We start from the raw sequence: 70,904 nt of genomic DNA, 5'->3' as shown, positions 1-70,904 counted from the left end.
GTGTCAGAGAGCAGCATATGTCTATCTTTTATTTCCTTAGCAAGCTGAAATCTTCTTTGAGTGTCTAAGATACAGCATGGGAGGAAAGATACTCTCTCTCAATAGAACGGTTCTGTTTGACAAATATTATAGACTGTCATACAAACAATAGACACAATATTCTAGGGGCTCTGCTCCCATGAGAGGGTTAATTTCTGTTGCGCTTTTGAACAACAACCTGTGCTGCACTGGAATGTTTACTGGAATGTTAAGTTTCATTAGCAAGGAAAGGACAAAACTTTATTTTCCGAGAGTCGGTGCAGCACGAGGGGTTCCGAAGGCTTTTAACTACTTGGATTGAGCTATAAATAAATACAAGTAATGGGCTGCACTAACAAACGTATCCACTCGGAATGGTTGTCTATGGGCTTGTGGGACAGCCTATATCCTGCTGATGGGAACCTCGGTGGAAAGTATTTAGTGCCCATTTGAAATAATGGCTAGGTCCTTAATGGAGCCAGCAATATAAATAAATTTCACTACGATGTATAATTTTCTTTTACTTATTTATTCATTCACTTTATTGCCTAGCAATCTAGGGCCCATTACGAATTTTGTGGCCGTGTCCAGTGTTTGGAATGGCCTGGAAGTTGGATGCAGGCTCGGCCTAGGCGGTGTTTGGGCAGCAGTCAGAGTTTTGATTGCTAGTCACAGAGAGTCGGATGTGATTGAGCGCTGCCAAGGACTGACACACACGCCTGCTGCAGCAATGGACCCCAAGCGCTAATTACTCCGGCAGTGCCTGGTTCTGTGGAAAATCCAGGGAAATCGATCCCGGGAGTCACATTTTCACATTCTGAGCATGCTCAGGAATGCCGGCCTTAATGCAGCTCGGGGAAAGGGAGAACGTGAGGAGAGCACCCCAGCAACCACAGGGAGAGGACAGGCAGGGGAAGGACTCAAAGGCCCTAAAATGAAGAGCTGAGAGGATGCAGGGGAAATTGCCTGGGTCCCAAATAACCGTATTTCCTAACTATACACAGCCACGCAACGCCTAGCGACAGACACGCTGCAGCTCTGACTGGTTTCTGGTGGCTTCTAAAACCCAGCGAGAGCCACTAGAGGGGTCTCAAATTATTTAAAGGGATACTACTGTATTGCCCTACAGTACTGTAGCAATGTGAGGGGTGCATGGGGCCCTGGGGTCCCTTTCTCCCTTCCTTGAGCAGCATGACAGGGGAATGAACACGGCGGGTAGGAGCAGCTTCTGCAGCTGGCACCCAGCTGGTTCCCCACTGTTTCTCCTGCCCTCGGGGTTGCTGCTCCCCTTCTGTCACGGGGGAAGCTATCGCAGGGGAGCAGGAATCGCTGCATCTGCCTCTCCTGGCGAACTGCAGCCAGATACATGCAGCTTTGGCTCCCAACAGAACTGCAGCATCCGTTCCAGTTCCGCCTGAAACCCTGAGCTAGCAGGGGCCTCTCTACAGACTCTGAGAAGGAAGTAAAATTACTCCACAATCATGAGACTCTTGAAAATCTGATGAGAGTTGGCCAGTGGGAGTTCCTTTTCAGACACAAAAAGCTCATAGCAACAAGAATTGCCTTCCTCGCAAAATGCAGACATTAAACCTGGAAGGTCCAAAAGCCAGTGTATAGGCTGTGCACTGGGGGATTTCTGGGGGCTGCTCTTTCTTTATCTGTGAAAGGCGTAATACATAAAAGCCGCATTTGCTACGTTTACCATATCATTAACTTCTCCTCAGCACTGAGACAGAGTTCCTCTACATGTGGATTGTTGCATAAAAAGACACAGGAGGACACGAGAATTCTCGATAGAAGGAACAAAGCCCGTCTAGAGCCGAATCTCAGCCCCGAGACCCAGACAGTCCGTAGAGTTTAAGGTTTGTAGATTCTTTCATCCTCTGAGTCAAAACAAGTTACACTTTACAAAGGACTTAGTGGCTGGTTCATTCTATATCGATTGACTATAAAGCTACAGTTTGGTTAAAAATTCTCTTGGTAGCGTCATGCTGCCTGCTTGTTCCAGTGCCGCCCAATCCCTGGAGTTGATCCCCAGCCTTGCAATACTGGGGTGTTTTTCGTAAAGCTCCGGTTGCTGGACTTGGGTTATTACTTGAGAACCCCAGCATTCATTTGGGGATGGGCAGGACGTACATTTCTAGTCCTCGTGCCTGGGGAGGAAAGCTTGAAAACGTGACATCTGAATGCGCCAGACCAACGGAGGACAAGAGAACCCAACATTCATTGTTTAAACCTCCTGATTTTAAAGCCCATCTCATGATTTTGGGGGCCTGACGCATGGGGTGGGTGGGTTGAGCTCCGGTGAGTGGCCAGGAAAGTGGGTGAGAGACTGGGGGAAGCTATTGATGGGCTATGGGGTTAGTAGGGAGTGTGGGGGGGTATGGGTCTGAGGAGCAGGGTGAGTTCTGGGCGGGAACGGAGGATGTTGGGGGTGGTGGGCTTGGGGGCCAGGATGTTGGGGGTGCTGAGGAGATGTTGGGGGGAGGTGGGTAAGTTGTGGGGGGGTTGAGGGGCTGTGGCTGGGGGGGCTGAGGTGTTGGGGGCTGCACTGAGTGGGGTTTACGTCAGGGCTGCTGGGATGTGTGCAGGGGATGTCAAGAGAAGTGGGAGCTGGTGGAGGGCTTTGGGCTATGTGGGTGGGTGGGAGGGGCATTTGGGTGACTGTGAGGGGTGGGGAATGTATGGGACAGGGGGTCTTTAAGGGAGGTGGGGAGGTCCCCAATTTCCATATGCACAGGGCCCCAGAATTCTGTGCTCTAGGCCTGCCTCGGTCAGTACCGAGTCCATGGTCCAGCAGGGTGAGAGGGGGTCACTATCCAGGTATCGTTCCTGTGAGGGCTATTACTGAAGCTCTGACTGGCCAAGATGTTTAAAGATCCCATGACTTTTTTCATCGAAGTCGGGATGTTAACCCCAGGCTAACTGCAACTGCTGTTTCAACCAGTGGTTGTGTTCTTCACTTCGTCTCCAAACTGTGCGTACATGGCAGGGCTATGTGCTGTTAAACACCTGCTGGGTTCTACCCCAGAGGAAGCTGCATTTTAATCCTGGCTGACGTTTAATCCACCCAATCCCTTCCCTATCTCTCAGATCAACAGCAGGGAAAGGTTGTAAAGCACTTAGAGAAGTGCTGATGACAGGCCCTGTAGAAGGGCTAAGAGTTATTTGAAGGAGGGTGTGATGGTTTGGATCACAGAAACCCCGTTGGGGCTGCCAACTGATGTGCCAAGACTACTTCTGCCCCTGCTTTCCTGCCCTGGCAGCTTAGGACTCCAGCACCCTGTCTGCTTTGAGCCAGACCCGCTAACCTGCTGCAAACCCGGACCCAGGATCTGAACCATGTCCCCTAACAGTTGTAGGCTTACCTGAAAGCAGCTAACAGAAGTGTTCCTGTCTTTAACACTCAGATGCCCATCTCCCAACAGGGTCCAAACCACAAATAAATCCGTTTTACCCTGTATAAAGCTTATACAGGGTAAACTCATAAATTGTTCGCCCTCTATAACACTGATAGAGAGATATGCACAGCTGATTTCACCACCACCACCCCCGCCCCAGGTATTAATACATACTCTGGGTTAATTAATAAGTAAAAGTGATTTTATTAAATACGGAAAGTAGGATTTAAGTGGTTTCAAGTAGTAACAGACAGAACAAAGTGAATTACCAAGTAAAATAAAATAGAACACGCAAGTCTATGTCTAAGAAACTGAATACAAATAAAACCTCACCAGTTCCAGTAAGCTTTCTTTTACAGACTAGTCTCCTGCTAGTCTGGGTCCAGCAATCACTCACACCCCCTGTAGTTACTGTCCTTTGTTCCAGTTTCTTTCAGGTCCTGGGGGGTGGAGAGGCTCTCTCTTTAGCCAGCTGAAGACCAAATGGAGGGGTCTTCCAGGGGTTTAAATAGACTTTCTCTTGTGGGGGGAGACCCCCCTCCTCACTCCTATGCAAAGTCCAGCTCCAAGATGGAGTTTTGGAGTCACCTGGGCAAGTCACATGTCCATGCATGACTCAGTTTTTATCAGCCAAGCCACATTCCTGGGAAGGCTCAGATGTGGATTGGCATCTTCAAGTTCATTGTTGGCTTAAGTGGTTTTTGATTGGGCACTTAATTTGCACTTTTCTCAAGAAGCTGACCAAATGCTCTGCTCGGCTAATTAAAATCAAGCCAGTACACAGCCAATATTCATAACTTCAAATACAAAAATGACACATGCATACAGATAGGATGAATACATTCAGTAGATCATAACCTTTGCATAAATATGTTACATGGCCTATGTAGCCTAAAACATATTCCAGTTATGTCACATATACATTCATAAGCATATTCCATAAAGCCTTATGGGGGGCACCGTCACAGAGCGTACCTGAGTCTGTGATCTTTGCCACTAGCGATGTTCATTAGGACTCCAGCACCCTGTCTGGATCTTCAGAGACCACTGCATGGGGCCAGGCAACACACAGGACCCAGGATTTTCCTGCTTGTGACTGTCGGTTGAATTGTGCAGCTGCAAACTACTGGGGATGCATGTTCCCAGCTCACGGTAACTCCCAGTGTGTCACATGCTTCCTTTTATAAGCAGAGTAAAGGCACGTCTAGCAATTTATGGCATTATTACACCAACCTGCTGCTCATTTCTCCCCATCCCGTGGGCTCTGCATCTGCTCGTGTGTTAATTCTCACCCCTTTACTCACCGTGCAAAGTCTTTAACCAGAGAGGTTGCCTGAACTTTGGATCATGGCCTGTGCCTGGAGAGTTACCTTCCTCTGCAGCCTCAGTATGCGTCCAGTTCCCAGGTGACTTTATTCCTGCTGTGGTTTATTCCCCATAAAGGCAATGCAGTGATATCGGCTGTTGTGGAGAGCTGTTTCCCTCCAGAGTGAAGGAGGAGCTGGGGGCTGTGATTCCCTCAAGGGGGGGCAGGGTGATACCATCGTAATCCACCAGACTTGCCCAGTAATCAGCAATGGGGCTGTTGCAGTCATTTCCACTCGTCCACTGCAACTTCCCCGTTCCCCAGCAGGTCCCAGGGCCCTTCTCAAGAGATCCTGCCACCCATCTGCTGCTGCATTCCTTAGGCAGCTCTGCTTTTCACAGGCTCCGCGCAGTTTTCTATGCCTGCCACTCCAGAAGTGGCGACTGGTTGAAGTCTGTGATTCCAAGGAGCGATCTCTCCGTTGTGTGGAAGGTGCAGGGCCTCACCATCGTCTTCCTGGGAGCGGGGACGGACCCAGAGAGGTTCTGGCAGCCCAGCCTTCTGAGCAGGGCAGGAAACAGCCTCTCCTAAGGGCACCGATGCGCCAAGATCCCTGCGGAAAGCTGTGGCAACCCCTTTGCAAATTTCAGCAGTGCCCAATCCATAATCAACCTTTAACGTGATTTAGCCTAAAGCCCTACGCCACGCTAAAGGAGACCCCTGCCTCTGCCTGTCTCTCCCGTTCAAACCCACAGGCCTCCGCGATCCAGCTCCTGCGCCATTTTGTTTTACCATATCTGGTATTAATCGAGATTCCTCTCCTTCCCAAATCTGTAGGGCCGTGCCAAATTCATGGTCCATTTTGGTCAATTTCACAGTCATAGGATTTCAAAAATCATAAATGTCATGATTTCAGCCATTGAAATCTGAAATTTCGTGGAGTTGTAATTTTAGGGGTCCTGACCCATAAAGGAGTTGGGGGGGGCGCCAGGTTATTGTAGTGGGGGTGGGGGGAGTTGTGGTACTGCCACCCTTACTTCTGTGCTGCTGCTGGCAGCGGGGCTGTTTTCAGAGCTGGGCAGCTGGAAAGCAGCGGCTGCTGGCCGGGAGCCCAGCTCTGAAGGCAGAGCCGCCGCCAGCAGCAGCGCAGAAGTAAGGATGGCCTGGTATGGCATGGTATGGTATGGTATGGTATTGCCACCCTTACTTCTGTGCTGCTGCTGGCGGGGCGCTGCCTTCAGAGCTGGGTGCCCGGCTAACAGCCGCTGCTCTCCAGCCGCCCAGATCTGAAGGCAGTGCAGAAGTAAGGGGAGGCAATACTGTGACCCCCCCCCCCCCAAAAAATAACCCTGTGCCCCCCCTGCAATTCCCTTTTGGCTCAGGACCCCCAATTTGAGAAAAGCTGGTCTCCCCGGTGAAATCTGTATAATACGGGGTAAAAGCACACAAAAGACCAGCTTTCATGGTCTGTGATGCGTTTTTCATGGCGGTGAATTTGGTAGGGCCCGGCTCCCCTGTCCGTACAGCTGGTTTGGGTCATGTTGCTAGCAGCAGAGCAGGGCGTCGGTGAGTGAGGGACACACCAGCCCAATGGTGATTTGGAGAGCGGTGAATCCATTCTCAGCCCAGCGCTCGGTGGGTTGCTTGGAATATACGGGTTTATTCCTGCTCGCACGGGGCAGCCTAATTGCCCGTTTCCCAGAAGAGAGCTGTGTTCATCGCAGAGAGAAAACAGCCACAGCAGTTGCCTGTCTGGCTTGCGTCGTTATTTATTTAAAATGTTGCTGACTGAGACGCGTGTTTCATTTTCCCTGGGCTCCCAGGGGAGCGCAGTCAGACAGGCTCCTCTCCAACACGCATTGTACAAGCAGCTTTGGCATAACTGAGACAGCACCTGTGCTGGGAACACACGGGGCCTGACCCTGCGTGGTGCTGAGAACATGTGACCCCAGTGGGGTTAGGGCGCTCAGCACCTTTGAGCTGCTCTCCACCCAGGCCTGTGTGTGACCTGCTGTGGTTCTCTTTCATGGCAGCTGATGCTGCTGTGACGCTGTCCTACACAACCACCCTTTGAAGGTGCTGCTGGTGGGATTGTCTGGAGATGGCGGGAATGAACGTGCCATCCTGCAGCATCTAACCACTAGCCCAGGGCAGACCTCTGAAGAAATGGCCGTCTCCAAAGACATGAGGAATGGAGCTAATGCTACATGTTTAACTCCTGGGAGAGGGCGCTGAGTCCATGAGTGTCTCTTTGCACTGGTGCTACGCACAGCAGAAGACACGACTCAGTTGTCTAACCCAGCTCCCAGTCTACACGCCAGCTCTCAGCGCTGGTGGCACCTGGATGGGAGAAACAGGAGAGGGAAGTTTTGTGGCAGTGAAAATATTTTCATATGAATTTCACAATGGAAGCATTTGTGTGAGAAAGAGATAGCCAGAGAGGGGTGTGCGAGGGGACTGTGTACAAAACATCATCACGGGACCCCTTGCTCATCTCACAGCATATCAAGGGGAGCATTGAGATTAATATAATTTTTAATCAAGTTTCATGCTCTAGACAACAAATGCAGAGAGTTATGGTTCCACACGCAAAGAACAAACCATGAATTATCAGCCTAAAAATGACCAAGAAGAGAGAACACAAGCGCAACCTGTCAGACAGAGCACAGGGGGCACATGGTGGCAATGCTGAGAACAAAATGGCTCCCTCCCGTCTTTGCAGGCAGGCAGTATGGTTAGAAGTTTAAAGGTGCAGTACACAGAAAACACCACCCTGATGACTGGGCATAATATTTTGCACTTCCATAGCTGGCTCTTTTCACCAGTTCTCATCGCACATTCACTGGCTGATTCTAATCACGTCCCCCAAGGGAGGCAGGGATTACACCCATTCTGCAGATTAGTAATTGAGGGGCAAAGAGGTTAAGCTGGCTGGGTGCCAGTGAGCTGCACAGGATCAGACGAGGAAGCCGCCTTGCCATGGGCTATTGGACAGGTGTGGCACTTCTTTGCCTCAGCTCCTCGGGCCTGGAAGCTGGAGTAGATCCCACGGCCTTAGCACCTCTCTCTGCACCCAATACAGGGAGAGGATTGGAGCAACAGGCCACCCCTCTACAGCCTCACTATAACAGGTTCTTAGGGTCCCCCAGGCAGCTGGTCTCTGTGCTGGGCAGGGAGAAATAAGGAGAAAATGGGAGAGGTTGATGGAAAACCCATCACCCCGCTCTGTGGCACGGGGACATCACAACCAGCTGGCTCGGGGATGCAAGGGCAGTTCCTCACACGGCCCAGGCCCCTGCCCAGGCCCCGGCTGTGCTGCAGAGACGCTGCGGGTTGGACACTTGCTCTGGCGGTGGCCACACGCCCTCAGGCTCTAGGTGGCAGGACCCTGCTTCCCAGCATCAGCCCCCTCCTCCCCAATTGGCCTGCAAGGCCCCTTGGCTGGGGGCAGATCCCTGAGCTGGGCCCGCTGCCCAGGGTCCCCCCTCGCTCTCCCCAGCTGGTCACCGCACCCGGCTCCGGACGGCTCCAGCCCCAGTCCCAGCTCCACTCTGCCTCAGCACGGCTGCGGCTCTGCCTCCAGCTCAGTCCCTGGGCTGTTCCTCTGGCTCCGGCCAGCACGGCTCTGCTCCCATCTCGGCTCCGGCTCCAGCTCCGGCTCCGGCTCGCCCCCTAGCTCAGCCCTGCTCTGGCTCAGGCGGACCCTGCTCACGCGGAGGATGGGACCCACTAGGTTTCAGCGAGCGGCCAGCAGTCCCCTTACACAAATACTGGAAGAAGAAGGAAAAACCAGCAAATTTTATCAAATAGTCAGTGACTGTTCCTTCCACCGTACACCGCACAAAGAGTGGGGGGGAGTGTACACATTTACCCAGCCCTAACTCTGCCAGGGCGGAAGGCCCTCGCCAATGAAAGGTTAAACCAAACTCTCCACTGACTTCATGTCAGTTGTTTTATTTCAGCAGAACAAGGCAAGCCCGGTATTTGGTGTCCCCAATACACAATAATTGCTACAACATTTGCTGCCTAATCCTCAGCGCTCATAATACCAGAGGTGTCATAAGTGAAAAACCCTCGCACATCAAATGAATTTTAGGATGTTAAAAGAAATGTGAAGCGTGTGGAGATCAAAGACTTCTGAATAGGCAGGAATACAAAACACCCTAGTCTGCCAGCTTTTAAATCATTAAGAGATATTTAAATGAACCCAAAGTTATTCATACTGAACACTATGGGGTCTTATTGCAAACATAGGTTGTTTCACCAGCTGCCGACCACCCAAGGGTGGCTGAAAGCATTTAATTTAACCTCCTGCCTCACAGCTCATCGAAGATTGTGTAATAGATAATGAAATCTCATCCTCTTTTTCTTTTTCCTCTAATTATGCTTAAATTGAGCATGCTACATTGCTTTACCTGAATCAACGCTCAAGTTCTAACCTTGTTGGTGTTAGATCCACTGATGACACATGCCAGGGCAATTTGCCCAGGGCTGTTAGTTCTGCCGTCTCTTAAGGGATCTGTAGACACTTATAATGCCTCCTGAAGCCAGTTCTATTATTGTCTCTTCCAATCGTTTCAGAATTTGGGATGCACATGGGTTAGGGTAATGGGGAAACATGCTCTAGATTATGCTCTCATTCACATCAAGGACCAACGAGTGAGGTTAATAGGGCACTGGAGTCCGCTGACATCAGGAGGGTTACCTGTATCTAATTCAGGAGAGTAGCATAGAACTTTAGAGGTATAGGACTGGAAGGGACCTCAATAGTTCATCTACTCCAGTCCCTGGCACTCAAGGCAGGACTACGTAATAACTAGACCATCCCTGTCAGGAGCTTGTCTAACCTGTTCTTAAAAACCTCCAATGACGGAGATTCCACAGCATCCCTGGGCAATGTATTATATGGATCTTTTCCCATATTTCCCCAGTCCTTTCTCCAGTGGGGATTTGCCCCAATCCACGCCGTCAAAGGCCTGGCCTCTACAGCAAAGTCCTGGCGTAGACAGGCCAAGATGCTACTTACATTGAATGAGCTTACCCTGCTTGAAACCAGGATATGCTGTACCAGTTCGGAGAATGCAGAGAGGATACGTCTATCCAGCAAAAGAACCCGATGGCTGGCCTGCCCTGCAGGGTGCTAGCACCCAGTACCAGCCTGAGCCCAGAAGTCTAGGCAGCAATGAAACACCCTGCGCTGGCACGGGTCAGCTGTGTAGACAGACCCAGAGTAACTGCTCCGGGCCATCGGTTGCTGGAATTGGGACGACAGCAGTGTGATGGAAGACGGGAGTAGCTTTTTATTAATACATAGAGTAAGGAGTTACAGAATTAATGGGAAAAGTTGAACAACAATTTGGACACTTCCCCCAGATCTTTTCTCCATTCCCCACCGCCCCGCATTCAGTTCCCTGTCTTGGACTACCTCTTCCTCAAGCTGGACACTGCTGATCATGGAGACAACACGCAGCCTGTGTGTGGTACATAGAGCAAAATAAACAATCCACCGAATGGTTTAAGGCCCTAACCTGCCTCACCTGAGCTCGGGGGCCAGCACCTACACGCGTGACCTGCTATTCAGCCCTAGCATTATGCAAAGTCTTTAAGGAGAATGAACTCCCAGGATCTGAGTGGTTCATAATGCTGTCATTGTCCATCAAGATCTCAGCAAGTTTCCAAGCCTCTCTCAATGTAGGGCCAGTCGGCCTTTTGCCAAGGCTCTGAGCTAAAGGGTGATTGGCCCAGCTGTGATCTTTCATACAGGGACGTATCCTGCCTTATGCTTTGCCCCAAAGCAGCTATGTAAGGGCCAAATGCAGTGGACGTGTCATGTGGCCACTGTGCAGGGCGAGGGCCTCTCTGCTAGGTGCAGGGCCAAGCCGTACAGGAGGTGTCCCTGCCGGGTCATGCAGGGCGGGTTGTGGGGATGTATCTGTGCCCAGCTCCGACCCAAAATGCCCTGGCCACACCCTGCAGCGAGGCAGAGAGGACACTTCCGGGGGCAGGTTGGGACCGCAGAGCAGTATCGGAGGGGGAAGGGAGGAAGTTTCCATTGTTCGGCCTCCTGCCATTCATCCGGTTCTTCTGTTGGCCCCACTGACCCCACCGCACGTGTCTCTTGACCTTGGAATCTCGAATTGGTTTCATTCTGGAGAAGCGAGTGACAATCGGGAATGCCTCATGCTCCCTGATTGCACCGAATAGCAGGCAATTTCCTGGCATTCAAAAGATCCATCCTCACCGTCCCACTCTGTCTGAAACGCTAAGGAAATCTGGCCAGCACAATGTTCTGCTCATTTGAATATATCTTTTCAACACAAAAAGAAAAAGAAAATCCCAACTCAATTCGCCCGGTTTAAAAGCCTCCAAGGACAACAGCCTGTTATTAACATTTACCGGGCAGTGGTTGCAGAATAAAGAAAAGCTTCTGTGTGATTTGTGCTAATGTAACAGTGATGGCACTTAAATTCAGTCGTGTGAGGAAAACGGTAGGCACCAGAATGGTCCTCGAGAGGAAACAGACAAGGACATTATGCCGGCCCTTTTGTGGCGCCAATGAGTAAGTTCGAGATAAACTTTCCGTTCCTGCAGGGTGTCTTCAAGGGCTCTGCCTCGCCCGCAGAAGAAGGGACCTCGCTGGTTATTCTCAATGGGAGCTGCTAAGCCCAGCTGATGGCACAATAGAGGTCTTTAGAGTTGGTTACATTTTTGATGTGGCCATTTCCATGGTGAGTTATTAACAAGCTGTTTGTGCAGAAATTGTTACGCTTGGCAACCAAACGAGGGTTTGAAACGGTCACATTTGCAGCACGATGCCAGTATTTTTTGTCTCGCTGCCAAATTATTCTCTGTCCTACACTGTCATTCCACAGCTTTATTTCTGCACGTCAGCCTCATTGGTAAAGAAGGCGAGAAATCCTCTGGCAACGGGAAAATCTCCCAATTAAAAAATGTACAACATGCAAAAATGTCAGAAAAGTCTCGAGAGCGGTGGTAAAAGCGGTCACCTCTTGTCCTCAATTTATGCTATTTCCTTCACCCCGGGCATTATATTTGTGCTGACAAGGATCAGTTTAACCCCTGTCTGCAATCTAATAAAAGCTTGCATGGGGGAAGCATGCATAATCTTTCTGCAGTGTCTGAGGGAACGCGCACGGGAAAAAACTGCTGCCGCTGCTACGTGGCCAGAACTCTGGGCTGAAATAAACAGGACCCTGCCTGACACCTGATGCAGACAGTGAGACGTGCTCTCAACAGGAGACTGCTCCGAAACCCCTGCTCACCCTGCGCTGGGACAAGCCCCCACGTGGGGGAGTGGCAGCACCACGAACTGCAACTCATGCAGCTGCCACCTGATTCCTCTCCTGAGGAGTGTAGCTAGCCTCTCCCCTGCCCTCTAAAAAAGGGAGTTCAGCCCCCAGACCTGCCCAGCTTGGGGGAATCTGGCAAAGGGCATCTACACCGAGTCCGCCTGCCCGCCCCTCACTGGAAGGAGCTGTGCTGCCCTGTCCCCCGGTGCTGCTACCCTGATGGGCTTCCCCGGCTTGGGAGAACGCCCACGGGTTGCTGTGGGCTACGGAAGGGCAGTATGCGGCCTGCCACACAGGCGCTCAGGTACCGCAGCAAGGTGCGTAGGAGCCAGGCCTGCTCTGGAACAGCGTCGCGGGGCAGCCCCCCCCCCCCCCCGCCCCACCGTCCCAGCACCACGGCCACATAGGGTGACCAGATGTCCCGATTTTATAGGGACAGTCCCGATTTTTGGGTCTTTTTCTTATATAGGCTCCTATTACCCCCCACCCCGTCCCGATTTTTCACGTTTGCTGTCTGGTCACCCTACGGCCACAGGCTCTGCTCCGCCCCCCACTGAGCTGCTAGATTTCCCTCCAAAAGGCTGCGACGTTTTCCCTGGCGCTCCGGAAGCCACGGCGTAGGGAGAGGACAAAGGGGGGTGCGGCTCACCCTTGCGCTCATCAGCTCCTGCCCAGACCCCTGGGCAAGACACCTCACCGCCCTGGGCTTGCTTCCCCGTCTGTAAAATGGGCTTCCTACTCCTCCCGCCCAGTGGCTGACGGGTCTGGTTAGCCTGCCAGCTCGCCTGGGCAGGGGCGGTCTCTTGCCGTGTCTTTGTCCAGCGCTAAGAGCAAAGGGGCCCTGGTCTCTTGGGGTGCAGCTCCCCAGCCCACGGCAGCACCCGTCCAGCCCGGAGACGCCGATAAAAATAGCAGAGCGGGCTGGAGCTCGGGCTCTGAAGCCTCGAGAGGGGGGTGGGCTTGGCGCCCGAGCCGCAGCTCACTAGTGCTATCCACGCCATTGGTTTTGGTGCAGTGGCACGGGCCTACCCTTGGTGCTGCTCCTCTGATACCCTTAATAATCCGCAGTGCGGCTTCCTGCTGCACCGCGCTTTCTTCCCAGCCTGACCTACAAGCATTCGGCTGGCAGGCCTCGCCCCGCCAGATTTCCCATCGTTACTACCCCCAGCAAAGGCAAATGCGCGGCAGGCGCTGCCCTTCCAAATGCTGCCCTCGGGAAATGGCTGGCCAGTTCCCATTCCTTTCCCCCTCATCATTAATTGACCAACGCCAGGGTTGCAGTGTTAGCATTGTGCTCTGTTACGCTCTGCAATAAAAACACTGCCTGTGCATAAGAAACAAATTTAATGATATGATACTAATAGGGTTAGAAATTTCCTGTGCCAGCATTAATAATTTATAGCTACATTCATTTTTTAATGCTGTTTGTGCTTCTGTACCAGGAAAATGCTGCGGCGCTAGTCGATCAATCCCCTGTTTATGTTCTCGTCCAGGGGAAGAACAGTCGCCAGCGCAACGGAGATAAAGGGCCCCGGAATGAAGCCACTCGAGGTGCAAATTCGCCATTTGGAAATAATGTGAATTGCCTTGTCCGTAGTTTAAAGGAGAGACTGTGTTTAAAATGTGAACATTCCCATTATTGGCCTCACGCTAGCTACTTTAAATGCTGGATATTCATTTGGTCTGAATTCACTTAGGAGCTGCTGGGATAGTTTGGGGTTTGTCTATTATTGGCTGCATTCGTCTGAATGCTGCTGCTTGGTGCGCGGCTGATGGACCGGCTTGTCAATGCCCTGCTTTCCCCACAGGAATGGGGCTTTTAAGGGCAAATCCTGCAGCCCGGACTCAGCTTGGGAGGGCTTCGAGGCAGGTACTATCTTGTTAGTGCCTGTCTGGCGCCTGGGGCAGTGGGACCCTGGCCCCTGATGGGGGCCCCAGGCCCAGGGAGAGATGAATTATCATCGTCACAAATAACCTCTCACTGAGGCTAAGGAGGCTTTGCCTGGCTGCTCCCTTCTGCCGCTGCAAGAAGAGGGTAAAGGCAAAGCTGCAGCTTTGTAGCACGTTACCTCCCATTTCCATCCGTCCGCTCCCCAGGGACCAGGCTGCATCTGGTGGCCTCCGGGCTCTCCGCACTCCTCTCTTCCTAGTCTGAAGGGCGCAGAGGCTAGGAAACAGCAATCCGCGGATTTGCAAAGGAAGTGTCACGGGATACTCAGGGAGCAAAGCGTTGCAGGAAAGGGTCGCAAACTGCTGCATGGCTCCCAGCGAGAGACGGGCCCGTTCTAGTCTATTCTGTTGGATTCTCTGTCATCTGAAGCCTTTAAATCAAGGCTGGAAGTCTTTGTAATGGTAAATCTAGCTCAGGCCACGATTATAGACGTGATGCAGAAATCGCTTCATGCCCTGTGCTTTCCAGGAGGTCAGACTGAAGGATGGCAATAGACCCGCCTGGCCTTAAAATCCATGACTCCATTGTGTGCTTTGTTCTTCAGGTCTTTCTACAGCCTTCCTCACCCCTGGCCGAGCGCCTGCCAGAAGAGCAGGAAGTGAAATGACCGGCAGCTGTGCCACATGTGCTTCTAAGCCAGAAAATCGGGATCCAGGTTTCAACACTCCAAGCTGGAATCTGCAGTGCCGGGGTGGCCCATTATTTGATTTGATTTGATTTGATTGGGGCCATTTGCCCAGCCCTAATCCAGATCTGGGTCTGAACTGTGAACACCCCCGAGGACGATTGCATCCAGGGTGTTGAGTCAAGCCCCGCTCTGCCATCGCCATCAATGCTCTGGGGCCAGGAATGATCACCGACAATGGGAAATAGATAGCAAGCATCACAGCTGTCCAGAGAGCAAATGGAAACAAAGCTGCAGCGGCTGCTTGTTGTGCAGAGGGCTCAGTGGCCACTGTGTATTTTTTCCAGTATCTTTCAACTGGATCTGGGGGGAGATTCTGCCCCAGGCAAAACTTCACCAGACCCCGTCTTAGACTAACTGCTGAAAACTGGGTAAATAGGGTGTGGCACTGCCGGTTACCTCCAGACTTTCTCCTTCTATGCCCACCTCCCCCTCGGTGCCACTTCGGATGTGTTTAACTTGTCACCAGCACCCAAGATGCCACTCACATCACACCTGTGGCAAGGAAAGTGAGACATCCATCCTGCTCTTGGAAAATGCCAGGCAAGCCCCTCTTGTAATGAACTAACAATAGCTCTAGAGGCTTAAACACAAATTGACAAATTCAATGTCAAATTAGGTGACCGAGAGGAAAACCGACAAGAATTCAGAAGATGCAGGGCCCAGAACCTCAGCTGAACTCAGAGGTTTGCAGCACAACTCAGAAAGGGGCAGCTGCAGAGATAACCAACCTCCAATAACCCCAGAGCCAAGGCATCTGTCTAGGGCTGGTTCAGCCAGTTCTTGGATTCAGGCTGGTTAAAAACAGATAGACTTCACACAGTTGAGTAAATCTTACAGGTCTGTGGATCTTTTGTACTCAGGTGAAATTGCTCCTGTCCAGCGAGGCAAACCCGAATGTTACAAATGCCATATGAAAAACCTTGTGTAAGTGCAATGTATAATGAAGGTTTGGATGCATATGGGATGGCACCTAATTTCCCCTCAAACCATGATCAAACCTCCAGAATTGCATAGGATGATTCTCAACTGTTGTTCTGTTGTGTCGGTCTGGAAACAGACCCATTGTCTGTGGCATAGTGGGAACAGTGCAATCTCAGTCTTATAATGTGCATGTTTTCCGTCAGAACAAAGAAATGACGCCAAATTATTGACGTCCAATGTCTGTGCTCAACCCAGTATTTCCTAGACAGTGAGAAACCATCTCAACGAAAGAATTATAGCATCTTTTCTTGGGAAAACTCTTATACTAGAAGCTAACGCAACATTTCTTGCTCTCTTTATTTTGTTTTGCGAAGGCTAACTCATAAACTACTACTGGACTACACTCCCCAGGCTCTCTCAAGGATGTCAAGGAACCAGCAATGTATTTTCTATGCTTTTCAACTGTTTGTATCAGAGATGGGGAAAAGGCACTTAAAAACAAACTTACAGGAGGTCTCCAAAATGGGGTCAATACTCGTCTTCTACCCACAGGCGGGTGTGAGGCTAAACACAGTAAAGCTTGTGAAGCACTTTGAGATCTGTTCTATAGGTCACCTAAGGGCTAGGTATTATTATTTTCCATAAGAAGCCATTTGGTATCCTGGTGTTAGTGTGTGTTCTGTGTAATGGGACGTGGCGGTTATGATGACAGTTTAATTGCACGCTACAAATGAAAGCTAGTGTCCCTGATTCTCCACCGCTTTGCACCTGACATAGTCACTTACGCTTGTGCATGGTCACACGATAGTATTTTCCACCCACTTTGCACAGGTATAAATGGCACGATGGGGAAGCAGCTCAGTAGCTCAGCAGCACTTGTACGTTGTAAACAGAGACGGGGGTGTGCTGTGCGGGTGCCTGGAAGAACCATTCAGTTACCCAGGCCACAACTGTCAATCTTAACTTCATGAAGTTGGGCATCTAAGGCCATAGGTTGGCACCTAAGTATTAATGACCTTTAAGTATGAGCCCCTGCATTTCTAGGTGCTTCAGTCTGACATTACTGGTAAGTGCCTATATGGGCAAAGCCTGGGCCTCAATGACTGATTGTCTCCATAATTAAACTGGGTAGGATAAAGCTGTGGCCTACTGTTTGGAGAACACCTGGTCTCTGTCCATGGCCTGAGGCTAGTCCTCAGCAAACTGAGCAGAACTTGGCTGGGGTACATAGTAGGGATGTTTGGGGGGGGGATACATTGAAAATAACCTTTTGAGAGTAAGCAACATAAATACAAGGTGACGAATGAGGGTTTGATAAAGTGAAATGGAAGCTAATTTCCTAGGACGTGCATAATTGCAGCAATTCAAAATGTTAAAAATGCAAAATTAGTAATAATCAGTGGCTGTTTATGATCTGTGTCTATACTCTGTGAATCTAACTAATATGGAGTAATTACATTCCTCTAATTCTAGGTATTTATCATCTTTTGGTTGGAGAGGACTCCTAAGAAACAATGAAAACAGATTGCTCTGTATTTGGCTAGCACGGCATACTGTGCGGTTGGTGCGGTATGGGCTAATTTCTCTTTTAATGGTAAAACTGTTATAATTTGGCTTTACTTATATTTCTGTTTTAAGGGTAAAACCGTTATTATTTGGCTTTGCTCACATAGCTGTTACATACGTGCGTTCAGAGCTCCTCTAGCGTGCAGCAGCTGATCGGTTGCACAATAGCACCACCAATGGACAATATCATGGTGTTACAGAGAAGACACTCAGATGTTATCTCTTGGCTGCACAAGTTAAGACTGCTGAGTGTGGTGCAGAATAATACTTACACTTTATTTGTCTACTATCATATATTTTTATGGAGCATTTGCCTTTACTTATTTTCCCCCTTTAGTCCATAAGGGGACTGGGATCGCTGTGCTGCTACCGCTCGCAAATGTTTGCCAGCAGAATGAAGTTACTGCAAAGAGCCATTCCAGCTGTACTGCGGTAATGCTCGATGAATGTGTGATCAGTTTGCTAATGTGGGTCGTTCCTTAGTTGAATTAATCATTCCATTTTCCCCGTTCCGTATGCGTGTACTCCAAAAGTGAATCAGAGAGCTAAACACCTGAGCGGGCTGAGGTTTGTTTTTAATGGATGATGTTCGTTCTCAGCCCTGGAAGTGGTAATCAGAGGTGTTAATTATCAGAGGCCTGTAGCAAGCCTGGATGGTGATGAACCTATCTCTTGAATGTGTGACTCACAGGGTGATGTGGAACCAATGACGTGGTTGTCTGGCTTATGAGCTGCTGTTAATTGGCATGGGTTACCTAGGGAGGTGGTGGAATCTCCTTCCTTAGAGGTTTTTAAGGTCAGGCTTGACGAATCCCTGGCTGGGATGATTTAGTTGGGGATTGGTCCTGCTTTGAGCAGGGGGTTGGACTAGATACCTCCTGAGGTCCCTCCCAACCCTGATCTTCTATGGTTACTCTGAAGGGTCCCGCTGGTGGAGAAGTGTTTCTGTACCTTTGTCCTGCACTCGGCAGCCTGAACCCATGTGGTTGTTTTTCAGTCCCTGTGACATGGTGTTTGTAATAAGTAGGGCTGCTCAAACTATTCTTTACGGGTGGTATTTGTTAGGCCTTTAGCACATCTCGGTTAGCAGACTGTTAGCAAAGCAATGCTGCCTGTGTATGCTCATTGAATCCTCTGCACAAAACAGTTCACAAGCTCTGTTCTTTGATTGTTCGCTGCTTGTCTCACAAGGTTTGTCTCATGGCCTGGTCTCCTATATTAACGTAGATGAATATATGGACCCAGAGGTCTTAACATGACCGTGTAACTGTCCAACATTAAGCAGTTTTAAACAAGGTTCAGGGTTTGGAATCCAGAGACCTCAGCCTGCTTCGTACCATGGCAAACACGCCTTAAAAATCCTTTTAACCATTTATTAAAGATACAGAAAAAGAAGGAAAAAACATTAAGGCATATGAAATGTAAAGTATTATGTAGAGCTTTCGTTTGAACCATAACCCTTGTTCCTTTCCCTTTAACCGGGGAGTTTTTCAAAAGAACCTCCCCTCCCCGCCCCCCAGCGCCAGGTCTGAGAGTCTCAGAGATGGTATTATAGAGGGTAATAACTGTCCTCATGGGGAATAGAGAAGAAGTTAGTTAAGATGGGCTGGAGCGCTCCTTGTTGCTGTTGTTAAAGTCTGATCCCATTTCCTAGAAGACAAACACACACACACAAACACACACACACAAAGGGAAAGAAAAGAACAGCAAAGAGGGAAAATGCAGCTTCTGTCTCTCACTTGCAGCCTGCTGCTGGAAAAAGACAAGCACAGCACACGGTCTGATCAGCAACTCTGAGACCTGGCAAACTTGGACCAGCGTTGGGCTGTTTGAGGTATTACGTTTAGCTGCCTCTTTCTGGACACAGACTTATAGCCGTGTTGTAAAATGTGCCCGCTTGGCTGGCTTGCCAGACTCTTAGTGGGCAGAAGGGAAAAGGAGACAGGAAAGAGCAAAGTAAGGTGGGCAAGGAAAAGGACACGTGGGGATGGGGAGACAAGGTCTCACATCCCAGGTAGTGTTCGGGATTTAGCTGGAGCCGGTGGACGTGGCGGTGTCAGCTGGGTCCGGACATCTCTCAGGATCAGGATGAAGAAGGCATTTCAGGAGATGGTGGGGGTGGCAGCCGGGATGGTGAAGTTTGCTCCTTTCTCTTCTCTTGTCCTTCATTCAGCCAGCATTTGCTTCCAGCAAGAGCAGCACAGAGCTGAGCCGAGCTGCGCTGCTCTGGTGAGAGGCCATGGCCAGCCCAGCGATGCAGGCTCTTTGGAGAGGTGACGTGCAGCGGAGGGTGCACTCAGTAATGACGAGCTGAAGAGCCTTTATGGGGCCTAACCCCCCTGGGGTCAGGGGTAGCTAAACCCTGAGCTGAGGTGCAGCCATACCTGAGGGTGGGACCAGACCAGGCAGCTGTCACGGGAAGAGCCAGGACCGGCGAGGGAAGCTGCCCCTGATTGTCCCTTGTGGGCACCAGCCGGGAGGTCAAGGAGGTGGACAGCTAGTACTGAGCACACATTGTGGCTGCGGGGATGGGGAGATGAACAGACTCCTTGCAAGTCAGGGGGCTTTTCTTCATTTTACCTGCGTATCTAATAATCTTGGGTTTCCCATAGTCTCTTGTTTGTGGTCCCTTTCCCTACAGTAAAGTTCTCTGCTCCAGCCCAGCCGAGAGCGCTTGCTAGAGGAGAAGAACTGCCTGACAAGAGTGACCGGAGCGGGCTTTGTTTTATTTTGTTTCCCAGAGCAGGAATCCCAGTGAGACTCTGGGTGGGACCTTGGGCCAGCATTGCTATCAGCAGGCCAGCCCTAGCTGCTGCCAGTCACACCTGGCAAAAGAGTAACACATGGAAGCTTGACTATTATCTGTAATGGCTACAGGATAACGCTGCTATTAAGACGGCACGTTGTTGTTTGCATGGCACATTATTCATTCCCCTGCCTGGCAGCTTTTCAATATCACCTGTATTTATTTATTTTTAATTCCTCCTTGTCCTTAAGAAGCGTGAAGGATTCTCCCAATGGGAAGATTGCAGCGAGAGCCTGATGCCATTCCATTCCACGGCTCTGGTTTATTATTTGCTACGTTGCAATCAAGTTAACGATCTGCTCCCGCAGTTTGATGTATTGACATGTTGAGTAATGTTGTGCTTCATTTTAATTGTACCTTGCTGTGGGTCACTGCAGTACAAGATGGTGCCTGAGCTCCCCAGGCGCAATCCTGGATATGAACTTCCTCCACCAGTTTTGAGGCATCAGATGCTGAGGATTTAGGGTCCAGCCCTTCCCAGTGGGACTTGAGAAGAAATTGGACAGAGTTAATGCAATGTAATCACTTGACGATTCCCTGTTCTGTTCAGTCCCTCTGGGGCACCTGTCTTTGGCCACTGTCGGCAGACAGGACACTGGGCTAGATGGACCTTTGGTCTGACCCAGTCTGTCCGCTCTCATGTTCTTAAAATAGGGGAGAGTTGTGCCCTCTTTTGCTTCCTTATGATGGCTACAGTCGGTCTGCTATGAAGGTCTTTGCATTTTAAGTTTTTCCTCTTGTTCTTGCCCCTGGAAGTGTCTGGTGCATTCAGGCTAATCCTCTCCCTTTTTTTTGTTGGAGGGCCTTTTGGATGACCCAGAAATGTGTTTTGGGAGCTGTCGGAGTCCTCGGTGGAAGGCAAGGGGGCGGGGGAGGGAGGGGCAGTCCCTTAGAAAACAAACTCCTCTCCCAAGTGTGTCCAATAAACAGGCGGCAACCAAAACTAGAGCCGTGCAGTCTAAACACACTGAGGACTTGATCCAAACCCCACTGAAACCAGCCCCTTGACTAAACTGCTTTCACTTCCTTGGTGCTTGTGATGTCTCAAGTGTTCTCCAGTAGAACATAGAGTCTCCTGGGTAGTTGAAAACTGAATCTCTGCCGTAAGAAGCAGAGGGGGAAAACAAACGCTGTTTTTGGAAACCCCTTTCAGATCTTCATTCTCCACCATAAAGAAGCAAAACTGGGTCCGGGCCCCATTTCCGTTAACTTTGCAGGTGACCTTTCAGCCGGTGATATTTTGCCCTGTGATGTCGTTGATCGTGGATGTACATTTCCTGCCCATTCAATCGGATGCTTTCGGTGTTTAAGCAATTTCTGCTGTCACTTCAATCGTCCCCCCACACCCCGTCCTCTCACACCAACACGATGCGGCCTCTAGCTGCGGAAGTGCCCTCAACCTTTTGCATAGAGACTCCTTGGCCTCACTTTCTTCGCTCATCTTGTTCAGCCTCATTTGGGCCCTTTTCCCTGTTACAGGCAGACAGAGGAGGGGAGCTGTTGCAAGGACGTCCTGAGCGTGCTCAGTGAACCCTCTCACGCTCTCGCTCTCAAGCATGACTTCCTCAGGTACGAAGAGCGGCTTGGGGCCCCAGAGACTCAGGGCTGGAAACCACCCAGCAGCCTCAGGCCTCCTTCAGCCAAAGCCAGGCTTTTATCATTACAGCTTCCCAAATTAGGCCGCGTCTCAGATGCTGCTGAGAGCCAGGGAGGCCCGTAGGGCTGCAGCATGCTGGGGTCTCTGAGGCTGTTTGTTATTGAGCAGAGCCAGTTATTACCAGCAGCTAAACAAACTAATAGGAAGGATATTTCCCTGGAGAGGGAAGAGGCTGCTGATTGAGAATGTGCTATTTAAGCCCAGATTCTCGCTGCAGCTAAAATTTCCGTCTGAGGCCGACGAGCATCAAAATGCAAAGCTCAGGCCTAGATTTCTGTTCGTTAAAGCGATCAGTGTGAAAAGAGCCGGGACGTGATTTTACAGCCCTGCAGTTACGGAGAGGGGAGGGTTCATCCCCCCAGCCCCGAAGGTCCAGAAGTCTGTGCCTGAGCCCATCAGATCATAGAATCAGAGACGATCAGGGCTGGAAGGGACCTCAGGAGGTAACTCCTGCTCAAAACAGGACCAATCCCCACCTAAATCATCCCAGCCAGGACTTTGTCAAGCCAGGCCTTAAAAACCTCCAAGGAAGGAGATTCCATCACCTCCCTAGGGAACGCATTCCAGTGCTTCACCACCCTCCTAGTGAAATAGTGTTTCATAATATCCAACCTAGACCTCTCCCACTGCAACTTGAGACCATTGCTCCTTGTTCTGTCATCTGCCACCACTGAGAACAGCCGAGCTCCATCCTCTTTGGAACCCCCCTTCAGGTAGTTGAAAGCAGCTATCAAATCCCCCCTCACTCTTCTCTTCTGCAGACTAAACAATCCCAGTTCCCTCAGCCTCTCCTCCTAAGTCATGTGCTCCAGCCCCCTAAGCATTTTTGTTGCCCTCCGCTGGACTCTTTCCAATTTTTCCACATCCTTCCTGTAGTGTGGGGCCCAAAACTGGATACAGAACTCCAGATGAGGCCTCACCAATGTCGAATAGAGGGGAACGATCACGTCCCTTGATCTGCTGGCAATGCCCCTACTTATACAGCCCAAAATGCCGTTAGCCTTCTTGGCCACAAGGGCACACTGTCGACTCATATCCAGCTTCTCGTCCACTGTAACCCCTAGGTCCTTTTCTGCAGAACTGCTTCCTAGCCATTCGGTCCCTAGTCTGTAGCAGTGCATGGGATTCTTCCGTCCTAAGTGCAGGACTCTGCATTTGTCCTTGTTGAACCTCATCAGGTTTCTTTTGTCCCAATCCTCTAATTTGTCTAGGTCCCTCTGTATCCTGTTCCTACCCTCCAGGGTATCTACCACTCCTCCCAGTTTAGTGTCATCTGCAAACTTGCTGAGAGTGCAGTCCACACCATCCTCCAGATCATTAATGAAGATATTGAACAAAAACGGCCCCAGGACCGACCCCTGGGGCACTCCACTTGAAACCGGCTGCCAACTAGACATGGAGCCGTTGATCACTACCCATTGAGCCCGACGATCTAGCCAGCTTTCTATCCACCTTATAGTCCAAACATCCAGCCCATACTTCTTTAACTTGCTGGCAGGAATACTGTGGGAGACTGTATCAAAAGCTTTGCTAAAGTCAAGGAATAACATATCCAGTGCTTTCCCCTCATCCACAGCCCCAGTTATCGCCTCATAGAAGGCAATTAGGTTAGTCAGGTATGACTTGCCCTTGGTGAATCCATGCTGACTGTTCCTGATAACTTTCCTCTCCTCTAAGTGCTTCAGAAATGATTCCTTGAGGACCTGCTCCATGATTTTTCCAGGGACTGAGGTGAGGCTGACTGGCCTGTAGTTCCCCGGATCCTCCTTCTTCCCTTTTTTAAAGATGTGCACTACATTAGGCTTTTTCCAGTCTTCCGGGACCTCCCCCGATCGCCATGAGTTTTCAAAGATAATGGCCAATGGCTCTGCAATCACATCCGCCAACTCCTTTAGGTCCCTCGGATGCAGCGCATCCGGCCCCATGGACTTGTGCTCGTCCAGTTTTTCTAAATAGTCCCGAACCACTTCTTTCTCCACAGTGGGCTGGTCACCTTCTCCCCATACTGTGCTGCCCAGTGCAGCAGTCTGGGAGCTGACCCTGTTCGTGAAGACAGAGGCAAAAAAATCATTGAGTACATTAGCTTTTTCCACATCCTCTGTTAATAGGTTGCCTCCCTCATTCAATAAGGGGCCCACACTTTCTTCTTGTTGCTAACATACCTGAAGAAACCCTTCTTGTTACTCTTAATATCTCTTGCTAGCTGCAACTCCAAGTGTGATTTGGCCTTCCTGATTTCACTCCTTTATGCCTGAGCAATATTTTTATACTCCTCCCTGGTCATTTGTCCAATCTTCCACTTCTTGTAAGCTTCTTTTTTGCATTTAAGGTCGGCAAGGATTTCACTGTTAAGCCAAGCTGGTCGCCTGCCATATTTACTGTTCTTTCTACACATTGGGATGTTTTTTTCCTGCAACCTCAATAAGGATTCTTTAAAATCCAGCCAGCTCTCCTGGACTCCTTTCCCCCTCATGTTATTCTCCCAGGGGATCCTGCCCATCAGTTCCCTGAGGGAGTCAAAGTCTGCTTTTCTGAAATCCACGGTCCATATTCTGCTGCTCTCCTTTCTTCCTTGTGTCAGGATCCTGAACTTGACCATCTCATGGTCACTGCCTCCCAGGTTCCCATCCAGTTTTGCTTCCCCTACTAATTCTTCACGGTTTGTGAGCAGCAGGTCTAGAAGAGCTCTGCCCCTAGTTGGTTCCTCCAGCACTTGCACCAGGAAATTGTCCCCTACACTTTCCAAAAACTTCCTGGATTGTCTGTGCACCGCTGTATTGCTCTCCCAGCAGATATCAGGGTGATTAAAGTCTCCCATGAGAACCAGGGCCTGCAATCTAGTAACTTCTGCGATCTAGTAACGCATGATTACATCTGTCAATCCTGCCCAGCCACAGCACCGCACCCTGGGCCCCGAACCTGCAATCGGATCCACCCTGCGCTCCTGCCCATCAGTGGCCAATGGACTCACCCAGCAACAGATGTGCAGTGGCCTTCCCCCAGCCTCTCGCCTGCCTGCCTGAGCCCAGCAGCCCCCAGCAATCAGTGAGTATTAAGGACATTCCAGCCCCTCAGCAGTCCTGAGGAAACTCCGGGCTGTGGATCGAGCCCCCGCCATAGCACAGCAAAGGGAGACCAGCAAGGAGAACTGCTGGAAGGAAAGGGGGACAAGGACACAGGAAGCAGGGAGAAGAAACCCCTCCAGAAGAGGGGCGAGGAACGGAGAGCTGGAGTGGGCTCTGGGAAGGGGGGGGAGAGGGCACCAGATCCGGGGGTGGGGGAAAGACTGAGGGCAGCAGTGCAGAACGTTTCCTGGCTGGTGCTAGACTAAATCAAGACAGAGAAGGACGAGGGGCTGAGGGGAAAGGAGCGGGAGACAATGAGCCCAGAAAACCCTGAAGGAGCAGGAGCGAGCATAGAGAGAGGCGTGCGGCAGCGCCCAGAGGCGGGAGGGCGATGACGGGTGACAGACACGCAGCCAGCAGTTGAAGGGGCAGGTGGCGCGGCCGGCTCCAGACCTTTCATTTGCAGACTGGTCCCCTGATGTGTAGCGGCCTCTACTCGAAGGCGCTCAGGGTCACAGAAGCCCAGCCAACCCCTCACAGAAAACAGCTTATGAAAGAGGATGGAGACAAACGCTGGCATGAGCTGGGCTGTTTAACCATGCTAAGGGGGGCTGAAGGTGCCTGCTAAAGTCACAGGTTGCCTGGCCATGGCCTGCAGAGTCCAGAATGGGAAGCCATGTGTAGTGGGGCAGTCACCCCGCTCCAGCCCTGAAAGGGTTAAAAGCCAGCCCTTGGAGAGGGCTGGGGCAGAGAGCCAATGAGAATAGGCTGATTGGGAAGCAGCCACAGTTGGTGCCAGGCCCAATTAGGAAACAGCTGGCCCTATAAAAGGGCTGCTAGCCAGGAGCTGGGTCAGTCTCTCTCTAGCTCTTGGGAGAGAAGGTCCTGGCTGCCTGGGAGCTCAGGGTACAGGGAACAGAGCAGGGCTGGGAATAGGCGAGAGGAGCTGGGAAGCTCCAGCCTGGTAAATCCCCAGGCTGTGGGCCTTGTTGAAGGCCAAAACAGGTACTGGGGTTGTACAGGCTGCAGCCTGGGGTGGGGCAGAGGCCTGGTCCAACTGCCTTGCCAATGATGAGTGGCCATGACAGACTGCAGTCTGCCCCAGTGAGCGGGGGCTAGATGACGACTGGCAGTAGCCACTGAGGCAAGGGGCGTGAGAGGGTTGGGAGTTCCCCTGGGAGGGGAGACCCAGACCGTGGGTTACTGCTGGGGGCAGCACCCCAGTGTGCAGGGGCACCAGGGTCCAGGAGGGATATGGGGGCCCTAAGGCAGGCAAGACACCGGCCTGCAGAGGGCGCTCTGGGCTGCACAAGAGTAATTCCCAGGATGACCAGCAGGAGGCGTCGCGCCGGTGAATCTCACTTCACTACACCATGTTTATAGTCCAGTCACTTGCTTGGTTCATGCTAACGGGCGAGGCCAGGCCCCTCCTTGCACGCCAGGTGTCTGGGGCACTGGCTCTCTGCTGCTTCCGCAGCGAACATAGCATGAAGGAACCACACCGGCACCGGGTTCAAATAACTGCGTTCACGAAGGGCTTGTCTACACTTGCAGTGCTGCAGCTGCACCTCTGTAGCACTCAGTGCCGACACTACCGACGTTGACGAGAGAGCTTCTCCCATGGGCGCAGTGACTCCGCCTCGCCGGGGGGTAGCCATGTGGACGGGAGAAGCTGTCCTGTGGACATAGCGCTGTCACAGGGTGTTAGGTCGGTATAACTGCGTCACGCCGGGATGTGGATTTTCCACACCCCCGAACAACGTAGTTACACCAACAAGTTGGTAGTGTAGACCACGCCTGACTGTTCACAACATGCCAGGCCTAGCTACGTACACGCACTGCTGTGCTGCCGGGAGTCTAGGCTCAGACCACAGACCGCACGGCTAGAGGGCTCACAAGCTATTTAAAGGGATAATACCCAATTCCTCTATACTATGGGGGTTGTTACATGGGAGCAGTGGGAACCACGGACAGGAAAAAGTGAGCTTTGTCCCTTCATGGCTGCCACCCCATCCTCTCCTGGGACTCTAGGATGCACCATGACACCACTGGGCCCTGACTGGCCTCAGCATGAAAGGCATCCTGACCCGACCGGGCCTGAGAGTGGGAATCAATTAAACTGCCCCCGGCTTCAGCAAATCCTGACCACCACCAGGGATGTGAGGCTTGGGTCCCTGCTCCCTTGTCTGTCACCTTCCTTCCCCACCTTCTTTCTTCTCAGTCCAGCCGCTCTCGTTGCCTCTGTTGAACAAGGGGTAGACAGCCAAGATGGCGTCGCCTTCTGCAACACTGCTGTGAGCCTCTGACTGGGAAGGCTGCTAAGGGCAATGCCGTGAGCCCGGTCGCGGTGTACCAGGCTTCGGCACGAGGCTGCAAGTGGAAGGCAGCCTCAGAGACAGAAGGGGCCTTTGCTGTCCCTGCTGTTCTCTCCTCTCCCCTTGTGAGTGCGTTGGCCTTGTGTTCGCTTGAGTTTCATCAGCCCCAGGCCTTGCGCACCTTCCTCGTGCAGGCCGAGGGGACCGGCAGAGCCACGCCGCACAACCATGGGTGGGCTCAGAGCACTCCCGCTCCCAACTGAGTCCGATTAAAGTTGGATTTTCCCGCCCTCCTCATGCGTTCAGCTAACGCCATCACTGATCCCTGGATGCTGTGGTATCCGACGGGATTATTGCCGCACGTGGGGGGCTAGGTTGTGCCTGAGCTTTGCGATAAGGGGCAGGGTAGGGTATAGGCACAGGTTGCACTCCATGCCCACTCCTGCCCGTCAGTCTCCATGTTGAGGCCTGTTGTATACAGAATGCTTTGACTGTGGTTGGTTTTGACAGTGTTACAGAGCACAGGGATGCCGGAGGGGTTTTCCTGTTATAGTCCTGTTATTTCAGAGCTGTCCTGCTGGCAACTTCGGGAGGGGTTCTGCCAGAGTCCTGAGGGGTCTTGTGGGACATTCTGAGCTGCAGATGCCTTGTACAGAGCGAGAGCCATGTCTGGGAGTGAGGTCACCAAACATTCAATATTCTTGTGCTGCTCTCCCCGCTAGACCAGAAATCAGGTGTGATGAGGTCACAGGAGCAGATGAAATGGTCGCTTTCGCTCTCATCCGGTGCGGGGAAAGTCTGTTCATCTGAGCAGCAGACTGTTTCTTAAGTGTCACTTTAGGCTGTTTCTGCCGGATGCAGGGAGCAGGCCTGATTTTTAAAACATCAATCAAATAAACCCTTTGCTGTCTAGAACTCTCAAGCAAGCAAGAAATCATTTGCCTGCTGCCGTGTTTTTCTGGTGATATCCATGTGCAGTCTGTAATAGTTGTGTGTGTCTGCTGAAACCTAAAACCAGGCCTCTGACCGCTTGTGATCATCCAAGCTCCTCTGCCTCCTTTTGGTAAGACAAGGGTGTTAACCTCAATATCCTGGCTAAATTCTGCCTACTTAAAATCCCCATGCAGTTGCAACTCGATGCTGTGTTCTTTTTAACTACCTATCCCGATACGGTGACCAGATGTCCCAATTTTATAGGAACAGCCCCGATTGGGGGGGTGGGGGTGTATGGGCTCCTATCACCCCCGGTCCCGATTTTTCACACTTGCTATCTGGTCATCCTATATCCCGAGCTCTTGCATGGTGATTGAAGAGCTGCTGTATTTCACTTTAGGGGCAGCTGCGTTTCAGGCCTGGCTGCTGTGGTCCCTGTATATCAGGTGAGGTTTGAGATCCTGGAAGATGAAAGGTGCTATATTATTGTCCGTTGGCATTAGGACCTAGTCCAAAGCCCGCTGAAGTCAGTGCAAGTTCTTCTGCGGGCTGCAGTGGGCTCGGGATCAGGCCCTACTAAGCAACTCAACCAAACCAAAGAGAGAACAAATCGCAGAGCTAACATAAATGTCAGGAATACGTCCACAGGCGCCCTCTTGCTGTGGTCTCCTTGCACAGAAGGGAAGTCAGTTTATGGGGAATAAGAGGTCAGGAAAACAAAACTGCCCAGCAGATAAGAAACTGCTTGTGTTAACCAGGCCGGCTCAGCAGTGCAGGCAGGCACGTGCTCACCTGAGCAGCTCCCATGCTACCTGCAGTTATCTCCCTAGGGAACAGGAACAACCCGCTTTCTGCCCCGTCGCTGTGAGCTGGGATGCAGAGTGGGACATCTGTCAGCCTGCCTGGGGCCTGCCCCCTCTCCCTCTGAGTCTCTCCGGCTGGGCAGGGGGTGAGGAGCTCACTTTCTCACGGCCACGCGTTTCCTGCAGGTGAAGGGCTAGTGCAGTCCGGGCAGCCACTGGGCGCGTCGCTCCATGCTGAGCAAGGCAACGCAGGCTGGGAAACCTGGGATCTAATGCCATTCCCACTGAAGTCCTTGGGCTGGAGTCTCACTTACACTAAAGCCCCTTGACACCACTCTAAGGCGGTTTGCACTGCCCAAGGCTGGTTAATGAGCCTTACTGTGCCCTTTAATGGGGGTTGGATCAGGACCCTGGTGGTTAACTGTATTGATAAAGTATCCAGGGCTGCATTTGTTCAGGGGAAGGAGTGCAAGACGACTGTACGCAAAGGCCCTGGATCAACAGGGAATGCAAAGAAAAGGGGAGTGGGGCAAAAATCTTTCTGCACAAAGCAGAGAACCCTTAAAGCGCTAATTAGAGCTGAATAATGTCCGCCACAGACCAGGTGCTGCTTCTGACCTCAGACGAGTGGGGGCCTCGCTGTTCACATTTCCCATTACAGCCCGGCTGGAAGTGCTGCTCTCGTTAGGGCGACGTCAGCAGTATTTCTATTACCAACCGGCTTTTCGGCTGTAACGCTTTGCTCTGGGTGATATGTGGGATCTACGTTGTCATGCTGAAAATTACGTTTTGAACCTCTAAGATAATCCATTGGGCTCTAAGTGGTGGGAATGAAAAAGGAAAAGGCTCCATTCACCATGTGCCAGGTGAATGGGGCCTGGATCCTGAAAGATGTATATTGCATACAGCGCAGGGTGGAGAACCAGCCCCTCCGAAGAGCTGTTCCTGGCATCAGGCGCATAAAAGTAACAGCTGCTTAAAAGAAACCTGCCTAAATACACATTTGCTGTTAACTGTGGGCTCCTTTGGAAGCATTATAGTCTTTTGGAGGAATAGGTGCTTACCCAAGACAAACGGTAATGTTTCATGTGAAGGTGGCAGGCTGGATTCTGCTCGCAGTTACACCTGTGTATATTCAGAGTCACTCAGGTCAGCAATTGGGGTTACTCCAGATTTATACCTCTCTCAATGAGAACAGAATCCGGCTGATCTATTTTATAACCATCTGTCATAACTATAAAGGGAAGGGTAACAGCTGTCCTGTGTACAGTACTCCTGGCCAGAGACTCCAAAATCCTTTCCCTGTAAAGGGTTAAGAAGCTCAGGTAATCTGGCTGGCATCTGACCAAAGGACCAATAAGGGGACAAGATACTTTCAAATCTTGGGGGGGGGGGGAGGGCTTTTGTTTGTGTTCTTTGTTTGGGAGTGCGTGCTCTCGGGACTGAGAGGGACCAGACATCAATCCAGATTCTCCACATCTTTCTAAACAAGCCTCTCCTATTTCAAACTTGTAAGTAAATAGCCAGGCAAGGCGTGTTAGTTTTCCTTTGTTTTCTCAACTTGTAAATGTACCTTTTACTAGAGTGTTTATCTTTGTTTGCTGTACTTTGAACCTAAGACTAGGGGGGAGTCCTCTGAGCTCTTTAAGTTTGATTACCCTGTAAGGTTAATTTCCATACTGATTTTACAGAGATGATTTTTACCTTTTTCTTTAATTAAAAGCCTTCTTTTTAAGAACCTGATTGATTTTTCCTTGTTTTAGATCCAAGGGGGTTGGATCTGTATTCACCAGGAGTTGGTGGGAGGAAGGAGAGGGGGATAGTTAATTTCTCCTTGTTTTAAGATCCAAAGGGTTTGGATCTGTATTCACCAGGGAATTGGTGAAGGTTTCTCAAGGCTTCCCAGGCATGGGAATTCTGGGGATGGTGGCAGCAGACCAGAGCTAAGCTGGTAGTTAAGCTTAGAAGTTTTCATGCAGTCCCCTACATTTGTACCCTAAAGTTCAAAGTGGGGATACAGCCTTGACACCATCCAAGGACACCTTCCTTACAGATTTCTGTAACTAAAGACACCAAATGATGTTCGACTCAGACGAAAAGTGGCACAAAAGAAGGAACGGTAACAAAGTCCAAATTAAGGCTGACACACTGTCCGTGATGCCCACAGCATCTTTCTTACCCAACTGTGTAAGGTTGGGAACTGCATCATGAGGCCACCCAATTTAGGCTTGGTCAATTTTCACCTTTATTCATAAATTTTCAGACAGAATTATTGTCCCTTATAGTTTCTGATCACATAATATGAAAGACCATAAACAAATAAGATGGAGCAGGTAGGAGTTCAAGTAACCGAGTTCTGGGGGACTGGGAAGTTCTCCTGAACTTCATGATGGTCTCTGGCCTCTGAGCTGGTGTTTTCCTGCAGTCTCTGGTCTGCTATTTCCCTGAGTTGGGCCTTGCTCCCTTGGATTCTTATTTCTTTCCATATTACACAGTCATTAGATTTCTTCCAATCAACCTTATGTAACATGACGCATACCCAGTTGTACATTCACCCCAAACTTTCATAATTTGTTTTTCATGCTCCAGTCTATGTTGTTATAAATCATTAGCATTTCACCAGCATTAAACACAGCCTTTATTTTCTACCATTCAGCCATTTCCTTTACGTTTTGATGTCATCGTTCAGTGCAGGTGGATCATCAGAACCTTTAATTGCTATTAAATAAGAATAGGAGAGTTATGGGAACAATACGACCTGACCTTAATGTCAGCATTTTATTATCTTTTCCAAACTGCGTCTTCATAGAATCGTAGGACTGGAAGCGACTCGAGAGGGCATCTAGTCCAGCCCCCTGCAGGCAACGCAGGACTAAGTATTACCTAGACCAGGGACAGGCAAACTTTTTGGCCTGAGGGCCGCATCGGGTTTCGGAAATTGTATGGAGGGCCGGTTAGGGGAGGCTGTGCCTCCCCAAACAGCCAGGTGTGGCCCGGCCCCCGCTCCCCCTCCCCCCACATCTCGCCCCCTGACGGCCTCCCCTGGGACTCCTGCCCCATCCACACACCCCTGCTCCCTGTTCCCTGACCGCCCCCAGAACCCCCACGCCTGACTTCCACCTGCCATCCCATCCAACCCCCCCTCTCCTTCCTGACTGCTCCCCCTTCCCCATCCAACCACTTCTTCTCCCTGATTGCTCCCAGAACCCCTGCTGACTGCCCCCCACTGCCCCATCCAACCCCCCCTCCTTCCTGACTGCCCCCCAGGACCCCTGCATCCATTCAACCCCCCCCCTGTCCCCCCCCCTCTGACCCCAACCCCTATCCACACCCCCACCCCCTGACCACCACCCCGAACCCCCTGCCATCTATCCAACCCCCACTGCTCCCGCCCCCTTACCGCGCTGCCTGGAGCACTGGTGGCTGGCGACGCTAGAGCCGCGCTGTCTAGAGCACCAGGACAGGAGACCGGCTGGAGCCATCCACGCCACCACGCAGCACTGAGCACTGGGTCAGGCCCCGGCTCTGCAGCTGCGCTGCCCCAGGAGCTCACAGCCCCGCTGCCCAGAGCACTGCACCTGCGGCAGGAGGAGCTAAGACTGCGGGGGAGGGGGAACAGCAGGGGAGGGGCTGGGGGCTGGATGTGGCCCGGAGCCGTAGTTTGCCCACCTCTGATCTAGACCATCCCTGACAGGTGTTTGTCTAACCTGCTCTTAAAAACCTCCAGTGTTGGAGATTCCACAACCTCCCTGGGCAATTTATTCCAGTGCTTAATTCAGGGGGACTTTTTGCTCCAAGTCTAATATCATGCTTATAAATCAGTAAAAAACAAAACAAAACTGGTTGGTAATTTTGCCTGTTGTATTTTGAGGTGCTTTTTATTTTGCGGCCTTGATGATCAGTTTTTTTTCCCCAACAACTGCATCAGACTTGAATGTTGTCTCAGCCGTCCCTTTGACATTGTTTGCTCCCCTGGTACGTCTTATTTCCTATGTAACAAACTCCACACGTGCTCCCTGCACGGGGGGCCAAGCTCCGAGGGTGGACGATGGTGTAAATTAGATCACCCCCTCACACTAACTTAGCCCCCACTTGAACACTGGTTCAACTACATTATAAAGTCACGGAGCGTCTCACAGAGAAAATGTTGCTTTATTTCTCTGCCGTAATTTGGGGCCTGACCCTGCAAAGTTTTACTTAGGCAAGTAGCCCAATGACTTCAGTAGTAATATTTATGTACTGGCAGGTACATGCTCATATCTCTCATCTGTTGCAATTGCTATGTGAATTACTTTAAAACTGAGCAGTAAAGAGGCACATGAGATTCTGGGATAGGTCCTGCATCTTCCTGTGTTTATATGCTGAGAAAGAAATGGGGTGGAGACCAGCTAAGTATGAATAAAAGGCCAAAAGGAGGAAATGAACTAAACAAAGGAATTAGCCACGTTTGAGCAAGATCATTATGACTGATCCCTTTGTGTGCACACGGATTTTTTTATCAATGCAGAGCTGAGCTTCCATGTGAATAACCTCACAGACTTCCTTGTTCTTGTGGTTTGTTCTGAGCCGCTGAGCTGTGTGTAGTTGATTTAACATTTTACTAGACCAGCAGCACAATGCACACGGAAGGTGTTTGCGGTGATTCACAGAGGGGCTGGGCTATACCATGGACTCAACCCAGTGGATCACTAGACTTACAAGCGTTTGTCAGAAGGTGTCCTGTCCTCTCTCTGACAATACCCCATTTGGAACGCAGCCTTCCGAGTGAAGAGGCCTGTCGGACGGTTTCCCTGGTATGTACATTTGAATTCAGTCCACAAACGAGCTCTGATACCTTTGTGTGGCTGGAAAAATGCCTGGAAATGCCTGGAAAAAGGGGTTTTTAAGTATAACTAAAATAATAGATTTTTGTCCTTTCTTTTGGTTACCATTGTAGATGTTCTTTACAATTAAATCTGGCTCAAGCAAGGGTGATTTCAGTAGCTGGGTGTAAAATAAAACACAGCTAATAGCAACCATTTGGGACACATATTTATTTATTATCCTTTCTTATAACATGGGGAAGTTGCGAGAGAAATCGGATTAGCTGGTGTACTTTTTACAGTCTATAACCTGGGGCCAGGTTTCCTTCTTTCTACTCCTCTCTCTGTTCTTACCCTTCTTTAGTTCTATGTATCTGCTTTTCCAAAAGAAAATTTTCCAGTCAGGGTTACTTGTACAACACTGTTTATGGCAATAGTTAGTTTTAAAGCCCTGAGCAGTTTCAGTTTCTGCGTGTCCATTGACGAACTGGCGATAGAACCTGTTGTCTGATGTGTGTTCTGTGCCAAACGTCTATCATTTACCGATATCAGAATATTGCTAGATGTATTTCTGAAAGAAACAGGACTTTTTTTAGTACCAGCGCCAAATGCTGTGGCTAATAGTCGAAGGGCCAGTTGTTATTGCTGAGTATTGATTGGTTGTTTTTTGATAGCACCTGAAGAGATCCTTCTGGGTCAGGCCCTCCTAGTACTGTGTGCTGTACACACATGTAACAGACAGCTCACAATTTCAGCACACGACAAGGAAACAGGCAAAGAGAAACAGGAGGAGTCGAAGAAGACAAGGTACCCATGTAATGATCAGGTTTAGTGCAGATCATGTTTAGCTCTCACAGGCTGGATAATAATGAACTCTTCACTGTCCGACAAGCGAAATCTTTTAATATTCTTGTTCAAAAACCCCAGAGCTGAGCTGATCATAGCTGTACATAAAGCAAATAGGTCTGTAAACTGTAGATCTGTGCAAGCTTCAACGCAGACTCTTTAATGCTGATCTGACTCCGATGTGCTGTAGGAGAGGCTTTGGGGCCGATGTATCCACACATTTTATTATTTTCATTAGCTGATTTTAAATTCATCCCCGGTGCAGGCAGTTCTCAACAGGGCTGTTGTTAACAACGAGGACTGCCAACATCGTCTGTTGGGTTTGGTTCTCCTCCCCACTGGTGCACAGCTGAGCCAGGTGTGCAAGAACATCTGGGAGCCAGTTTCAGCTCCTGGTTTGGCCCTGCTGAGAGTTAGGGCTCCTTGAGTCATTGACTCTGGGTCCTTAGTGGCACAAAGCCTGCGGCCGTACTTACACAGTGCGGGATTCTACCCGGGAAAGCAGTGACCGTGAAAAAGCTTTAGGGATAATCAGCCGAACATGAGTTCCATTTGCAATGCAGGGGCCAAAGGGCTATGTGATCCCTGGATGCATAAACATGGGACTCTTCAATAGGAGTAGAGAGGTTACTGTACCTCGGTATTTGGCACTGCTACGGCCGCTGTTGGAATACTCTGTCCAGTTCTGGTGTCCACAATTCACAAAGGATGTTGAGAAATTGGACAGGGTCCAAAGAAGAGCCACAAGAATGATTAAAGGATTAGAAAACCTGCCTTATAATGATAGACTCAAGGAGCTCAGTCTATTTAGCGAAGAGAAGGTTAAGAGGTGACTTGATCACAGTCTACAAGTACACCTCTATCCTGATATAACGCTGTCCTTGGGAGCCAAAAAATCTTACTGCGTTATAGGTGAAACCGCGTTATATCGAACTTGCTTTGAGCCGCCGGAGCGCGCAACCCTGCCCCCCCCCGGAGTGCTGCTTTACCGCGTTATATCTGAATTCGTGTTATATCGGGTCGCGTTATATCGGGGTAGAGGTGTATCTACAATGGCCTCTTCAGTCTTGCAGAGAAAGACTTGATCCAAGGGCTGGAAGGTGAAGCTAGAGAAATTCAGACTGGAAATAAGGTGTCCATTGTTAACAGTGACGGGAATTAACCACTGGAACAATTTCCCCAGGGTAGTGGTGGATTCTCCATCACTGGCAAAGTTTCAATCAGGATTGGGAATGTTTTGAACAGGTCGGCTCTCGGGCTTACGGGGCGCAGGTCTCTGGCCTGTGCGATGCAGGAGGTCTGAGGAGACGATCACAGTGGCCTGGGAATCGATGAATCTCTGGACTCAGCACAGTGGAGCATAAACATAGCACAGTCGCCCTCTGACAAACCCCTCCCCACACACACACACACACACACACACACACACACATGCCCCTTACACGACAGGGGAGGAGAGCAGGTTGCAAAGCCACAGCTCTCTGGCTGGTCTGAGCCTGGAGGCCTCAGGCAACTGGGCATGAATGAGAGGACCTCTGAGCCTGCTCTAACTGATGCCAGGGAGGGGGAAGCAGTCTGGCCCTGCATCTTTGTAACCACCAGCCTGCTGTATGCTGCTCTTTACTCGCCATCTTCATGGCCATTCTAGAATCTGCAGCTGTCCAGAGCGACCCTGGCCCCTCGGCTGCCTGTCACATTGGTCCAAGAGCTCAGTGCGGTCACAGCAGCAGTGTACCGCCTGGCCCAGACAAAGGGCAGGGTAGGTGTGAGAGCCACCTGCAGTGTGCCAACACTGTGCGTCAGAGTCCTTTATCTCTCTGTTTGCCTTGGTTTCCCACCTCTTCATTTCCTCCTCTCTGTGTTCGTTGCTCTTTGATATTTGTTTTCTCAGCCTGCAGAAATCGGTGGCTGTGCTGAGGAATTGCAGTAGAACAGGTTCTTCCAATTGACCTGCCTCCTGCTTTAGCCCCAAGCCTGATCAACTTAGGGCAGGTCTTGGAGGGTGGGTGCGGGCGCCAGAGGAACACAGCAGCTGCCAGATTGGGTCAGAGCCAAGGGTCACTTAGGCCAGTAGCTGGTCTCTGACGGTGGCCAGCACTAGCTGTTTCACAGGAAGGTGCAAGAACCCTGCAGCAGACAGCTCCGGGAGAAATCTGCTGCCAGGGAAAATTCCCTCCCAAGCCCCAGTAATTAGTGGCTGGCTTATGCCTGGAGCGTCAGGTTTCATGTCTGATCCCTGACGCGGGAGGGTTTTTTAGCACGTACCGTTCTAATTCTGAGTATGCTTGGTATCCATAGAACTGTCCGGTCTTTTTGTGAATCCCGTTGAGCTCCTGGAGGGACTGACGTAGCTTTAATTTACCTCCAGGCCCCGCTGCAGGGCTTGATGAAACGCACGGTGAGGCTGCGTTCATGGTGGTTTGGGTCTTGGCTCCGTGATGGGCACTGAAACTGGACCAAAGGCTGAAAATCAAGGAGAAGACAATAGCCACATTCTCAGCCGCTGGGAATCGCGTAGCTCCAGCTGGAGTCAGTGGAAGTCAAGGTCTAGCCCAATGCATTGAGCTGGGGATAGCTGTCTAGTGGGACATGGCGGACCTTCCGTTGAGTCCTGTCACTTGCAGGCGATCCTCCTAGGCCCTGCCTGCCGACCCCTTCTTCACTGAACCAGCTGACCAGCCCCATCAGGGTAGGAGAGGAACAGCAAGAAGGAGCAACTGGACCCAGCGCAGAGAGAACACAGCAGAGCAGGTGGTACTGGAAGCCACGGCCCGTGCCCCATTTCCTCAATGGCCCCATCACCCCATAGGGATCAGTGGGTCCCAGATGCATTGTCCAGCGCGAGTCTCCCTGTGAGCAGTTCTCCAGCACAGCGGGCACCAGGGTGAGCAGGGTGCTAAACCAGGTGAGACGGGGCTGGGACCAAGCCCATCCAGGCGAGTTCCTGGGAAGAGGCGTATTTAGAATAGCTCTGGTTAACAGGGCTGCCCCACAGCAGGAGGGGTTCCTGCCACGTTCGGGCCCCAAATTCACCAGAGGCACCTGCATCTTCTGGGGCACGTTAGTACCCAGGCCCTGCTCTAGAGGGGCAGGAATTCCCTCACTCATCAGCCTCACCTTTCAGGACCAGCCCACAACAACTAAGAGAGGGGCAGGGCCAACCTAAAACTCCACTGTGCTGTGTGCAGGGACGGAGCCAGGCCATCATCGCTGTGGTGTGGACCCTGGTGGCCTCTGAGCCTTCGCCCTTGCCACCTCCAGGAGCCTTCACACTGCCTGCTCCTTACTCCAGGCAAGCCACAGAGAGTGCAGTGGGCTACACTTGTTTGGCTTCCAGACCCTTTCCCAGCTCTGGGCCAGACACTCAGCTGGAGCGGGCGGGCACTGGTCCATTGACTTCCACTAGAGCTGTGCTGACTTACGCCAGCTGTGAATCTAGCTGCTTGGCTCCGACCTGGGCCTTCAACCCTGACACTGTTCACTGAGTAACTATTTACCTACCACCGCTGTAAATTCTTCAAATGACTCACATCTCGTAAGCCTTTGGCCAAACATCTTTATGAGCTGAACAATATATATATTTAAAAAAAGCCATCTAGCAGGTAGCATTTGCCTATGGACTAGCCCAGCTAATCACATTAGCCCCCACCCTTATCACAGGTAAAAATACATTTGTTCCCTGTCATTATAAAACAATCCAGCCCCAGCCCTCTTATCAAATTAGTTTCGATGCATTTGGTTCGGTTTTGCCATACAAATATCAGTATTTAACCTCCTCGGCATTCTGCAACTCAGAAGAGCCTGGGATTGATTGGGCCAGGAAGTCTCCTTAGAGACCCATTTGTCAGCCAGGGTTTTCACACTTCTGCCAAGCAAGATTGCATCCCCCCTCCTTGACTTGCAAGAAGGAAAAAGGTTTAAACTGACCACCCAGAGAGCAGTGGTGGTGACGCTGGAGGGGAGGCTGCCTCCTCTTTAATACACAATTAAGGCCTGAACACAGGCTCACTCACCTGCCTGCGTCTCTGAACTGCCAGGTATTTCTGAAGTCAAAAACAAATACATTTTGCAAACGCTCTGAGCATAACAATGATCGTTTCAAAGCAAATTGCATCTATCTGTTCAGCTAGAAGGCCCGGTGTCGGATCCTCAGCAGGGGGAAATTGGCACGGCTGCATTAAAATCAATGGAGCATTGCTGATTTACATCAGTTGAGGAGCTGGCCTCATTTTTTCCAAAGCTGCACAGTGAATGTGAGAGACAATTCAGGATTTGGGTCTGTCTTTTGTCTGTGCTACTTTTCTTTTGATTTCTTTGAAGGGAAAATCCTTGTCTTCCATGTTTCAGTCTGCTCAGTAGCTAGAAATGTCTAATGCCATGAGCGTGGGTGTGAGCGTGTATCTAAAGCCGGGTTGCTGAGCTGAGGTCATCAGCCTGCCAGGAGAGAGAGAAAAGTGCAGCAGCGAAATGAAAAGGAAAGAAGAGAAAGCGGTGTTTTCCTTGGGACGCTAACCTGAGTTTTTCTTCACTATTGAGAGGAGAATGTGAACGTTCATAAACTGGAAAGTGCTGACACTCTGAACCCCTCTCTAAGAATATGCACATTTCATGACATTTCTCTTCCAAAGGACTGATTGCTGCAAACAATATCTTGGAAAGATCCAAGATCTATTCTAACAGGTAGTTTCCTTTAACGTCAGTGTCTGCCAGGAGTCCTGTAAAGGAGGAAAAGTGTTGCCTGGATAATGTTTATTAAGAAATCGATTTGTTCTGGGAAAGGTTTTTAATTGCTTAGCCAAACAATCTGTACATTTCACACCCCCACCCCCACCCCCACCATCTTCCACAACTTCTTCCTTTCCTCTCTCTCTCTGGCTAGTTGCTTCCTCTTCCATTGCATTTCAGTGGATCTTCCAAAATCAATCCATACAATTAAAAGGGAACATCTTAGAAATAGTGGGATGAAATGGTCCCTGGGATATTGCAGTGATGTGCCGGTGATTTCACCAGGGGCAGATTTGAGCCAATGAGTTTCATTTGGGGTTACATCAGAGACAAAGGGCACAGACAAGTAAATGATTTGCTGAAAGATGTATTACTTATTGGCTTATATGCTGTTTGTCTCTCTGCAAACCTGGCAGCAAAATCAACAAGAATAGAGATGAATACACCTTGTGTGAGGGATAACAGCTGGCCAAGGGGAGGAAGCAATTCCCTAGATTATTTTCCTGGGAGTGGTTCGTCTCCTGTTCAGGTAGGATTTGGGGCCAGTTAGAATGGGGTTGTGTTGGGTGTGAAGCCACTGCCAGTGCAAAGGGGAAACGTGGGGGGGGAAAGCCGCCTTGGAAACACTCCTGCCCCGGGCCAAACTCCTAATTCATTGGAAGAAGGAGCTTGATCATTTTATGAAGAAGATGAAAGGACAAGGTTGCCTGTGACAGCAGGGAATTGAACTTGATGGCCCAGAAGGTCCCTTCCATCCTACGTCCTTATATTTTCTGCACCTCCCTTTCCTGGTTTCTTTCGTTGCTAAGGATATTGGTGTGAAAACAAGCACATGGATTTTCAGGGCTCCATCCCCTGTTTTATGTTAGTGGTGCCAGCAGCATCCTGGCTTCTGGCAATACTCACAGCAGGGAGAGGAAATCTCCCCTCACGGAGAACCCCCTCCCCCACATTGTCCCAGAAAAGGCTGCATGGCCCAAAATCTGGCAGTGCCCCGGGAGGGTGGAGTCATCTCCCCCCAACCCCATCTGACTCCCTGGCTTCATGCTCCTCTTCGTAGACACAGAGTTCTGGTGACTCAGTCATGGGCTGGGCAGGGTGGGAGCCCAGAGCTCAGAAAGGCTGAGGGTGGAGGAAGCACACGTTGTGTTTCCAGACATGGCTGAAGTGGAGTCGGGGGGAGAGCGAGGAGCTGCAAGCCAGAGACTGAAAGCGGCGTAGGCCCTGCAGAGCAGGTCTGACCGTTCATGGTGCCCGTAGCAGTCTCCAGGCCTAGGTGCTATTCCTGGGACACTGGATCGGTCTCATTCTCCTGCGTGCCGGGGACCTGTGCGGCTGCCCAGTGAACTGCAGACAGCTGGGCCAAGTGCCAGAGCAATGGATTGAGGCTCCAAGACAGAAGAGAAGGAGCTGGACAGCTCGGGCTGACACTTCTGCCCCATAACCCCCTTTTCCTCTTCCGGGCTTGGCTGTGGCTGGCAGCTGCAGTGCAGGCCTGGTTCTGATCTCGTGCGCCAGTTTATCGCCACTGGCAGACCGAGCAGGAGGGCTCCCACGAACGGAGCCATTCTGGAGAGGGGCCGGTCTGGCTGCCTAGACTGGTAACTCCCCGGCACATGCGGTGGTTGCCACTGAGATCCTTAGAGCTGTCCATTGGCAAGTACCCTATGCTTCGCCAAAAGGGCTTGACCCAGCCAGCTCCTGGGTGCGTTTGAAATCCGTGCGGCTCCCGGTGAAAAGCAGGACTATTCGTGAGGTTAAGCCTTGGCCCTTGGAGCTCGAGATCCCAGATAATTAGCTGGGTGAAAGTGTGCTGACGTTAACAGCGGTGCAGAAGACAGGCTGAGAGGTTTGTTTCAGGCTTTCAGCAATCTGACCAAACTACCAGCCTTTGGTCAGGGACCAGCAGTTCTAGCCAGGGAACCCAAGGAATTGTTGAGCTTTGTCTTTCTGTTCCAAATTCTCCAGCATCCAGTTCAGACATCTCTGTGCTCTAGTCAAGCACATGGTGCTGGGCTGGATGCAGGAAGCACTGGCTGCAGTTTTGCTGCCTGTGAGATGCCGGAGGTTCTGCATCAGCGGTTCTCAAACTGTTAGTCACGACCCCATTTTAATGGGGTCGCCAGGGCTGACATTAGACTTGCTGGGGCCCACACCTCCTGGGGTAACAGAGCTCGGTCTTCGGCTTCAGCCCCCCGGCCCAGGGTGGCAGGGCTCAGGCAGGCTCACGCTTTGGTCCGCCCTCCTGGGGTTGTGCAGTATTTTGTTGTCCGAAGGGGGTCACGGTGCAATGACGTTTGAGAGCCACTGAACTAGATGATTGTAAATGGTCCTAAATGGCTGGACCTCAGCTAATGGCTCATCCTGTGGACATGCTAAGAATAGGCAGCCAGCTAAAATCTGGCAAAGTCTCTTCAGTTTCCATTGTCTAGCGATTACTGGGAATCAGAGATGGATCTATGGGGGCAGTTCTCCAGTTTCTTGGTTTCTCCCATTATAACAGGACTCCATTAAAACAAGTCAGGATGGAATTTCCTCCTTTTTCTTTCCTTGAAGGTTGAAGCTGTAGAGAGGAATGTGTCTCCGACATTAACGCCAATCCAGAGAAACACCTACAACCTCGATACTGGCTGAAAAGAAAAAAATTGTGACTTTGGCCCCTGTTTTCCTTGATTCATATAATCAAGGCCAGTGGCTGGGGCATGAACAATATTTCACTGGAGTAAATTAACTTCCAGAATATTATCTCTTGTAAATAAGGGCTTCTGGGGTCAGAAAGCCCCACGGTGCTGCTAACTGCCAATACATTGCTTAACAAATATTTATCATGTTAATAATAAACCTAGATGTGAGGCAACCACATGCAGAGCGAGCGTTGGAGCTCCTTGAAAATGCGGCTAACGAAAAGGCCAATCTTTTGTCCCACATCATGGCTTGGGCTAGTAAGCACAGTGTCATTAACTCTTCCTTGGCATGCTTCAATAGTCGCATCAACTAAAAGTAAAACCAATACAGCCTTGTAACTGGGTTGAAACCCTTTGGCTTAGCAGAGACTTGGGGAGGGACAGAGTGGGCAGAAGGGGCAGTAATTTGCTAAGAATATAAGAACTTGCCCATCCTAAAGGCAAGGTCTTGTGGGTAAGGCACTCAGCTGGCCGGGGGCTCTGGGCTCATAGCTGGGCCAAGAAGGCAGGGCTTCTCTTTCCCTCCAGCGCATCTCCACTCTCCCTGGGCAATACAGAAGTTCCTTCTCTGAGATCCGATTGTGCATTGGTGGGGCACTCCAGCCCCCCACTGATCTCCTGCAGGAATGCAGCTTTGGCCTTTAAAGGACCTATCTCTAGATCTTCGCCAAAGGCCCAGGGGGTGGAGTCCTGGACAGGCTGGTTTCTGGGAGGCACCACCAGCTCTTAAAAAAGCATGTTGGGATGCAAACAAAATCATTTCATACATGCTCCGAGGGCTGGACGGCGCCTTGTAGGCACAGAGCCACGTTGGGAGGTGGGCAGTGGAGGCCAGAGAGGCAACGAGCTTCAAGGAACCACAGCGTCTCTGGACGCTCACTGCCTTGCACTCGGGGCATGCATGCCCCTCTGTGGGGTGCAGAGAGAGGGGCCAGGCCAGGCCCCTCCACACCCACTTTGGGGGGTTGGAAACACTTGCAGTACCAGCCTGAGGACTGAGGTAACGCTCAGCCCTTGAGCAACTATGGAACCATTGTCCGAGTCTGAGCAGGAAATGAAAGATCCGGTTTGCCATTAACTCTTTGGCCCAATGATTACATGACCTGTCAATCAGGTTATGGGTGGGTCAGTGGAGAAAAGGGAGTGACTGGAGGGAAGGATCTTTTTTCTTCCCTCTTTACATAAAAAAGAAACGCACTCTCCTTCCCCCCCAGCCTGGCAGCAGCGGTCATTATGTGCCCGTCAGACAGGAGACACGGAACCTACCACAGCTCGGGTATGACATTTTCCAAGGAAGAGCTCACAAAAGTAGCATTTGCTCCTTTAAAGCAGAGCTGGGGGCATGTGTCAAGCAGTTAAAATTAGCCTCCCAGCTCCAGAGCAACCACAAGTGGTAAAGCAGGAATTGAGGTGAGGGATCCGTCCTCCACAGTCACCTGCATTGTGTGTGTCAGATCAGAAGCAGCAGGATGGGGATAGGCGGCAGCACAGGAGGTAAATGGCCCCTTTCAGGCTTCCTTTTACCACTGATAAGGGGTTAGCTTTGGAATAGACAAGCCAGACAATCCCATTCATTGTGGACTGAAGGTGCTCAAAGAGAATGGTAGTGAGGGCTTATAGGAGTAGACAGATAGACCATGCTCAATCCCTACGTAGGCAAAACTCCCAGAAAAGCCAATGGGACTTGTGTTTCAGTAAGGCTAGATAATCTCATCGTCGGGGACAAACACTGATCTTAGTCACTCCACTGCAAATCCAAAGAACTTGGCAGACTTCTGGTGTCACCCCAGGGCAAGTAAGAATCGAATTTGGTCCTGTGTCTTTATTTACAGTAGAAATGATCCTAATGAACTTTAATAACTTCTTATAGGTATAGGCCCCATTTGGTGGGTAGCCAAAAAAAAAGTATCGAATATGTGATGCAAAGAATGGAGATCTACATGAGTATGTAATATTTGCTTGTTACTGTTTTCAGTTATTCAAATATTGTGGTTTCTTTGATGGTATTGATTTGTGACAGTAAACTTTCCCTAAACTGTTCAAGGCCAAATCTTGCCATGTCCCCACCTGGTGGTTAGCACCCCTTAGGATTAGAAATGCACTTTGCATTATCCAGCTATGAAATGCAACAAAACGGTGATTTGAAATATTCTGTAATGAAGAATGTGCTATACTATTTTCAAGTAATTTTAAAACTCATTATTCTTATTCTAATCATCAACAGATAGAAAAAAAATGGATCCATTTTGAAGTAGAACATAAAACATTACTGGCAGGTTCAAAGAATAAGTGGCAAGTAGCCAGGGGTGGTCTGAAAAATGAAGTAAGTTTCAAACAGTGTAAGCTAGTCTCATATAATTGAGCCCAAAATTATAAAAATTCTGAACATTATAAAAATGACTTGCAATAGCTCCAGAAGAGCCATCACAGCTGAATCAAGTCTGTGTGTAAATATATATAATGGGATGCTGCTTTGGTGTGACGTCTTGTTGCAAAAATACTCCAGTAGCGTTACCGTAGCAATTAAGATCTTTAATCTAACACTCATCTATTGCTTCTGGAGGACAGTTACATTTTCAGATACTTTTTCTGTTTCAGCAGGTTGAGCTGTGAGCGTTGATTAGAGCCCAGATTCCGCTGTCCCTGAGCGCTACAATGAGGTTGACAGGTAAGAGGCCGGAGGATATTTGTCTTTTATAATGATTATTAAAAATGCTCTTTGTTCCTATTCGTTGGGCCTGTTTCTCCTTCGCAGGAAGACTCTACATGACCGTATTCAGCCGGAGGGGGCTAAAAGGATCTACATGTCAATAAGTGTGCAGCCTTGTTTTTAATAACTTTTATACAGTTCAGTCTATTGTCCTTTTTCCAATGAAATCTCCAGACTGGGGAAGAGGTGACCGTGGAGAGGTTCTTTTCCAGAAGCGCCATTCACATGCAATATCAATGTTTTCTGCAATCATGTTTCCAAGGCAGGGAAAGCGCATTGTGCTCCACTGACCATTGCTTTAAAACCAAACCCCAGTCAGATTGATCTGAACAGCTGTTCAATGAGAGCTAGTCACTAGTTGCGGGGGTCAGGAGCCTCCCAGCTCTGGGAACTCAAGCAGGACTTGGCTTTTGAACGCCTCAGGTTTTCTCTAAGACAGAGAAGAACGTGGGTGATGCTTTGCAGTTATGTAGCATCTTTCGCCCACGGACCTCAAAGCACTATAGAAACGTGCATTAATAGAACCAAAGATTTTTAAGGCCAGAAGAGACATTCTGATGATCTAGACTGACCTCCTCATAGCACAGACCAGCAGCTCCACCCAGTGAACCGAACCCAGCCTCAGGAACTCAGGCTAAGCCCCATGATGCGCATATTATTTGTATGTAAGAATGGGGAAACTGAGGCACGGGGAGACCAAGCAGCTTGCCCAGAGTCGCACAGTGGGCCAGTGGCAGAACATGACTCCCAGTCTCGTGCACTCACCACTCGATCTCTTGCTACATGCAGACCCCATTAAGCAAACCCACTGGAGCTTGTGAGGGCCGTGCCCCGAGCTCTGAACACCCCCGAGCTCTGGAGAGGGTTGGCTCTAGACGTTGTGGTTCGGGCTCATAGCTAAGTAGAACCCACATATCGTGACATTGCTATTGCCAGAGCACCCCACCTTTACAGCCCCCCCATCCCTTCACCTCAGGGGGGATAAGCAGAACTCCCTTCCCCACCTTCCTGCCCCTCTGCCGTAGGGGATTTGGCAGTATCTGCTCTTCTCCCCACGTAGCTGTCGGGGGTATTGCTTGTCTCTTCTCTTGCCTTCTCCCTCTGCGGCTGCATGGGGACTGGCTGGTGAACGCTGCTTGGCCAGCCCTCTGCAGCACCGTGCTCTAGGGCCAGGGACGTGGAGGGCAGGCACAACCAAACATCGGTGCTGGTGGCCTACCTAACCCCCAATGCTGTGGCCTACCTAACCCCAACTTGGGCCCCGGCTCCACGGGGGTGGATGTCTACACCAGTGCAGGACCACATCAAAGGGGCTCTGCGTGGGGTCAGGGGTCTGCCCCCCTGGCTCTGACTACAGGGGGGGCTCTTGGGAAACTAAAGAAAGAGAGTCACGTTTTACTTCGCCAAAGGTTGGAGGAGAATTCTACCAGGGACTCGCTTCCTTCTCGGAGAGTGACCCAGGGTCCCCGGCAAGCAGCAGGAAATGAGCTCCCCCTGGCCCTGGTGGGTGGCTGTGCTGCTCCCCTCTCCAGAGCGCTGCGACTTACCCCGCTATTCTCTGCTCCCATTGCAGGGCTGATCCGGATAGTGACCGTGCTGTTTTCGCTGGGCACCGCCTGGCTCTTTGTACAGACGTATTTCAACACCGGCTGGAAGGTCGTCAGTCTGCGGAGCTGGCTGGGTACGGTGATTTAGCAGGACAGCTGGGGCCAATCTGGAATACGTCGGAGGCTTCCCTTTTGAGGAAATAGGGGGCTCCATGGGATCTGTAGCGATACTGATCCTATCAGCCGCCGTGGTCCTGCCTCTGGCTGGACAAGGTATTCTGCCCCCCGTCCCCTCCACGGAGCCCATTTACTTGGGGCGCATGATTTGCCTTGTAAGATTTCGCATCCATCTCTGCAGTGGGTCTGTGTGGACAGCGGGCTCGCCACTCTGCTTGCCCATCTAGATCACCTGCACCGAGTCCTCCAACTCTGCATCATGTAATGCCCACAGCGGGGCCATGGGCCATGGGAGTGGCACATAGGGCACGTCCGCCCAGCAGGAAAAGACCCGTGACAGCAAGTCTCAGAGCCTGGGTAAACTGATTGGGGCTTGCGGGGCTGGCACTGCAGGGCTATAAGGAGCAGTGTAGACATTCCGGCTTGGGGCACAGATGTTTGCCCCTGCCCGCACTGGCTCTGCGTCCAGGGCATCCGGTCAGTTATTCCAGGATTAATCATCTTTTCTCATTTACACTCATGGACGTATTTCTATGAAGTGGGTCTCCCCAGCCGGCCCCGTTAATCCAGAACTTTGGGTTGGGCTTTGTTTAGCCAGACCCCCGCCTTCCTCCTCCAATGGCTTCCTTTGCTGCCCAATCCCTCTTTCGGCTCGGCAAAGGGGCGGAGGGTTTCAGAGGTTAACACTGCTGTTTGTGTCTCCCCAGGTTCTGATCCCGACCTGCCCAGTGAGTATACTAGTGCGCCGTTCTCATGGCAGCCGCACAGAGCTCTGAGAAGTGCTGGCAGAACGAGGGAGGCAAAGCAAGGGGTGAAATCCTGCCCCGCTGAAGTGCCTGGGAGTTTCTCCGGTGACTCCAGTGGGACCAGGAGTTCAAACCCGGGGCCTGACTTGTTGCCAAAGATTCACACCAAGGCCCCAGTTCTGCCCCCCTTATTGCTGTCAAGTGCCCCCCTCCTAGGCGAGCCGTCCCACACGCACTAACTCCAGGCTGGGTGTCTTTGCACTCTAGCTCACACCGAAGTGCTGGGCTGGACGTGGGAATCCCTGGGCGAGGTTGTCTGGCCCATGCGATGCCGGAAGTTAGACTAGAGATGCTCAGAATGGTCCCAGGTGCCCCTGCAGGACAGTTCATGACAATCGCAGTGATAGCAACAGCCTCTGCTCGACGGACATGCTGTGTCTGTGACTCGCCTGCCTGTTGAGACAGCCGCTGGGGGAGGGAAGCAAACCCCTTCTGGACGCTGCCCTCGGCTAACGATTACAAACGATTCACTCTGAACAAGCATCATACAAGCCTGCGCGAGGCCCTGCCTGATTCACCCCCTCCAGATACACCGATCCCACGTTAAACCGTCAAAAGGACTCAGCTAAACGAGCCTTTTCCTCAGCGACCTCCATTTCACTGGCTACTGGAGCTTACCCCAGCCCGTCTCTTTCCTTAGAGATGCTGCAGTTATTTCAGACACCCTTTTCTGCCCAAAAGAGTTGCATGCCAATATCAGAACAATAAACTCCAGTGGTGCTCTGCCACGGGGATGCCCCCCCCCCCTACAACTGTGCAAGGATGATTTCACCCAGTGCCCCAAACTCTGAAATCTCTGCTCAGGTTAGATGCAAACGCCCTCTGGTGTCTAGAGAAACTGAGTCAGTCCCCTCAGGATTTGGCCCATGTATTTCAAACCCTCGCCAGATTACCTATGTTAAGAAATGTCCAAAGGCTGCCTGTGCAAGGCCGTACAATTTACAGTCTGCTCTTCATTCCCTTCAGAGACCCAGCCCCTGCAAAACAAGTGTGGTAATCACAAAAGTTGTCCCGAAAACACTTTTGCATTTAAAATCTCGAGTGGAGCAGCCAATGTTGTTGGGCCTTCTATGTGCTTTGAAAATACGATGTAAGTACTGACCCAAAAGGCCATATTACACTGGAGGTAGGAGGGACTCTCTTGGGAGAGGACATGGGGGGTGGGCTGAGCAGCCTTGAGGGAGGAACCTTAGCAGCAGCCAAGCCTGGGGAGAGGGATTCAGCCGCTCTTTGTTATGTTGTTAATTTCTTTGCTTGATAAAGGCAGACTCAGGCAAGGGACAAGTTTGGACCCTACTCAGTAGGTGGGCTGTGCTTGGGAACCAGCGGGGAAAAGCGCCTGCTCACAGAACAGGGGAAGAAAAAACTGCTGGGTAACAATGGTGACAGGCATAGGTATAAATGAGGTTGAAAATCCTTTGACAATAGGCCTCCCTGCTGCTATGTTCATGACTATTGCAGCTGGCCTAAAACGAACCCCGCAGATGCCCTTTTCGAACGGCCATGCGGGACTCGTCCCTTTGGACGGACATTGCTAGCAGGAAGCTACTTGCCGTTTGATTCTCTGTGCTTTATTTCCAGTATCATGAGTGGCGTGAAGAACAACGTTGGCAGAGGGTTAAACATCGCACTAGTAAACGGTGAGTTCTCAGAGTGGAAATCATTCTCCTTTGTACACAGGGTGCCCTGTCCCGCACCGACTGCAGTGGGAAGATCGCCGACAGCAGGGCTGCAAGCGCCGGCCATTTCGATGCATTTGAGCAGCTACTTATCTCCATGAGTGACTGCGGCAATGGGAGGGAAATGATTGTATCAGTGAGATCAGTAATGACTCCTGGGGCTCTAGGTTTATAGCTAGTTACCTATTTAATTAACTAATGCTTGCCCAGCAACTATCCCAGCTCGTGGAGGTCAGCCCAGGTCCAATGACTTCAGCTCACACCAGCCGCAGATCTGGCGCTTGCATGGCAGAGCCTTAAGTAACACTCTATTGGGCCCACTCCAGAAGTCCTTCGTCAGGCAAACTCCAGGTGAACAGCGTTCACTCCGTTTTCATCTAGTCTTGCTGGGGCAGGGATCTCAGGGTTTGGCCCCTTACTGGCTGCTGACCAAAAACATATTGATTCCTGGAGTAAACCTCCCTGGCCATGTAGCTTTTCTTTGGACTCTCCCTGTTAGTCCCAGCACCCCCTGCTGAGTTTCCCAGAGTGGGCAAAATCACTGGCGCGATGTCAAATTTGGCACAAGCCCCAGAAACGCAGACCCACCCTGCTGGCTGGGCACTGAACAGAGCCAACTCCCTCGTCCTGCCAGTCTCCAGAAAGATACTGGTAATGAGAACACGGCTGGGAGGTTCAGAGCTCCCACATAAATAACAACCCCACTAAAAGCACAGAGCTTTAACCAGGCGGCTCCCCCGCGGGGAGGAAAGCAGGCTAAGCAAGCAGCGCCCAGGCAGAGTTAATGGAAGCGCTCGGGTATCAGTAGGTTTGCCCTGAGTCTCTCCTACTGCTGGACATTACACGGCACCCCCTTAGGAGCCCATGTAGCAGGAGCTGGGGCATAAGCCACTGGGGCAGACAATAAAAGGCACCGTAGCTTTGTCTCTGCACTGACTGGCTGTCCTCAACCCGAGAACTGAATTCTCCGGTCAGCATTTCAGGGAAAGGGCCCAGCTCCGGCTGCCATCCCCCCCAATGGGAGCTCAGCTCGGCATCTTGAAGTCAATCTGACAAAAGGTGTCTCAGGTAGAAAGAGAGACCCCGGGGGCATCACTGTTACTCTGCCAGGGTGGTTAGACTGTCCAAGAGCCTTCAGTTCCCGCCTGGTCTAGTTTGTTGCTGCCCGACTGGGAGAGTGGGCAGCGGTGTGATAAAGACAGAGATGGAGACAGCACGAGCCTGGCTACAGACACCACAGATGGTCAAAATCTGCCCACATGTCCCCCTAGCCCCACACATGTCAGGGGGTCGCATGGGTGTCAGAGCAGAAGTGGGTCCAGTGAGGAGGCCAAGGGTTTAACGTAGGGGGTTGGTCTTAGGGAACCTTGCATTCCTCCAACGTACTGAGAACCTTCCCTGTCATTTATTAGCAGCATCTCTGCAGATTGACGGACTCTGCGGGCTGTGAATTTTGCACTTAATAATTCCTAGGAATCGCTCAAGCAGGCCTGGGACAATCCCCACTGAGCTTTTCCTAACAGAATTGTGTGAGATCAGCACTCCCCGCTTTCCTTCTGCCGCTGTCATTTCTCCCTTTGGCAGCTCGGGCCATCTCCCTCAGATCGGGGGTGCTGCCATTGCCTGAGTTCATGTTTTCATTCCACATTATGGTCCCAGTCCTGCAATCGGTGCCCCCAGCTCAGACCGTTCTGGAGCCCCATTGGGTGTCCTCTGTGGCACAAGGATCTGTTCTAGTTGGTCCCTTTTGTTGGACTGGGACCTAAAATGAACTGATGGCCATTCAGCCGGGTGTCACTTATTTTAGCAGCTCCGCTCACTCATCAGCACTAGATCCTTTCCCGACTACTAGATGGTTGTGCTGATCCCATCGCTCCAGTCATAGGCAGCGTGTCCTTTACAAAGTGCAGGATTGCACCAAGGAGCCATTCTGCACATAGTCCACTGGATACATGAGCTGAACAGGACTAAACAAGGCATTTCTGTCGCAACGCTTACGTTATAGAAAGTAATTGCTCTATTTCATTTGCCACCTTTAGGAACAAACGGCCAGCTCATGAAAACAGACTTCTTCGACATGTATTCTGGAGGTAGGGCTTTGCTTTCACTAAACACTCAGCATCTACCAGTGCTTCCAGAGCATTGCGAGCAGTATTGATAACTAGCTCCTTCTACCTTCTCCTCTGTGTTTACTCACTAGTAAAATGAAGTGGACCTAAGCAGTGCTGCCAACTCTTGCTATTTCTTTTGGTGTTTTCCTTAAAGCCCCTATGCCTGGAATCATGTTATTATGTGAGACTCTCGGGGTTTATTTATTTTTTTTAAAAAGGACATTTCTGGCCCTCATGGCTGTGGAGAAAAGCTTGAAAACGTGCCCCCAGATGTCTTGATAGACAAAGCACATAAAAAGATCCAACTTTATTATTTTTAAAGCCTTATGATTATTAAACCAATGAGACCTGACTCATGGTTTGTGAACACTGGGGTTTGACAATCTTGTTTATGTCGCCTGTTTTCTTCCCCTCCTATCACAGAGTAAATTACAGATTCAATGTATGGAGGCTAAGTCGCTTTCTGCATTAATCACATCCAGCTAAAAGCATGTTTAAAAAACAGTCTTTATCTTCCTATAGAAACCCCCCTCGCTCTGCTCACATGAATTATTCTGCTGGTTTGAATGGGATGACTCTTGTGAGTGAACGGGACAGCACTGGGCCCACGTTTTGTGTCATGTAGACACTGCAGTGCCCAGATGCCAGCCCTTCTGAGACATGTCTCTAGCAGTTGGCCGATCACAAAGCGCAGAGTCCGTGTTGTTAGCGCGGTAAGAAAGCTCATCCGTAGGTTGTAGGCTGAATCCCAAAGGATCTGTTCTCTGTCAGGAACGCCATTGCTCAGTGTCTTCCAGCCAGAGACCCCAACCTGCAGTCCAATGGGGGGAAATCACTTAACTGCCACCGCACTATTTGCTTTCAAACATGGTTATTCCACCTGTCAGTATCCGAGACACCAAATTCTGCATACAGGTACACCGCTACTACCCTATTGCAGCCAGCAGATGGCAGGAGTGGGCACTGTGGGGCCAGACCCTCAGCTGGTGTCAATCAGCGTAGGAATGTTAACAACCGTGGAGATGCACCAGGTTACACCAGCTGAGGTGTTTAATTTTAAAGCAATGTGGAAATAACAGAGGGACAAGTCACTTACGCTCTGCGAGGGCAATTCACACTGTGCGGGGAGACAGCACTAGGGACAGGCACCACTCAGAGGGGCTTTAACTGGCTGTTCGGGCTTGTTTCTGGCCTTCTGCATTGGATGCCTATCACTCTCGGGGGGTAAGGGCTCGGTGTCTCCCCTCAGCCCTCCTGGACGTCTGGGTGCTCAGCAGCGTACAGGATTAGACCCGTCCTGCTCAAGAGCTAAAGACGTTGCAGTTTTCGGCGAGGTCCCTAGACAGACCCTTACACTGAAGAATCTCAGGTGACCAGAGTAGGTACCGGTAATGGTTGCAGTGGAGTCACAGGGGGCCAGCTAATCTGCACCAACTTGATGTCGCTAACTAGGGTCTCAAACATGCACCTCGATGTTCCATGTGCCATTAATCTTAATTTCCATTGCTACCACCAGACTCATGCTAGGGAAATGGAATTCCACAGTAACCATAGATGCCGGCTTCCATCGGTTCTGCTGGCAAAGACGGCTTTCCATGCCAGGGTAGTGGGAGAAAATAGCTCTGCACCATGGTGCAAAGGGCCCAATCCTGAAAAGTGCAAGGGACCTTCTGCAAATTGCTGAGTGTCTTCGAACCCATTGAAGAGAAAAGGCGCTGAGGGGGCGTTTGGCACCTGCTCCGATCCTACCCGGAAATGTGGAGAAATTAATTTTCAGCTGGTTTTCCTCAAGGCAGAACATTCTGTGCGCAGTTGTTGTGTGTCTGAGGCCCAGTCATTAACCCACTCCATGGAACAGCCCAGTGGGTATGTGAGGGGGGGCAGTTGTCTTTGATCCTAATGCGTTTAGCCCAATCGCTTTTAGCTGATTGAGCAGCAAGGCGGTATTTTATTAATTAGCCGAAACGATGCTGTGTGATGAACTTTGATTTAAAGCAGGTTGGATAGGAAAACTATAAATAATACTTTACAGAAATGGGCTGCTTTGGCTCACAAGGGAAACCCAAAGGAGAATAATTGAAAAGGAAATTATTAGTGGAATTCAGACACCATCTTTCAAAAACCATAGCCTTTCCATATGGTCAGGACCTCAGGATCCGAGTAGCTAGTCAAACAACTTCAGGTTCATTGCAGTAAGATCTCTGTGCAATATTTTTCTAACATAAAGCATGATTAAATGAAACCTGTCTGCATGTTATGCCGGGCAAGTGTAATTGTGTGGAAGTTACATGGCTGTCTATTGTCTGAAACAGGTCTGTTCTCTTAACGTCAATGTGCTGCGAATTCAGTCTGACTTGGAAAATGCTGTTGTACTCTATGGGTGTGTGGTGTTTAGATGCTGCATGTGATTATCAGAACTGGGAGCACTGGCTGCTGGGAGTCTGAAAGGACAGGAAACAGGAAGGATCTTGGAGTCATCATGGATAGTTCTCTGAAGATGTCCACATAGTGTGCAGAGGCGGTCAAAAAAGCAAACAGGATGTTAGGGATCATTAAAAAGGGGATAGAGAATAAGACTGAGAATATATTATTGCCCTTATATAAATCGATGGTACGCCCACATCTCGAATACTGCGTACAGATGTGGTCTCCTCATCTAAAAAATGATATACTGGCACTAGAAAAGGGCAACTAAAGTGATTAGGGGTTTGGAACGGGTCCCATATGAGGAGAGATTAAAGAGGCTAGGACTCTTCAGTTTGGAAAAGAGGAGACTAAGGGGGGATATGATAGAGGTATATAAAATCATGAGTGATGTGGAGAAAGTGGATAAGGAAAAGTTATTTACTTATTCCCATAATACAAGAACTGGGGGTCACCAAATAAAATTAATAGGCAGCAGGTTTAAAACAAATACAAGGAAGTTCTTCTTCACGCAGCGCAGTCAACTTGTGGAACTCCTTACCTGAGGAGGTTGTGAAGGCTAGGACTATAACAGCATTTAAAAGAGAACTGGATAAATTCATGGTGGTTAAGTCCATTAATGGCTATTAGCCAGGATGGGTAAGGAATGGTGTCCCTAGCCTCTGTATGTCAGAGGATGGAGATGGATGGCAGGAGAGAGATCACTTGATCATTGCCTGTTGGTCCACTCCCTCTGGGGCACCTGGCATTGGCCACTGTCAGTAGACAGGATACTGGGCTAGATGGACCTTTGGTCTGACCCGGTACGGCCGTTCTTATCTTCTTATGTTCTTAAAGAGTGGGGAGGAGTTGAAGAGACTGAGTGAGAGTTACAGAGGGTGCAGCAGCTTCTTGGTAAAGAGGTTTCCACTGTAAAAATAAAGTCCTGTTAAGTTTGTTCGTACCTTGCCTGGTTGATACAACAGGATGAAATTCTCCTCTGCAATTCACGCTGAGGGCTCTCCCAGGACCGTAGGGGGTACAGTGCTTATGCTGGGGTGAATTTCACCCTATCCCTGTACAACATCTGTTGGGAAACTGGTTGTGGCTGGGTACCAGGCAGGGCCGCCCAGAGGATTCAGGGGGCCTGGGGCAAAGCAATTTCGGGGGCCCCTTCCATAAAAATAAGTTGCAATACTATAGAATACAAATTGCCCCACTTGCTCCCCCTTGCCCCCCCCCACCCCCCGGACGGCCCTGGTACCAGGTCTGTTAGCAGAATGTCTCTGTTGATTTTCTTTTCTTTACCAGATATCAAGCTGCTACTGGACTTCCTGAAAGCCATCGAAAGTGGCACCATAGTGATAGTTGCCTCCTACGATGACCCAGCAACAAAGTAAGTACAATCCAAGGAGGTGATGTTTGATTTCCAAGGGCCAGTCCTTCACCCACAGAGTCAATGGCAAATCTCTTGTTCGGTTCCGGGGTAGCAGGATCAGACCCCAAGTCTATACAGACAGTCCTTGCATTGCAATCAGAACTGGATTAGGATAATGTGCTCTACAGGGAGCTACCCCTTCATACCATTCAGAAGCATCAGATGATGCAGAATGCAGCTGTCTGCTTGCCAGTCACCATGTGTCAGGGGGAGAACACATCACGCCATGTGTCAGGGGGAGAACACATTACACCATGTGTCAGGGGGAGAACACATCACGCCATGTGTCAGGGGGAGAACACATTACACCATGTGTCGGAGGAGAACACATTACGCATTACACCATGTGTCAGTTGGAGAACACATCACACCATATGTCAGTTGGAGAACACATCACACCATATGTCAGGGGGAGAACACATTATGCCATGTGTCAGGGAGAGAACACATTACACCATGTGTCAGGGAGAGAACACATTACGCATTACACCATGTGTCAGGTGGAGAACACATCACACCATATGTCAGGGGGAGAACACATTACGCCATGTGTCAGGGGGGAAACACATCACGCCATGTGTCAGGCAGAGAACACATTATGCCATGTGTCAGGCAGAGAACATATCACACCATGTGTCAGGCGGAGAACACATTATGCCATGTGTCAGGCGGAGAACACATCACACCATGTGTCAGGCGGAGAACACATTACGCCATGTGTCAGGCGGAGAACACATCACACCATGTGTCAGGCAGAGAACACATTACACCATGTGTCAGGTGGAGAACATATCACACCATGTGTCAGGCGGAGAACACATCACAGCATGTGTCAGGCGGAGAACACATTACGCATTACACCCGTGCTCAGAAAGCTGCACTGAATGTCCAACGAAGTCCCCCAGGAGCTACGGACCATCACGAGCCTCCCCCCTTCTGCCCCAAGTGCAAGACCTGCCGTCTATAACAAACATATAACAGGTGTATTACCCAATCATTATAAACCTTATAACGATATGGTTTTAAAAACTCCAAACCCAGCACTCCCCTGCACACACTTTTCCCCGGAGGAGACGGTGAAGGAACAAATAGGTGACAGACGTTCGTCATGTTGCCTAATGCCCAACGGGAAGGCTCCGCGCTACGCTGATGAGCATGTCGCACCGATCCAGACCCTGACTCGCAGGGCAGTGCGGGCTTCCCTGGAGAGGGTGAGGGAGCTGCCGCCCAGCTCTCCCGTTTTCCCTGTTTCTTAGGCTGACCGATGAAGCGCGGACGTTATTCACCGACCTGGGAAGTAGTCACGCGAGCAAGCTGGCCTTCCGAGACAACTGGACTTTCGTAGGCGCGAAAGGGCTCAAGGATAAAAGCCCCTATGAACAGGTATTTTCCCCTCTCCCCCAAGAGTAAGCCTGTGACCTTGGTTCGTATTCGGGCCGCTTCTGCCTGAGCTGGTACCATTCAGACTGCCCTGTCTCCTGCTGGTATTCGTCTGACTCGGACAAATTCTTTTGAAAAAGTGCCCAGCTCCGGCTGTAGTTCAGCGAGAACATGTGGCACACGCGGGAGCTTGCACTCCCTTCCCTTGCACTGCTGCACAGCCGCACGGAACGGGGGAACCCGCCGGGCCTCGCATGCAAATGGAACTCAAACGTCCCCTTCTGCTGCCCAATTCCTGTGTCCCACACTGAGACCAGGCGCAGGGCTGAACGCCAGCGGGGCTCTGTTCAGCACTGGAGAAGCCAGGCCCATAGGGAAAGTGTGAGGCAAAATGCTTCTGTCCTAATTCCAGCAGTACCCAAAGCCGCTGATTGGCAAGCCGCTGCCCGGGCCTTGCAGTGACCGGAGCTGTGCAGGAGCAGAGACCGGTCCCGAGTGCCCCAAGGCATGACTGTCTCCTCTGTATTCCCCTCTCCACGCAGCTGTGTGCTGCTCCCGCACATACAGTCTGCACAGGCGGACGGGAGCCGGGAGCCACTGCTGTTCCTTCCAGCACACACTGGCGCTGCTTTCACATGTGTGGGCAAAAATGTATAGAGTCAGAACTGGGTTAATAATTCTGTAATGGCATCATCTTTATACCCTACGTGGTGAATGGACAGCACCTGAACTTTCTACACTAGGAGCAGTTCTCTGCACTGTCTGCTGAAAATGTACCCTTCATCTTGCATATACAATTCACTAACTAAATGGCAGGGCCACTAAAGGACAACAGCCTACTACCGCTACCAGCTAATGGAGCTTCTCCTTTAGCTCAAGTGGTAGAGCTCTGTGCTGCAGGGCTGAACATCCATGTTCCAAGCCGTGCTGACAATGCATGTAGGGAAGATGACATTATACCCACATTATACTGATTATCTGTCGTCTTGTAAATCTGACATTCCCTTCTGCCATGCCAAACCCCTCTGCTTTATTTCTTTTTCCCTCCTCCAAAGCACTTAAAAAATGAAGCGGCAAAAAACAAATATGACGGCTGGCCCGAAGTCCTGGAAATGGAGGGCTGCGTCCCAAAGAAGATGGATTAGCAGTGCGCTGAAGTCAGAACCACGTCCACATCGAGCCTTATTTAACAATACATTCCTGTTTGGCTGGCAGAAGGCATTTCCGACTGAATCCGGCAGATGGACTGATCCCAGCTCCAGGACAGCACCAGCCAACTGGCTGTTTTCAAATCCCTAGCCAACTTACACCGGTGTCTGATTGCTGCTTTAAAACCTGTAGGCGATGGTACTACACCGGCTCTGAAGCCATAGCAAATGTCTACGCTTTCAGCCTGCTGCTCTATTACATTAATAAGGCACATGTTGAGGTGAAGGCAGTAATGTCAATATCAGGCATTTCATTTTCCTGTCTGTCTCAAAACAAGAAGTGCACACCACCACTTGGGAAGAAATTGCTTCAGCTTCTGCTTCTTGAGTTACTAAAAGTGATTTTAACAGTTTAAATCCTCCCACGTTGTTTCCAAGAAAAGAGATCAGAGACCAGGGGGCTTTTCAGCCTTGCTGACAAAGGCAGAACAAAATCTAGTGGCTGGAAGTCGAAGTTAGATCAATTCAACCTTGAAATAAGATGCCATTTCCTAGCAAGGAGGGGGATTAAACATTGGAACAACTTGCTGGGGAGGTGGTCACTTGGAGTCTTTGAGACAAGTTTTGATCTCTTTTTTAAGTATACACTTTAACCCAGCTTCTAGGAGAAATTTGAAATTTGAAAGCATTTGCGGGTGGGCGGGGGCTGGATATCATGGTGGCATTGGAATGTGGGAATCCTATGACTCCCCCTGTTCGTTCCCTACCTTCATGGGCTACGGGGAGGCCAGGAAGCTCTGCACTGCCCTCAGCGTGCTCATAACCCTTGCAGTTCTGCATTATGAGAATAACTGTAATCAAATCTCATGCTTCAGGGCTACAACCGGTCACCTGCAGTGGTCAGGAAGGGATCTTTCTGCCCAGTGAACAGTTGGACTGATGTGTTCTGAAATTTTTTTTTTCTCACCTTCCTCTGAAGCATCAGGGATGGGGCACAGCCAGAGTGAGGACACCGAACAGGGTTCACCAGTGCTCACGTGGGCCAGAAAATCCTCTTTCTTGGCTACTTGGCTGGTGAGTCTGGCTCACACGTGCAGGGTCAGACTGATCCCCAGATCTGTGGTCAGGAAGGAATTTTCCCCCAGCTCAGTTTGGCAGGGACCGTGCGGGGTGGGTTTCGCCTTTCTCTGAAGCATGGGGCTGGATCACCTGCTGGGATCGTCTGAGCATGTGTCACCTAATTAATTCCCCACCATTGCAGTAGCCTCAGGCACTGGTGACACCGGGGTCCCTCCTTTACCCTGCCTGTGGCACCCAAAAGTTTAGTCTCCTGATGAATAAACTCCTTTAGCCTAACTAAAGTCACTGGGCTCAATACAGGGGTAAGTGAGTGAAATTCTCCGGCCTGTAATGTGCAGGAGGTCAGCGGAGATGGCCCAATGGTGCCTTTTGGTCTTAAACTCTAGGACACTATGTAACACTTCAATATTCTATGTTCAAATAGGTTCCAGAGGGGTAGCCGGGTTAGTCTGTATCCGCCAAAACAACGAGGAGTCCTTGTGGCCTCTTAGAGACTAACCAATGTATTGGAGCTAGAACCCACTTCATCAGAGGCCTGAAGTGAAAAATACAGTTAGCAGTATATATATATGCTGTAATATATATACGGTTTACTGTATTTTTCACTCCAGGCCTCCGATGAAGTGGGTTCTAGCCCATGAAAGCTTATGTTCAAATACATTTGTTAGTCCTTAAGGTGCCACAAGGACTCCTCGTTGTTTATGTTCAAATAGTTTTCTCAGGGCATGGTGTTGTCTTCCAATATATGGTACCCAGTCCTGTCACTCAGATCCCAGTCCACACGCAGGCTTGCACACCAGTGGGTGTTTCTGCAGGATACCTGCATACCAGAGGGTGAAGTCAACATTTTAGATTATTAGCGTCTGAAGGAGTCATCATCCAGACAGCAGAACTCCCAGTGAAGTCAATGGGCCAGTGATGAAATCAATGACCCATTGACTCCAATGGGACAGTTTGCACTATGTGCAAAGTTACCTTCATGTGCATGATTGAAAGGCCTTTGTGGCAGGCAGGGGTCAACTTTTACTCTATGGACAGCATCCAGCACAATGGGAACTCTGTCTTGGTTGTCTCACATGGACCATCAGCCTTGGGACAAAGTACTGGGCACTGCTGGGACCCCAGGGCTCACTGAAGTGCCTGTCTCCCCTCCCCTGGCTGGGGAAGTTGCTGTGTGTGACGTTTTTTGCTGGTGTTCCCTGGGTTTGATTCCCGCCTGCTGGCGAGGCTTTAGTGCCTGCCCTGGTGTCACAGGGCTAGAGAATGGGGAGTCCAGAGAGTCCAGAATGATTGGCAGGGAGGGGTTTTGCTCTTCTGCGTCACACACGCAGGGATGCAGGTTTCTTGCTTTCAGACATTTCTCAGAAATCAATTGTCTATTTTATACGGGGTCTCTGGTTCTGGGAATATCAAATCGCTGAACGATGGGGAGTTTGGGATTTTTTGAGTCTCTAATAAAATTTCTAACCAATGATGCTAACCAGCTCATTTTGAGGGAGAGTCACGCTGGGGAGCTGGGGGGGGCAGATCGGGCAGTGCAAGGGCGGATGACCTGTAACTGGGATAAAAGCCCGGTAAAAATAACCTCGGCTTCTCATTTCAAATGACCGCAGTTGAGCTTGCAGAGTCCCCTGAGAATAAAGCCCTAAAGGTCCTTGCGGCGTGTGCAGTGAACAGGTCAGCTGACCGCCTGGCTGAGTCCCTCCCAGGGACGCTAACACCTCTCAGCACAGGAGCTCACGGTGGGGGTTACGGTGACTTTTACACCATGTGCAATGAGAGCTGACGGGCGAGGGAGGCAGAGGGGTCTAGTGGTTAAAGTCAGGGCTCTGTGCCCAACTCTGCTGCTAACATGCTGTGGACTCTGACTTCTAAGCGTGGGAAAGATGCAGTTGGAAGCTACTTTTTCCCTTCTCCCTCGCTCATTGAACAAAGGGGCACTGCTGGGGAGGAAGGGCCTGAGCATTTAAAACCATACGAAAATCTTTCTTTACACAGCACCAAGCAAACCTCTGGAACTCACTGCCACCGGAGCTCGCTGAGACAAACAGGGCTGGAAGGAGGAGAAGGGAGCCACTTCTGGCCCCCTGTGGCAAGCTAGTCCTAACACTGCAGTGCCAGACCTCCAGGATGAGAGCACCACTCTGCTGGGAGAGAGAGAGTAGGGTTGCCTTTCAGAAGCTGGCAACCCCATATGGGCACCAGCTGGGGAGCAAGACGCCCATGGAGGTTTGCGTTGCATAGCATGCCTTGGCCATCCATGCCCAGAGAGGGATTTCGGTGCAGGGCTCTTCCCAGGTCTGCGTGAAATGGGGGAAGACATGGTGCTGTCAGGGATTGGACACTGTGCTAGATGATCCACTGGACAGAGCTCGTATTGAACTTCCTATGAGAAATCTGAGCAGGGCAGGGACTGGGCCATGCACCAAAATGAGCCGAGCATTTTGGTGCATTTTGCAGGGGAGAGATAGCTCAGTGGTTTGAGCATTGGCCTGCTAAACCCAGGGTTGCAAGTTCAATCCTTGAGGGGGACCATTTAGGGATCTGGGGCAAAAATCTGTCTGGGAATTAGTCCTGCTTTGAGCAGGGGGTTGGACTAGATGACCTCCTGAGGTCCCTTCCAACTCTGATATTCTATGATTCTATGTCCCTGACATGCCCCATGGAGAGAAATCAGGATTGGATGTTTCTCTGAGCTATTCTCAGCCAGAAGTGAGGAGCTGGATGCAGGAATTACTGGGTGGAATCATGTTATAAGGGAGGTCAGATCCTAACAATCCCTTGTGACTTTACAAACCTATCAACCTTCAGCTTCATGCTTCTCTATGGCTGGAGCCACCAGACACCTGCAAAGAGCACATGGGGGGTTAAACTCCATGGGCTGTGGGCAGCACGAGAGTTGTTTCACTCAGTTCGCTTCCTGGCTGCAGATTTTCTTGCCTACTCATACGTGTAAGCAAGAGCCAGCATGCAGCCTGGGATGTGAGTGACGGGGAGAACTGTGACATTACAGATGTTGGACCCCAGGGGTTTGATGCTCCTCTCACACCAGGGGAAATCAGAGCGACTCCAGGGAAGCAAAGTTCCAGTGGAGTTACAGGGGAAATGCCAGTGGTTAAAAAAATAAAGGAGTCGGGAGAGAATCCTGCACTGTTCCCCTTCACTGAGAGACACACTTGTGGCCATTGAGAAATGAAAAGTCTGAAAGTGATAAACCTATTTAACAAGTTGTAATTCTAGGTTCGAAGCAGTAGGTGGAAACCTTCCCGCAGGAGAGCTGGGAACACAGGCTGTCTGGATCTCTACTGGAAAATCAAAGCCTGCTCACTAGTCCCAGTTCACTAGTGATTCATCTTGTGCTTCAGAGTCTCACTAGACATCTGATGCTGACTAAACTTCACCAGGGTCCCCACTAAGAGAGATTTCATGTGGAGACGTGACTCCCTGTGTTTGTGTGGATCATATGCATGGCAGAGCTGCGCAGAATGCAGGGCTGCCTTTGTCAGAGCCCCGTTGGGAGCGGGGCAGTGTCTGTACAAGTTCAACAGGAGCCCCAAAGCCCTATTTCACAAACACATCCGGCAAAACAGGCCAGCCCAGATGTGGCTCCGCTCAGCTCTTGTGCTGAGCCACATTCAGATCTGAAACACCCGTGTGCATCAAGAGTCTAAAGGCTGGGAAGATGTCTGGCCTAAAGGCTCTATTAGACTGCCCTCTGCCTCTCGAGCATGGTCCGGGCTAGGAAATCGAATGGCACGTGAAAACGGTTGTCAGCAATCAGGTGAGCTGGATGGGGGAAGAACATGGGTTACCTGTAATTGTAGACCACGACAAACTGGGTTCATGATTCTATAGTCTTTAATTTCATGATCACATCTGATTTTTCCCACCGGTCCTTGCCTCATTCGGTGCACAGCAGTGGTGCTGGAACAGCTTTTGGAGTGGGGGTGCTGACCTACACCCCTCTTACCCCATCCACGCCCCTCACCACCCCCTAAAGCTGGGGCCAGGAGCAGGGATGTGGCTCTGGGAGAGGGGGGCATGGACAGGGGTAAGGCAGCGGAGGCTGGGCCCACGGCGAGTGGGGTGTAGGGCTGGTGGCCGGGGGGGGGGCAGTGGCCGAGCAGGACCCTGGGGCTGGCAGTGGAGCCCCCGGGCACAGGGTCGGTGGGCGTGACCCTGGGGCTGGCAGCAGAGCCCCAGGGCCCCGGAGGCCGGGACCGCACAGGCGGGCCAGCAGCCGAGAGGGACTCCAGGGCCAGCAGATGAAATTCAGTGTTGATAAATGTGAAGCAATGCACATTGGTAAACATAATCCCAATTATACATACAAAATGACGGGGTCTAAATTAGCTGTTACCGCTCAAGAAAGAGATCTTGGAGTCATTGTGGATAGTTCTCTGAAAACATCCACTCAGTGTGCAGTGGTGTCAAAAAAGCGAACAGAATGTTGGGAATCATTAGGAAAGGGGTAGATAATAAGACAGAAAATATCACATTGCCTCTATATAAATCCATGAATACTGTGTGCAGATATAGTTGCCCCATCTCAAAAAAGATATATTGGAATTGGAAAAGATTCAGAAAAGGGCAACAAACATGATTAGGGGTATGGAACAGCTTCCGTATGAGGAGAGATTAATAAGACTGGGACTTTTCAGCTTGGAAAAGAGACGACTAAAGGGGGATATGAGTAAGGTCTATAAAATCATGACTGGTGTAGATAAAGTAAATAAGGAAGTGTTATTTACTCCTTCTGGTAACACAAGAACTAGGGGTCACCCAATGAAATGAATAGGCAGCAGGTTTAAAACAAACAAAAGGAAGTATTTCTTCACACAACGCACAGTCAACCTGTGGAACTCCTTGTCAGAGGATGTTGTGAAGGCCAAGATTATAACAGGGTTCAAAAAAGAACTAGATACTTTCATAGAGGGTAGGTCCATCAATGGCTATTGGCCAGAATGGGCAGGGTGCAAAACCATGCTCTGAAGTGTCCCAGCCTCTGCCAGACGCTGGGAATGGGCAACAGGGGATGGATCACTTGATGATTCCCTGTTCTGTTCAGTCCCTCTGGGGCACCTGGCATTGGCCACTGTCGGAAGACAGGACACTGGCCGTTCTTATGACTGCAGGAAGGGAAGGTCTGTTCTAGCAGATAAGATAGTTGAATGTGACCCAGGAGAAGTGGGGTCTACCCCTGGTTCTGCCATATGTTCCTGTTGAAATTGGGCAAGTCACTTAAACCAGCATTTTCCACGGTGTGTGTGTCTCATTTCCTAGGTGCCCAGTGAGAGACACCTGTGGTCTAATTGTCAGGCGTGCTGAGCATTCAGATGTGTAACTGATGTCCATAAGAGAGGAAAAAATCAGGCCCTCTGTGGGCTTTTCGGAGACGGCCATGCAGCATGTCTACAGCCTGGCGTATGCTCCTGCAGGCGGCTCTGCGGCACTCCTGGGTTTATGCCATACGAGGAGCTCAGTCACACAGAATTAAGGCAATTTTGTTACATTACAGAGACTCTTTCTGTTGCCTGGAAAAGAGGCCTAGGCCAAGCGAAAAGAATAAAGGGCCACAGATCAATACAAAATACCGAATCCCCTTCTTAACAACCTAGCGCAGGGGGCGCACTCGTAAGCCTGGGCCTTTGGCCTCCACTTCGAACCCTACATCCCCTAACCCTGAAAACAATTAGGAAAAGGAAGCTGCAGTTTCTTCTCTTAAATCCAAATAAAAGCAAAACTCCCTTTAATAACTTTCGAAGGTTATTGCAAAAGCAGAGAGAGACTCATGAAAATATTTAAACCGTCAGGCGCCGGCCTGGCGTTTACCCTCGTACCAAGAGCCCTCCGTGCTTTTACAATACAAGTCGTGATTTCTCACAAATAGGTCCTCGACTGTGCTGTAAAAACTCTGCTGTTAAACCCACGTGCTCATGCACCCCCCGTGTCAGCGCTGAGAAACACGGTCCGTATAACCACCGCCGTAGCTTTGCAACTAACACCCGCTTCGTGCCTTGCCAGTGTCGATATGCCAGCTGGTTTACTTCCCATCAGCAAGCAGGGACTCCATGCTAGGGTGGATAAAATTCAAGCTGTAAATATTTCCCACACGGCCACAGTGTCTCTCATAAAAATTCTATTCAGCCCTGCCGTCAGCACTGGGGTTGTGCTGGTTGGATGGGACGGTTTTCCAAGGGGCCCCCATGTTTCAGGCACTGTACGGAGACTCTACGTTGGATTCTGCGACTGAGCAATCAGTCAGGCAGGTCAAAAAACTGGGGCTTTAAAGTCAGGCTCCTAAATCCATATTTCGGCAGCCCGAGGAGCAGGCAGATTTTCAGCAGTGCTGCGGGCAGCGCAGCTCCCCCTGGAGGCACTGGACTCTAGTGATCACCCAGCACTTTGTAAAATCTACCCATTTCTTTAGGGGCCTCCCCGGGGCCTTAGGAGCCAGTCACTCGAGTCACTTTTTTTACAAAAACATTTGGCTGTGGTAGCTGCAAAAGGGGTAGGGAGGTGCCCCATGGCCTCCCGTCACTAGGATTCTTTATGACTGAGATCTTCCCTGGTGAGTTTATTAAAGTTCATTGACAAGTCTCCGGAGTGGAACCGAGCCCCCCCATCTCACACTGACTTTAACAGAAACAGAGGGTGTTCAGCACCCCCCTGGATTGGCCCTGGGTGCTGATTTAGCTGGGCAGAACTCCCGTGCAGCCGGAGCAAGCGTGTAGGACAAGGCCTTTGCCCGGTGCAGTTCGGCGGGGGGACCCACTGGGGCTAAGCCACACACACACGTCACGTTATGTAACATCTTTGTTTAAGATGCTTGTTTGTGAGCACTTGCAGAAGTTGAAGTACTGCCTGATTGGGAGTGCCGGAGCCACAGCCTAGCAGCTGAATAATAAGCCTGCATTCTTTCTCGGCGAAGTGGGGAAATGGGCTTATTTTTCAAGGCGTCTCCGCCAAGCCATCGCGCCGTGCAAGACAAATGGCTAGAGAGGATGGCACAAATCCACGAGCAAACAAGGAGCTCCTAGTGCTAGGGCCCAGCCGAGCCCAGCAGGTCGAATTCTTTCCCAGATCAGCTCTGCATTCTGTGACATCTTGGTCTGTCAAGTACAATTACTATAATCTTCCACAGCCTTTCAGAGTAAGGAACCCAGCTTAGAAGCCAGGCATCTACAGGACGAAAGCCGCCTTTGTGCCTGGGCAGACCCTGGGTGCAAGTCGGACATTAGGTATACAGAAGTGAGTTCTTTACGTGGCGGAAAACTTCGATGCTCATCTCCTTTAAGATCCTGCTGATTTTTGCCTGCGTTGCTCTGTGGAATAAACTGGAGCTGTCAGGGAGCCAGGAGCCGTGTGTTTGCACATTCCCTAGTGTTTAATGCAGCCCATGCCTCTCCACAGATTGTGTGGACAACACCACAGAACAACACAGAGCCTGCGACTCCCCGCAAGCGCAAGCCAATTGGACAATTCGGAGGGACTGCCGGAGATTTGGGGGAGGCTTTCTGGACACTGAACGTGTACTATGGGAGCAGCTCACGGGAAAAAGGTAATGGGATGCCTTTATTCTTTGATGCTTAAGCATTGGTGCCTTTGAAAAGATGACCCTTGTCTGCTCACATGTAGCTCTGATTAACCCCTTTGTGCACTGCCCAATCCTTTCAGGAGTTCAGTGGTGGGTTAGAGACAAGGAGCGGCTGGTGTGGACACAGGTGTCAAACGCTGTCAGCTGAATGAAGTAATTCGATCTGATCAGATTGATAATTGGCCTTCCTTTAGGGAGCTCTCTAGGGCCAATGAGGAGCGTGGGGTGGGGCTGAACAGTGATATGTCCGGAAGCTGGAGAGCTGCACACACGCACACACACACCCCCACAAACCAGGCTTAGTTTTTGCAGTCACTGCCAATGACAATGTTCACTCACATATCTGATGTTTTTAATCTTGTCAGGCAAGGTCAGCAGGGTTTTACCGACTTCACTTGTGACAGTTCTAAGCGACGTTAAAAGCAGGGCAGCATTTTGCTTTCTGGCGCACTGGGGAGATGTGTAAAGTGAATGGGTGTGCAGGTCTGTCAATTGCATTCTCTCTAGATCTACAGCATGATTCCAGGGGTCCATCAGCAAGCCAGTGCCAGAAGCGAAGGAGACCTCTTGGGATTGTTCTACTTGCTAAACTCAGCAGCCTGGCGTCTTGCGTCACTAGGAGCAGCTCACTGCATTGTTTTTTCATTTGATTAGTGTAAATAAAATGTGAACTTATTCCCCTGTAGTAAAAAGCATTCCTCTCTGGCCGGTTTGGCATGCCTGCCTTCACGTTTCTGATCAGAAATGACCCTCCACCTTGAGAAAACATGTTAGAGGCTACAGCTGAGCAAATATTCATCGCAAATCAGTTCTTTAATGTAGCCTCTTGTCTGTTCGAGAATCACCTGCAAGCAGCTCAGAATTTCCCGGAATGTATTCACTGGGCAAAAGCATGACTGGTTCTCAGAAATATTTCTTGCCCTGTAAATTGTTCACAGCTCACTCGCCACCAAGTATGCAAGGCCGGATTCCTCTGTCAATGAAACTGAGCTGAGGTCTCTCCCTCCCCTCATCTGCCAGAAGGACGTGTTTGTTTTCCTCCCTTTCTCTTCTCCCATTAACTCCCCTTCCCACTAAGGGCACAGTCAGCATCAAATGCCACTGGCAGAGAATAGAGGCAGCAGCAATTACAGATTCATAGATTCCAAGGCCAGAAGGGACCATTGTGATCATCTGCCTGATTCCCCGTATAACACCGGCCAGAGACCTGCCACCAAAACAATCCCTGCAGCAGAGCGTCTCGGAAAACGTCCCAGCTCGATTTCAGAACTGCCAGTGATGGAGAATCCACCACAACCCTCGGGGAACGGTACCAATGGTTCATGACCTTCACTGTCGAAAAATTACGCCTTATTTCTAGTCTGAATTGTCTAGCTTCAACTGCCAACCATTGGATCTGGCTAAACCTTCCTCTGCTAGACTGAAGAGCCCATTATTAAATATTTCTTCCCTGCATAGGCACTTATAGACTGTGATCAAGTCATGCCTTATCCTTCTCTTTCTTCAGTTACATAGATGGAGCTCATTGAGTCTCTCACTATAAGGCAAATTTTCTAATCCTTTCATCGTTCTCATGGCTTTTCTCTGACCCCTCTCCGATTTATCAGCATCCTTCTTGAATTGTGGGCACCAGAACTGGACACAGGATTCCAGCAGCGGTCGCACCTGTGCCAAACACAGAGGCAAAATAACCTCTCTGCTCCTACTCGAGATTCCCCTGTTTATGCACATTAGCCCTTTTGCCCTCAGCATCACACCCGCAGCTCATGGTCAGCTGATTATCCAGCATGATCCCCAAATCTTTTTCCGAGCTTTCCCTGGTAGAGTCCCCCATCGTGTAAGTACGACTGACGTTTCCATTTAGCTGTATTAAAACACACGTTGCTTGCTTGCACCCAGTTTACCAAGCGAGCTAGATCACTCTGAAGCAGTGACCTGTCCTCTGCATTATTTACCACACCCTCAATTTTTGTGTCATCTGCAAACTTCCATAAATTAGCCTTTTCCTAACCTACCCCATACGCTCCGCCGCTGCGACACAGAGTATAGCTGCATTCGAGCTGCACAATGGAACTTCCTGCTCGCGGAGACATACCTGTGTTAGCTCTGATTGAGGGGAGCCATGGTGCTGGGAGGGGATAGCCACGCCAACCATGATACCATCGGAGCCCTTCCTGCTGCTCAAGCCCCCGCGGCTGTTCTTCTAGCTCCATCAGGGATGTCTTCTGGAGTGGGAGTTTGCACCTGGCTTGAATGATGATGTACCCGAAGTCTGTGGGATGGAGGGCTGAATTTGTACCAAAGTAGCCCTGAGATGCGCTTCAATGCCTTCTATGTTACACCAATCCGTGCACTAGGAGATGAGTGGGGACAAGGTAACAGTGTTTTTTAATTTAACGATAAAACCCCCTCACGAGTGCTGCCATGGGGCCAGTCCCCCCCAATCGCCTCCATAACCCCTGCACTGTAGCTGGTGGATGGCAGGGCCCACAAAAGACGAGCGTTTCCAGTACAGCAGGCTTGGCTCTGACACGCTTCTGAAAGATGCTGGTTTGGAGACGACTTGACTTGGGTGGGTACAAACAAGGTCAGAGATTTCACTTGCATTTCAACAACCACAACGTTGCCTGGTTAGACAAAAGAATGTGGCCCTGGGTAGCGGCCGTTAAGCAGGAAGAGCCGTTAGAGACTAATGACTTGTGGGTCCATTTTTTATTGTCTAGAATGAATCTGATGGCGGTGGGAGGGAAAGCCCCTTTTCTCCTGTTTCCTAGGTACGGTTAGGTTGTGCGTTTCCTCCAGCACTGAGTTAACGTCTATGTGCCCGAGCAGAAGCTAGCCTGGCTGAGGGGCTGTAATCAGGGGTTCCCGAGTGCCGACCTCCTTTCTCTGGTGTCCTTCGCAGGCATTTACAGACTCCCTGCGTGTGTTCAGATAAAGTTTCACCTGATTCATACAAGCGAAGGAGGAGAGCCGGATTTAACACGGCTGCCGCAATGTCTAGTGAGTAGCTCAGCCCGGAAAACAGAGGAACAAAGGACAAGGGAGAGGCCTAGCCAGCTATCAGAGGACTGGCCCAGGGCCGGCGTAGCAGCCCCTGTATGCCATGCCTCTCTGCAGACAGTATCCGGGCCGTGGCCAGGATATAGCGATGCCCCATTGACAGCCCTTTGTGCGTCCTGCCAGCTAGCCCCAGTCGTTTGCTTTGTGGCAAAGTTTGGCCCTGGTTATGTAGGTAGGACTTTCATCCATCCCTGCAGTATCTGAGCCCCATGCCCGCGCTGCTGGATTCAGCCTCCCAGCCGTCCTGTGAGGCAGGGACTTCAGCCGTCCCATGTTATAGCTGGGGAAAGTGAGCCAGAGAGGAGAAGTGACTTGCTCAGGGACACACAGGGTGTCTGTGGCAGAGGTGGGAATTGGGATTCTGGCTTGAGTCCCAGTCCAGTCTCTTAACCACCTCACCCTCCTCTCCGGCTCTGATTTACATCGCTGGACCGGCCCTGTGCACAGGGACCTCGTGAACGGTACTGTGTGCTCCTGGCTGCAGCCCAGGACTCGGGCCGTAGCCTGTGCGCCTTGTCTCAGACCATGAGAACCAGGGGATTTGTGACGCGGACAGCCTGGGTGGAAGCCTACCCTGAGGCCCACAGCGGGAGCCACGCCAAGAGGTTAGCAGTGTTTGTGGACCCCAAGGAAAGACATCTGTCGCCACACACGAAAGGCACAAGGGGGACTAGGGCCAGCACAAGGAGCGAGCTGATCGCCTGTGAGAGTCAGGGAGGAATTGTCCATCCTGGCACGTTGGTGCTGTGTGGGAGGAGCGTTACTGCCCAGTGAAGCGTTAGCACTGGTCCCTCTGAACCAGCTGCGTCTGCTCTGCCCAGGTATGACATCCCCTGTGTGAGCTCCTCCTCCCCTAGCTGTTCCTGCCGGTCCTGGCCAGGTTGTGCTAACAGAAACTGCGTGGCGGTTTTGTCCAAGCCCTCCCAGGCGTCATTAAGAGCTGCATTGAACACGCTGCTGCAGAAGGGCTAGGCTCCCTCAGCCAGGCCCAGGCCCAGGACGTGCCGGTGAGGGGCTACACGTACGTCACACCCAAGCTAGGGCTGAAGTCAGGAACTGTCCCAGCTTCACACCTTTCAGATTTAGAACAGAACAGCAGCGCCGAGGGATTAAAATAAGTGGATTGTGATGTACAGGACATCAGCAGAACAATAGGGTTTAGCAAAGAGTGCTGGCATATCCGCAGGGAGCTTGCAGGGCGTTAGCTGCCAGCCCTAGGTCAGAGATCCCACAAAATTCCCCCTTCTAGGGCTGCAGCTGCTTCACCATCGCTGCCTCATGTGGGGACACCGGCTCCGCACAGATCCACACCAGCAACTGCAAGATCGGGGCTGAAACAGGGACAAGATGCAACAGGAGGCGCAGAACACGGCCGAGGGCAGGAAGGGGGAGATCAGGGTGAAAAGGCCTCAGGGCCAGGCCCTCTGCCCAGTGCTTTGCAAAGCACAGGTTCCGCCGTCATCAGTGAGATAGAGGGGAGTAAAGGCAATGGGGGGTTATTAGATTTAGAGCAGATCAACAACCTAAGCTAATCTAGCTCTCCGGCCCTGTCTGGGAGTGACTCCAGAGACTGATTTGCAGTTCTGAGGAGAGACTTCAGGAAGAGCCATGGGAGGGACGTGGAATTGCTCTTTCATGTCTCTGCTCTTGTGTCCGGGGTTTCCTTGCACCTCTTGCTCACCTGCACATTTAACACATTAGCAATGCTGGCCTCAAGCTTCGGCTGGCAGAGCCGGCCACCTTCTCAGTGACGGTTCTGGCCACACACATTCTCCGGAATGTCAGGCTTCCACAACACTGCAAAGACATACCCTGGTGTCAGCTCATCTTCCCTTGCAGCCGGGAGCGTGGCTTGCGGATATGAAGTACTGAAGGCAGCAGTCCAATGATTTAGGAAGAAGGCCTTCAGACAATGACCGGGGGGTTGCATAAGCAAATGAAGCATGCTGCACCAGCCTGATCGTCTGT

At 50.7% G+C, this 70,904-nt stretch overlaps 2 protein-coding genes across 3 annotated transcripts in view; both read left to right on the top strand.

Annotated features, from left to right (window-relative positions):
* Positions 1–33,200: 33,200 nt before the first annotated feature.
* On the top strand, positions 33,201–57,794 carry FAM3D (FAM3 metabolism regulating signaling molecule D). The gene is made up of 10 exons (XM_034777619.1): positions 33,201–33,533; positions 44,396–44,465; positions 46,081–46,188; positions 46,939–46,959; positions 48,004–48,127; positions 48,619–48,677; positions 50,756–50,806; positions 54,542–54,626; positions 55,925–56,051; positions 57,104–57,794. The coding sequence occupies exons 2-10, from the start codon at positions 44,453–44,455 to the stop codon at positions 57,191–57,193; spliced, it is 678 nt and encodes a 225-aa protein (XP_034633510.1). The 5' UTR covers positions 33,201–33,533; positions 44,396–44,452; the 3' UTR covers positions 57,194–57,794.
* Positions 57,795–65,563: 7,769 nt separating this feature from the next.
* FAM107A (family with sequence similarity 107 member A) overlaps positions 65,564–70,904 on the top strand; it is a 61,194-nt gene continuing 55,853 nt past the window's right edge. For both annotated transcript variants that reach the window (XR_004646545.1, XM_034776754.1), the window contains exon 1: positions 65,564–65,837. Coding sequence is in view for 1 of the 2 variants with exons in the window: in XM_034776754.1 (XP_034632645.1) it covers positions 65,814–65,837 (24 nt within the window). In the remaining variant the exon portion in view is untranslated. The remainder of the gene's footprint in view (positions 65,838–70,904) is intronic.

The sequence above is a fragment of the Trachemys scripta genome, chromosome 7 (assembly GCF_013100865.1).
Source record: "Trachemys scripta elegans isolate TJP31775 chromosome 7, CAS_Tse_1.0, whole genome shotgun sequence".
Lineage (NCBI taxonomy): Eukaryota > Metazoa > Chordata > Testudines > Emydidae > Trachemys > Trachemys scripta.
Note: the sequence above shows the minus strand (reverse complement) of the source record. Positions and strands in the feature narration are given on the sequence as shown.

Bases quoted from the DNA above. Each gene is read 5' to 3' on its own strand.
- FAM3D (XM_034777619.1), top strand. The intron at 48,678-50,755 runs GTGAGTTCTCAG...TGCCACCTTTAG, and splicing joins AAACATCGCACTAGTAAACG to GAACAAACGGCCAGCTCATG. The intron at 54,627-55,924 runs GTAAGTACAATC...CCTGTTTCTTAG, and splicing joins TACGATGACCCAGCAACAAA to GCTGACCGATGAAGCGCGGA.